This window comes from Furipterus horrens, unplaced genomic scaffold, assembly GCF_987537825.1.
Source record: "Furipterus horrens unplaced genomic scaffold, mFurHor1.1.pri manual_scaffold_6, whole genome shotgun sequence".
NCBI lineage: Eukaryota > Metazoa > Chordata > Mammalia > Chiroptera > Furipteridae > Furipterus > Furipterus horrens.
The window spans coordinates 38,340,603-38,412,691 of record NW_028327176.1 but is presented as its reverse complement, the minus strand read 5'-3'; the positions used below and the strand labels follow the sequence as shown (position 1 = coordinate 38,412,691).

The window sequence follows — 72,089 nt, the reverse complement described above, 5'->3', positions numbered from 1 at the left end:
GGTAATGAGCTCAGGCCACAATGCCTCAGAGCCCTCTCTTCAACCCTAAATTTAGGTTGTGTTTGAAGTAGGCTTATTTGGTGGCAGGCACCACGCCCAGAATTCTAAACAACCAAGTCTGAGGGGGGTAAAAGGGGAATAAATGATAATGGGCAAAAATACAATAGATCTAAATAAATAAATAGCTTTTTCTTGGATGATTTACAAGTTGAATACAGTGTAGCTTTCTAAATCCATTTAAATCGATCATTGAGAATAGACTACGTTTCTCCAGACTGTACATTTTTACCTAAGTACAAAAATGCCAGAAGAGCACAGCTGCTTCTTCAGATGCATCTTTGCAAACTTTGTGTATTTCCATGAAAAAAATATAGAACTATTTAAATGGATGATTTAGCTAAAATTCTGTTTGCCAAGACAGGAGGAAAAGACAAGGGATTAGGGATTAAAATTAAACTAACACAATCATAAGTAGCAACCATGAAACTACAGAAGTCCTGCATGGCACTCCGAGCTGATGTATACCTGAATTCACATGTCCCAATGGTCTTTTTTTGAGACTGAAAATTGTCAGAGACTATGAGATTGAGAATAAAGTCATACTCTACCTTATAAATGCAGTTAGGAAGGGACACAGGGAGAATGGCTAAATGCAGCAGCAGCTTTAAAAAAAGGTATTGAATAATTCACAAAACAAACTGACTTTGGTGAGATTATTTGATTTTTGTAAAATAAAGACAATTTTATTTAAATAGTAGTAATAATATTAATAATAATAGCAATAAAATTAAGAAAAAAAGCATTCTGACAGTATTTTAATAGCATATGTATTTTTTTAACTCCAAGAAGATCTAATGCTGTGCATGTAATTTTATGTTAAATTAGAAAAAAAACCTAAAAATTTGCTATTGGCCTGAGGTACATTCCCAAATTTAATGCTGGTTTTGGATTTTGCCCCAGGGGAAAAGATATATAATTTTGGATGTGAAAGGTTGTCTAGTGCATTTGCTGTGCAGGATTGTTCAGACAAGTATTAAACTGATCAATAGGAAATTTTGTAGACATAGTGAATCTTGTTTAATAATCAATTGCTGCAGTTTTCTGGCTTCGTAATGATACGAAGTTCCAATATTAATGTGAGACAAGTGATATGAGTGTATTTAAAAAGAGAGGGAGAGACTCCTGTTGACAGTAAGTACAAGACAACATATGATATCGGGGGCGCACATACCACATGGCTGATAAATATTCAAGGCTTATTTCATGTCAGAAAACAGAGCCAAGTAAGAACAGTCCCTTCCAAATGCAGACAATCACACAGAAGCCAACAATCCAATGCAATATTCTCATTAAGCAAGCCTGTTTCCCCTGCTCAATCTTCTTGAATAAAATAAAATTGATGTTCAATTTTTTAAAATAGAAGATTGGTGAAATTTAAGAAAGCTGTTGGCATATGTTTAGCCGACACCATTGCCTCCTCAGCATGAGCTGTTTTCAGGAAAAATACCAATGACACTAATTAATACTAATTACTCATTTTGCTCTTATTCTTTGAATTTTTCTGGCCTCACCAATATGTACTGTTCAAGTTAAATACTTGCTTCAGGACTGGAGAATTTTTTCAGCTCTGCCCTAATACATGCTATTTTCCTACCAATGTAAGCAGGAAAAGGAAGGGGAAAAAAAAAAAAAGGTCTGTGATCATGTAAGAGCAAAGATGTGCTTAGGCCTCAAGGCAGATTATAAACTTCTTAAGATTTAGTGTTTTCTAATGGGATTTATTTCAACTTTACTTTCTATACTGTATGGTTATTACAAGTAGGCAATGCTGAAGCTGCTACTATTGCTAATTTTCTTATTATTGCTACTATCTTTGCTATTATTCTATTATTTGTACTATTCTCATAGCATCTTAACTATATTGTACTCTCTGTGTTTAAAAACTATCAATGACTCTTCATTGCCCACTGAGTTAAGAATAATATTTCCAATTTAGAGAATAAAACATTCAGACACAATTCAGTCCAATTCCTACCTCTCCAACCTCCTCTTACATTATCCCTTGTCATAAACTAGGTTCCCACTAATTAGACCAATCATGACTCCCAACCACATTCTGGGCTTCTTAGTTTGTGTACCATTCTTACTCAGGCTTGGCCCTTCAATTTTTTTGCTTCTTTAACCATTTTTACTCATTATGTATATACAATTTCCTTCATTTACAATTCATATAGCATTTTATACTTTTGTTAATAGTATACTTTAATAAAAGATAAATTTTGTATACTGTGTCTGCTTAGTGTCCAACACAATTTGTCATATTAGACTTGAAATAAAGATTTGGCAAATCAGAGCATCTAACAGGTTAAATATATTATATGTCCTTTATAAGGAGAGGTATATATATATATATATATATATATATATATATATATACATTAATGCATTTTCTTAGTTTTAGATATATTTGTGTAATATAAATACTTACACATGACTATAGCAGCTATATTTTTCTTGTATATACCTAAGCACATCCTCCTGGAACCTGCATATTTGAAGTCTCTCTAAATTTTGTAACTGACATTCTTATTTTTAATATTTCATCATGGTCTCCAGCATATATCTAATGAGGACTGCTGAATGAAAACTGACCACCCAACTATCCTAGTGGGGACTTGGTACTGAGTTGGAAGTTTTGTCCCAGCAACTGCTATTCATTTATACAAGTGGCCGTTTCAACCTGTATTAGTCTATAAACATGGCTTTTTCCCTACTATGGTCCATACCCGGTCTAGGTTGAAACTTTATGACAACTTTTATAGACAAGAATTTAATGGTAGACATTTGTAATTTTGTTGTCTTACCATTCAGTGTCAGTTTCTTTTTCCCTCAGATCTTTCCCACAAGATACCCCAGCAGATCTGTGTTCTGTAAGATCTTCCATAACTTAAACCCTGTTCAACATCTAACTCTTAATTTTACTCCTATGCTAAGGGAATTCAATACACTCTATTCTTTACCCATTGATACAATTCTTTGGTTAATAGAATTAGTCACTGCACCTTTGTTTACTTAATGCATAGCCCCTATTTATGTAAACCCTTGTGTAGCTCAAGGAGTATGACATCAAAGCACAAATACTGTGCATGTGTTGCATGTGTTACAAATACCAGTGTGGTAATTGTCATGGGGAGGTTGGGGGCACAGAGTGAGGATGGTATAGAGGGGATGAATGGTGATGCATGGAGACAGAGACTTGACTTGGGGTGGTGAACACACTGTGCAGCGTACAGATGAAGCGCTGTAGAATTGTGCACTTGAAATCTGTATAATTTTGTTAACCAGTGTCACCCCAATCGTCGTCGGCAGCCGTCCGTCTCGAGAGACGATGGTGTAGCTTCCTAAGAGTCTATCTGCACCGCCGAGAATGGCTGCGCAGTCCGACTCGGGAGTGACATGGTATCTGTCTCCTCCCGTGTTGATCGACATCTTGTGATGACGCTGAAGCTACAGAGCCTGGGCAGGGTAATATGGAGGGCCTGCTGTTGCCCATGCAGCAGACCCCCCCTCTCTTCGCAGCTGAAGGGTCCAAGGGAAAGACGGAGTCGATACAGCTTGGGTTCAGGTGCGCCGCAGGAGTTGCCGGTGTTGACTACAACGTCAAACCGCCTTAGGGACTCCGGCTCCGGATTTTCTGTCAGGGTTTACTCCCTTAGCCTTTCCCCTGAAGAGGTATGCCGCAAGGCAGCGGAGGTTTTTTGGAGTCAGAGTTTTCCTTCTCTGATGTACCCTGACTGGAAGATCGAACCAGCGACACTTAGCTCGCAGGCCGACGCTCAATCCACTGAGCTAAACCAGCCAGGGCTGGTTTAAAAAACACAGAAATCCATATACATAATATCCCTGCAGAAAAGTCTTTGATTTACATAACTGATTCTGTTGAGAAACTTTAATGGATGAGGAGAATTAAAGAGCAAGAGTTGATAAGTATTGATACCTCAAGAGAGACACATAACATGGACACACCTTGAGAACTGATCGGTGGTAAAACAGATGTATATATAACAAAAATCATAATCTTTTGTTATTCTTTCTCTTTTCTTCCAAACACTCACAGAGAAGTAAATAACCATTATATTGCAAACATACAAACATCCTGCAGTCCTGAGATTTCATTGTCATTTTACGATTGAACTTAGGCTATTTCTCATGTAAATATTTCTAAAGAGGAGCTCTATAGGAATTAACTCACCTCAGAGATGGCTGATCAGCATTGAGTACATTTACTCTCCTAGACACAGAAAGGACTTCTGTTTGGGACTGCTTATCTGCACATGACGGATATTTGATCATTAGGACCTTATTGCTCTGTAAGAGAGAAATTACTCTGGAGGTAAGTGAGGTGGTGAATCTATATGAGATGTTTTCAAGCAAGGGAATAAGCAAGGTAATAGCCTTCTTTATTATTAGTATTTATTCAGAAAGCCATTTGGAATCTTATAGCCAACTGCTGCCATACCCTCAAAAACTAGAAATTATGGGATGGAATACTTCCCTGCAGAAACACTACCTGCTCTTCTGGGAGCCCTAACCCTTAAAATGAATTCTCTCCTGTACAGTCCAAGAGCTTTCAGGACATTTCTAATTAACACTTTTCTGATGGCCATTTACATTTATCAACAATTGCTATGAGGACTCAAAAATGAGAACAGCATAAAGCTAGGGATATAATACTTCTCATTATTGCTAGAATCATCAATAACATTAGCGACTATGGCTTCAGCTCTTTCCTCTCAAACTCATGCATGTTTTTAGAAAAAAAAACAATAAAACAAATAAAAATCACGGGAGTTGGAAGAGTTCTTCAGAACAGGAATCAATTATGTCATGACCATGGAGGCAAAAGGGTGTAGGTGGTGCTGAATTAACAGACATGGAACCAATTTTGATATGTCCAAGCACATCCCATTAAGTTAAGCAAAGCTTAGTAACTTTCTCTCTGGTAGGCTTTATTGGTATTAAAAAGTGAAAAAAGGTTGATGCTAGGAGCAAGTCAGCCTCCCGGTAGAACCTCACAATATTTGAGCACAGAAGACAGTCTCATTCTCAGCTTTGTTGTCCCAGAATTATTTTTTCTTCCATGGTACACAGTTACACAGTTTGGTCATTTTTAAGGAGACTGATAGAAACTAAACAAAATTAGAGGGAACTAATATGTAAGTTAGCCCAATCAAAGGATTTACAAAAGGCAGGCAGTAGTATTATTCATAGTATAGATATTTATGTTTGCTCTCTAAGAAAATTTCTGTAGATATCAGGGTATTTAGAAGGCTAACTCGATAGTCATATGTTGGTTGTGGAGAATGTCATTATAGGTAATTTTTCTTAAGGGCTATTTTATTCATTTGATGAAAACAATAATAACAACAAAATGTGGTGAAAGTTAGCCCTATCCTTTTATAATTAACATCTCAAATGACAGGCATTTGAGTGTGCCAGACTTAATAGTGTCCTGTCTTGTTAATCAGTTCTGGATAACAGTTTGATAAATTTTACTTTTTGCTCACCTTTATTTAGGATCCTTGCATATATTCCAATTTTTATTAATGTTAATAGGATCCTTCAGCCAGGGTATAATAAATAAATGGTAAGGTCCTCCCTACCTTTTTTTCCTCCCTCCCTCCCTTTCTCCGTTTCTTCCTCTTATTCTTCTCCTGCTTCTCCTTCCCCTTCTTCCTCTTCCTCTTCCTCCACCTCTTCTTCTTCTTCTTCTCCTTCTTCTTCTTCTTCTTGTTTTTCTTCTTCTTCTTCACCTCTTTCTCTCAAAACTAATCAAATCTTAAGTATAAAAATATGTTGAAAATAAAACAAAATGTATAAAATATAAAAGATACCCATAATATATCAATCTTCCAGCTTAAAAATGTATAGTATTTTGTCATATTTGGCATTAAATGTGAACTTTGAGTAGATTTCTTCTGTCAAATTAAAAAAGTTCTTTACTACCCCTTGCTCACTAACAGTTTTTATCCTGAATGGGTCATTTTTTTTTCATTTTCAGTATTGGCACTACATGTTGAAGAGGTACTTTTTACTACGATAAACTTGATTAGTTCCTAATTAGAAATTTTGCTGTTTTCATGTATGTAATTGTATATCTTTGCACAATTCTGGTTATGGAATATATATTCATTATAGAATGACTTGGATACATTTTCTTAGTTTTGTAGTCTTTGCATTATATAAATTATCTGTTTCTCAGAGGCTGAGATTTGGGAAATGTGTCCTTAAAATTATGTGGCCTAAGCCTTTTGGGAAAGTTACATGTGCATATATCTGTGTGTGTGCAACAGGTTGGATGGGTGGTTGTGGATGAACCATGAATAATGAGCTGGGGAAATGGAATTTTAACACCTTATCAAATTCCTTTAATGATTATTCATTTCTTTTTATTATTTAAAATTCTCCTAAGGTCAATTTAACAAGTGCTTATGTATTTTAATTGTCCATTTCATCTAAGTTGTCAAATGTATATAAATTGTTCATATTATTCTCATTTTTAACCTTTAGTTTGTAGATAAGTTCCAGTTTTCAACCATATATTGGTTATTTATACCGTTTTTTATTTTACTAGAAATATCTATATTTTATGCATATTAATAGTTCTAAAGAATCAACTTTTGGTTTTATTAATTTTCTCTTGTGTTTGTCTATGTTTTCATTGGTTTCTGTTTTTTACATAAAAACATAGTATTTTCTCTTCTCTCTAGGTTTATTTGGTTAATTATTTTTCTAACTTTCTGAGTTGAATTCCTAACTTCCTTTAATTTTTCTTATTATATAATGAGTGCATTTAAGACTTTACCTTACCACTAATTAAGACTTTAGCCATTTTTTTATATAATAAATTCAATTCTGCATAGGTCTTTTTTGTTGTTGTTGTATTTTCACCAAAAGCATTTTATTTTTTAAGTATATTTTATTGATTATGCTGTTACATCAGTCCCAGTTTTATCCCCTTTGCTCCCCTCTACCCAGTACCCCCCTTTCCCTAGCAATCCCACTCCCCTTAGTTCATGTTCATGAGTCATGCATGTAAGTTCTTTGGCTTCACCCTTTCTTATATTATTCTTAACTTCCCCCTGTCTATTTTGTACCAATCAATTATGCTTCTTAATCCCTGCACCATATCCCCATTTCTCCCCCTCCCCCCTCCCAGCTGATAACCCCCCAAATGATTCCTATACCTATGATTCTATTCCTATTCTGGTTTGCTTGGTGGGATTTTGTTTTTACTTTTTAGATTCAGTTGTTGATAGTTGTGAGTTTGTTGTCATTTTAGTGTTCATAATTTTGATCTTCTTTTTCTTAAATAAGTCCCTTTAACATTTCATACAATAATGGCTTGGTGATAATGAATTATTTTAGCTTTAACTTGTCTGGGAAGCACTTCATCTGCCCTTCCATTCTAAATGATAGCTTTGCTGGATAGAGTATTCTTGGTTTTAGGTCCTTGCTTTTCATCACATTGAATACTTGTTGCCCATCCTTTCTTGCCTACAAAGTTTCTTTTGAGAAATCAGCTGATAGTCTTATTGGCACCCCTTTGTATGTAACTCTCTGCTTTTATCTTGCTGCTTTTAAGATTCTCTCTTTATCTTGAACCTTTGGCATTTTAATTATGATGAGTCTTGGTTTGGTCCTTTTTGGGTCTAGCTTGTTTGGGATTCTCTGTGCTTCCTGGACTTGTATGTCTATTTCTTTCACCAAGTTTTGGAAGTTTTCCTTCATTATTTTTTCACGTAAGCTTTTAATTTTTTGTGTTTCCTCTCTATCTTCTGGTACCCCTATGATTCAGATGTTGGCATGTTTAAAGTTGTCCCAGAGGTTCCCACCTCTCCTCATTTTTTTCAATTCTTATTTCCTCATTCTGTACTGGTTGACTGTTTTTTTCTTCCTTATGTTCCAAATCATTAATTTGAACCCTGGTTTCTTTTCCTTCGCCATTGGCTTTGTGTGGATTTTCCTTCGTTTCATTTAGCATAGCTTTCACTTCTTCCCTTATGCGTCTGCCATACTTAAGCATATCTGTCAAGTCTGTGAGCATCTTTATCACCAGTGTTTTGAACTCTGCATCTGTTAGGTTGGCTATCTCCTCATCTGTTAGGTTGGTTATCTCCTCGTCGCTTAGTTGCCCCACTGGAACCTTGATCTGTTCTCCCTTTAGGGCCATACTTCTTTGTCTCCTCATTCTGACAGGCTTCTGTGTTTGTTTGCCTACATGTCCCAGGTAGAGCTGTCACTACTGTTACATTGTAAGGGGCGGAGCCTTAGGGATTCCTCAGTACAGGGCGACCTGTTTCACCACATTGTGGGGCTGTATGTGGGGGAGGGGTCTGAGAGGGAACAGTGCCACTTGCTCAGCACTTGCGCTTTTCCAGGCACTTCTCCCACTTTCGTATGAGACTGGCACCTGTCTATCTGTTGTCCTGGTCGTCAATCCCTGAGTGGGTGGGTCTGCATATGTTCTCACAGACCATGGGGGCCCTTTAAATAAGCCAACTCTACTGAGAGACTAGCAGTTTTTTCTCCACCCCAACCTCCACTGGTCTGCACAGTCAGAAGCAATGAGTCTTGATTTTCCCTGGCACTGGGACCGTGAGCTTCGTGGTCTGGTCAGGAGCTGGAAAGGTTCCCCTGGTGTCCCTCCCCACTTTTTAGAATGTGTGACTTTGCTTTCTGCCGGCCTGCTGCTATTGCTGCTGCTGCCACCACACCGCATCCTCTCTGCCCTGGCTCCACCCATCCTACCTTTCTGAATAAGTATTTCTTCTTTATATCTTTGTGTTTTGGACTTCCATTAAGCTTGATTTTCTGGAACTTCTGGTTTGTCTCTAGTTTTGAGGTAGTTCTATTCCTTCTTAGTTGTGGAGGGAGACCCTGCATATCTGTCTAGGCCTCCATGTTGGCCAGAAATCCCTCACCAAAAGCTCTGCATAGGTCTTTAAGTTCTAGGTATGTTATCATTTTCATTGTAATTTCCTCCTTTATATTTGCATTAGGAGTTTATTTTTACTTGTGTCTAAAATTATATAAACATTTTAAGAATTTCCAATTTCTAATATAATTTGATAATACATAATCAGAAAATAGGGTAACATTAATCTTTAACATTTGCTATTTGAATAATCTTGAATACTTGTGGACCAGAAGACAGATTTGAAGCTATCTAAATAGTTAGGTACAAAGACAATTCTGCATTGTGAAGGTTAACATAATTTAGTTTCTGGTTCAACCCAGAATGCAACATTAAACTTCTCTATTTAGGAAAATAAAATTTTCAAATATTTTTTTTACTTATTATCACTTCAGAGTGTAGATGTATAGGTGTGATGTGGAGAAGTACTTTACAGAGCAAAAGAGAATGAGCTTTAGGCACCAGGCAGCCTTGATTCACATCCAACTTTGATGATACAGCATTGAGCAAGTAACTTGAAACTTCAGTGTTTGCTCTTTATTTTATCCATATGGAGCTTATACATTTTTAATCATCGTCTGCAGTAGAAATACATGCATTGATTCATACATTGATAGAACAACTTTGTGGAAAAATGATTTTACTAGAAGAGAAGGTGTTCCTTTTTCATTGCTTTGTGATCTTCCCTAGTGTGACATTATGGTGTCATCAGAATTTGAAATGGCTACTTTTCTAGACCAGGTATAAACTTCCTACTAAAATTTGCTAGGAAGAGATATAAAAAGGCAGTTTTCTTTCCACTTTGATATTGAAATAAAAAATGTACAGACTTCAGCTTTTCTCTCTTCTTCTCTAATAAAGTGGTAGGAAGTGGGATTTTTCACTGTTGGTTACCTAAAACACTGACCTTTGCAGTTCTTTAAATCTCCCTTTGGGTAGCCCTGAAATTAGCTCTGCTCTCCCCAAGTATGAGGCAGTATCTTTTTCATTATTAGCTTTGTTTTCATCAGAAGCTATTGCTATTTTGATGGGCACAGGCCTCTGAGTTCTGAGTCTCTGATATGCTGGTCACACTATGGTAAGCCGGGGAGCCTGGCAGATGTACCAGTTCACTTGCAAGGCCGCCGCAATGCACTAATGTCCCTGTGAGGCAGCAAAGTCCATGATGGTACAAGGCCAAGTGGCCCACAGCTATGACTAATTAGCTGGTGTGTTCTCTGAGACTCCTGCAGAGACACTGAAGTGGGTGGAAGTGTGCATATTAAAAATTTGGGTGCGTAATTACTATATGTTTCTTCATAACCTCCAGTTGAGTGAGGGTAAACAGGTAAGGTAAGGAAATATTTTCTTCCCTTTTTCGTGGGTATCCTCATGCCAGGCCTCAGGAGGGGAATAGATCTTAGTCTTTTCCTTGTTTTCAGAAAAATGTTTATCCTGAGTTTGCCATATTTTTGTGGTTGTTTTAAATAGTTGTTGTTAAAGTTCTGTTGGGGGATTGAGTATCTTGCCAGATTCCACATCAGAAAGCATACATCAAGCTGTATAGACACTGAAAAATAGCGAGACCATGAATGCTTGAACTTTTTTCTAAATGACTGATGCGATATAATTAGAAATATAATACTAAGTTTTTCATAATTGTCTTAGGAATGCACTCTTTTTGTGGAATATGGAGAGCAGAAATCAAGCAGTTTTTCCAAGATGAGGATTTATCTATAGCTTTTAAAGTAATTTTTTTATCCTAAAGAATATGTAACAAGAACAGCAGAATTGTAGGACCCCTGTAGAGGTCATGTCTGAGCAAATACATCTTCATTTGTTGTTTACATGTTTATAGCAAGCCTTGCTCTCAGCAGCAGGCAGAAAATTCCCACCCAACTAAATGTTGCCTTTGCACAATCATTCTTAGTTTCCAAGTAATCAAAAGGAAATTGCATATTCATTTCAAATTTGTTATTTGGCTTACTGTGACTAGAGACATACTCAACTATGAATTTTTAAATTCATGGATTATTAAAAAAACAAAGCTTTGCTAATTCTTTTAGAAATGTGAAAAAACAGCTTGGGGAATAGGAAAATATTGAGCTCCGAAAGATAGGATGGGGAGAAATAGAAGGAAAAAGAAATGAGTGATTGTTTTCTGTAGTCAATACATTTGTCTTCGAAGAAGCAATTCTGAAGTGGAAAAAAATGGCTTTCCTTAAGCCCATGCAAGTTGCCCAGATTTTAGCTAATATTAAAAAGCATGACATGTGTCAGGATTCTGAGGTAAAATTAACTTTCATTTCATGGCAGTGCTCTGCCACTACTGATTTTACATTTAACAGAGTCCATTTCTTGATCTCACCTTCAGAGCCACTGAACTCAAGTTTTATTGATCTGATGTCAATCAAATATGCTTTATTATCTGAGCCCTTGCCTCGCCTAACTGTCTAGAGTCCCTTGAACAGAGGGCACTGTTAAGGTGAATGTTTTCTGAAGGCTTTGGCAAGTGAGGGAGGAAAGGTTTAACTAGGTCAGTTTGGGTGGAGTGTAAGTGCTAATTGAGAGAGTTCAAGGTTGTGGAGCTTCTGGGTCCCGGTGCCTCACCTACAGTGAGAGTGAGTGTGTCCAGAAGGAGAACCTGTGAAGCAGCCCCCACATCAGGAGGGACAACAGTACTGATTACAATGCTGAGAAAAATGACACAATTGCCTTTTTTTTCTTTTGAGTGTTAATGTAATATTGGCATTTTATGAAAAAGTGAGCAGAATTTAACAAATATCAGACCTCATTACTTAATGCTTTTTAAATAGTAACATCTGAACAAAATGTATCTAATTCAAGTTATGAAAACATAAGAGTTAAATAAACATATCATTTAAATATAAATTACAAGCCACTAACTGCCATCTCTGGGCTCTGCTGTTTCTTTGGGCTGTTCCACTCCATCCTGGCATGAATGAGATCACTCAGAGCTGTGGTCAGTCCAATTGGCCTGCAGTATCTTTCTGTCATTTAGTTCCCCCAAGTGGAGTTGTCACTGCTATTGCCTCTGGGTAACTTGTCTGCTCTGGCAAGAGTGTCTGGTTTTAGTAGTTTTGATTGCTTTGCTAGTCTCTCCTCTTTGTTCCCAGCTGAGGCATCTGCCTTTGCGATGAACTCCTCCAGCCAGCTCCTTCCCAGGATTTTTGTGTGGGTCTGCTGTGGGGTTGGAGAAAGGACAACATATTGCAGCTGGTACAAGTGACAAAGAGTAGCAGGAAAGGCTTGCATTAATGATGTCAGGAGAGGGGGCTGGGAAGGAAGCAGAAGAGTAGGCTATTAGAGACAGAAATAAATGTGGACAACTAAGTTGCTGACCAATGTCTCAGACGTTTGCATGACCATAACAAAAGTACGGGGTTTCAGTTTTTAAAAATAGCAACGTAAAAGGTTGTGGTTTTCAATCATGGCTGCACATTGGGAAACTTTAAAAACACTGAGGCTTGAGTGCCCCATTCCCCCAAGGCTACTTTATCATCCAAAGTTTAAAATTTTTCCCAAGAGATTCCAACATGCAGCCAATATCATAAACTGCAGTGATAAGTGAATATCAGGATTTTGAAAATCAGTATTACAATCAGGAAATGGAAAGTATAACTATTACTTTTATTTCAACCAAAAGGAAACAGGCTCATTTATAAGGAGCATCTTCCAGGTGCCAGGCACGGTGCTGAGTAGTTATATTACCGTTTTCATTTTCATAGTAATACTCTAAAGTGAGGATAGTCAACCCTATTTAAAAAGTGAAGAAAGAGAAGCTTAGGAAGGAGAAATAATTTGGCCAAGGTGACACTGTTTGTAGAGGTCAAGTTAGTATCTGGTCTACTAACCCCAGGTCTATGTGATTTGTCTTTGTCCTTACATTTTCTTGAAGACACCATTGTAAAATATAATTTGTTCTGGATTGCTTGAAGACCTACATCCTTTTGTGTTTTGTATCTAGGAATAAGAAACAAAATCTATATGTTCTATAATCTGTAAGATTACTCAAAATTAAGGGACAGCAAATCAGAACCTACTGTCTGTTTCTAGGTGGCCTGTGAAGTAAAAATGATTTTTACATTTTTAAATGGTTGAAAAAAATAAAGAAGGATATTTTGTGGCCCATGAAAATGATATGAAATTTAAAGTTGTTGACCACAAAGTTTTATTGAAACCTGGTCACACTCATTTATTTGTGTATGGCCTCTGGCTTCCTCTACACTACAACTGCAGGGCTGAGTAGCGGTGACAGACCATTTGGGGTACATAGCCTAAAATATTTGCTATTTAGTTATTTACAAAAAAATCATTGACTTCTGCTCTGTAGTAAAATCTGATAGGATATCTTAATATAAAAAAACTAACATAAAATGTAAAAATACTTGTTCACATTTAAAATTTTATATCAATAAAAAACAATTTGCAAGGTTCTTCAAAGGTATGAGCTACCCTAGTTCATGTAAGTGTTGGTTTAAAAATCCTTAGGTGCCCCTGAGGGTGGTGCTTAGATAAATGTAAAGTGAAAACACAGTGACCATTGTCCACAGAAGAGCAGTCATAGAGAAAGGTAAAATCTTTGTGAAAGATATCACTAGCAATTCATGATTTATTGTAATGACTTCATTCTTTTTTAGCTTTACTTGTAAAATAAGTAAATCACTGAATAGCTTTTTTTTTCTAATTTTTCTCTAAACTTCTAGTTCCAAAATTTTTATTTTTAAAAAATATTGGTATATTCATCAATGTTTGAGAAATCTACAAGTTCAGTAATACAAACAAGAGGGGAGGAACATATATATATCTTCTGGATGGTGGGCCCCTGTAGTACAGGCTTCCCCCACTAGGTGGGTGTTCTAGGAACACATCTGTATCAGTGTACTGGCTGGTGGTGTTGTGAAAGGCTGTTTTTGGTTTCAGTGAATTCTTTTTGAAGACTCTCAGCATGTTTGCCTATTTCATGATGGGTGATTTATGAGCATACCTGGCCCACTGCTCTGAGTGTTCAGCAGTTTGTGACCCAAACCAGTATGGCCCCCATACCACACCCTCCCTATTCACCTGATCTTGCCACAGTTGACTTTTGTTTGTTTCCTTGGATGAAAACAGTCTTCAAAGGGAAACATTTTGCCAATGTGGAAGAGGTAAAACAAACAAACCAAAAGAAAAAAAAAAAAGGCAGAAGCACTAAAAGGAATCAAACTTGAGTTCAAAAAGTGTTTTGAGCAGTGGGAAGGTGTCTCAACAGGTGTATTGCATCAAATGAAGAGTACTTTGAAGATAACTGAAGTTTAAACATGTAAGAATAAATACACAAATTTTTATAAATAAATTCCAGGGTTTTTTGCACAGCCCCCATATGCTTTGTTGTAATAGCTATACCAGAGTTTCTCAGCATGTGTTTCTTGGATTGCATGCATCAGAATCACCTAGAATGCGTGTTTTAAATACAGATTCCAGGTCCCAGGCCACTTACTTATGTAAAATCTCTGAGGGCACAATTCTGCCTTTCAACAAGCTCCCAATGTAAATTTCATGCTCCTGTAGAGTAAGGACCCCATAGCACACCATGGGAGAAAACATTTATGGTTCCTACTATGAATAGAGATTTAGTAGAGCAAGCAAGGGGGATGTAGAGATTCCCATAGAGAAGTGGGACAATGTCAGGTCTGTATTCCCAGGGCACAGGATTGAAAGCAAATATGGAGACAAAATTGTTAACAGGAAACAGATACACCCAAGTGGACAGAGAAATAATAGAAACGAGAAAACACAGTGAAAGAATGGAAGTGGGGATGGATTACTGCTATTTTTGTTTTGTTTTGTTTTGTTTTTTACTTTATCAGAATATGATTGATCTAAAAGCCATCTCCCTTCCTGACATCCCCTCTTCATCCTAGAAATAACCAAGTATGTCAGGCATTTTGTGTTTGCTCCTTCAGATCCATTCTCCATCCCTTTCCATCTAGTTTGTCTGAGGAAGCTAAACTGTTTAGTCTGTGTCAAGAGGCTCCCCTATCCTGTGGCTTCCACTTACTGTGTGGTCAGTGGGGGGCCCCAACAGGTAACCACAGGGAGGGTGGAGAGTGAGGCCCCCTCACTGAGCAACCAACTCAGGCTAGCTGGTTCTTTGTGCTGAAAGTCATTGCTCTAGTCAAGGTGGCCTTTTCTACACAGTACTCCACTGCTGCCTTCTACCACATGCTTTTGACTTGTCTGTTTAGGTCTGAGAGTGGTAATAGATCCATGATTGCAAACCCCAGGTTATTTGCAAAATCCTTTCTGTTCCCCTACAACCTGGCCACATGTTTATATATTCTAAACTCTCTTTGCATTATCCTGATATAACTAGGGTATCTATCTCTTGTTTGGACCCTATGAAACCAAAACCAAATGTCTACAGGCAGGATCCAAAAGGAGAGGGTCATCATTTCCTCAGTGAGCAAAGGCTTAGTTTATCAAATAGACAAGTTCCTTGCTTCAGAGCCTTACACATTCTACCACCCCTGCCAAAAACCTTCTTCCCGCCCCCTGTAAAATGACCACTGCTGGTCATTTTAAAAATCTTACTTTGAATGTCAGCTCCCAGGCATGCCTAAATGGCTTTGCAAAACCAAATTGTAATCATGCATGTTATAAGTAATGGATCTTATAATATCTTTGTGTATCCTTCACATTGGACTGTGATCTCTAGAAGAGCTTTGACTATTTTGTGTTTAACACCTGCCTTTTATAAGTGTTCAGTCCATTTTTGTTGAGTATGTGAATTAATTAAATATAGTTACCCTAGCAAATTTCACTGCTCCCCTGGGAGAACCTATGGCATACATAAAAACTGCATATATAACATGTTATTTTCTGTGTGTCCCTACATCCACAGCCTTTCATGTGACCAGTTATACCAGTGCCCACAAGTGACTGTCTCAGGTGAATGATTCTACTTGTCTCCCAGAATCTCGTCTGTTTTTTTGAAACATTTTTTATAATAAAGGAGGCAGAAACCTATCAAAGAAATTGTAAATAATTGATACAGGAATAATAAATCATACAAAGTGAGAATAATTGCCTGCTAAATACAGGGCTGGTGCTGAGTTAAACTCAGTGCATGGGCATTTATATTTTCCCAGCAAATGGGAAAAAGACCAACTGGCTTCCCATATTCCCCTTGCCCTCTCTCCAAATAATTTCTAATCAGAGACCCTAGCAGGCATCTATCTATTGCCAAAGGTTTCTCTTTAGAGAACTAGAGGGTCAGAAATTTTGGGGTAGTAAATTTAACAAAACTGCAAGTTTTCATTTGCTGATGGGTTTGTCTTTCTGGAAACTTAGTAACATTTCCTAAATGAGTAGCCTGGACTAGATGAAGAGGGAAAAAAAATTCATCACTCCATATATTTAGAGATAGAGTAGCTAGTGAGAACTTCTCCTGATAATGCTGCCTATTTTTTCCATTCTAACTCCTCATAGTGTGAATTTCACTTTCTTTATAGCCTAAGACTTTGGGGGACATGAATGTGAATAAGTTGCCCCTGTACATCATAAGGATATCAGTCTTTCTTCCATTTCCATTCCCCATTTTGTCCACTCACAGTTCTCACCTCATTTCAGTTTTTCCCTTCATGGAACAAAGTGTCTGGCCCCAGTTTTTCCTGCCAGCTGCCACGTCATGCTGAGAAATCATGCAGATGACTACCCTTCTCCAAGTCATCACGAGCCAGAGATGATCTTTCTGCATTGTACCAAATGCCACTGTGAAGCAGTAGAAAACCAATCAGAATCTTCTTGCATTTCAGTATGGGCCGGCTTTCCCCTTCTCTGAGTGATTTCAGGGGTCAAAAAAAAACTATTCAGGTTTCCATCGATTTGCTAGTATTTGAATTTTGTTAAAAATTTAATATTATAGGCTATGCTTAAAAACAATTTTTTCTGCATGTGGTAACACATAGCACATAGTTACCACTTAGATGTCAAGGTGAATAGGGCCATCAGATGAATTTTGAAAGTAGGTATCTATAAGGAGTGAAAGGCAAGAAAACATGAGGACCCTGTAATCACAGAGAGAAGCAGAAAGGAGACATCTTTGCTCTAAATAAAAAGATTGTGTTTTGCCTAGATACATCTGTGACTTCTGTTCAACCCACTCAGTTTTACAAAGAAGAACTTAGGCCACACCCATGGGCATTATCTGCAGCAGGGGGTCACCCACTCTTGTTCTCCAGTATACACATTCTCACAGTACAAAATAGAAAACTGAGCTTCTCTCTCATCTAAGAACTAGTTCTTGTTTTCTGTTTTTTGAGGGAGAAATTACAAAAAAGTTTTTTTTATTGTAAATGGAACTCACAAGAGTCCATTTAACTATCTCATCATATCTCTAGGAATTAATACTTGCATAGCACCTCAAAATCAGGAAAAAGAAAGCACTGTTGAAAGATAAATTTTCCTGCATTTCTACTGTGTAATATGTATTAGATTTATTTGAAAGTGCCTTGAGGACAAAAACCATGATTTCCCCCCCTATTATATATAGTTTAGTGTTTAAATACATGCTGTGAAAACCATAGTAGGCAAATCTTCCCAGGACCATGCTCACTTATTTTCCACCAAAAATAGAATCCCTTATATTTGATACAGGCTACAGACAGGTCACCTGCCAGTTGAAGAAGCCTATTTAAAGAATTAGCTGCAGTTCAGTATATATCTTTCAGCTTCAGCTCTAGATGGTTTATTGTACAAAATAAAAGGCTTAGGTATTCAGCAGACAGGAAGTAGAAACCTCTGTGTTTGTCGACAGGTATAAAATGTCTTGTCATAGGTGTTGATATCACATATTAATCACCCCGGCTAGGGAAAATGGGCACCCTGGTGTGTTGTGCTATAAATATTGATATGATCACCCTGAACTGGCAAGGCACCCGGGAAGCCTTGAGAGGTAGAGAGAAAGGATTTTCATAAAGGTACGCTCACGTGTGCTCCACCCTCCTTTTTGTTGTCTTGGAATCTATGCACCTCCAACTAATTACTTCCCTATTCAGTCCCCAAAAGTCTAAAACGCCTTCCAGATATTTCAGGAATATGGTTGAACCGCTCTGTCTTTTCACACAGAACACCTAATCCTTTTATCTTTTACACTATATATAGTTTTTGACAGCCCTCACAGCTTCCCCGGCTGGCTGCCTGTCTGGGAGAGCAAAAGGTTGTCTGCCATCAGCTGCTGGTAAGGCAACATCCAGGCCGTTTCAGCTGCAGGGGCAGAATTTTGTGCTGTGATGCTATTTTCAGTTCAGCGGACACTTTCCAGTAATCAAGTCAACAGTATTTATTAAAGTTACATGCAGACTAGAAGAAAGTTGTTCTGTTCTGAAGACTGAACAAATGTTGATTCTCACAAGAGCACAATACTAGTTATAGTATATATATTGTTGTTTTATAACTGTTTACATATCCTTTCAAACCGCAAGACCAGACTGAAGTCAAAATAGGGTCCCGCCATAAAGTTGTACGGGTGTGTTATTTAAGCAGACCACATTATGGACTCTGTATGCAATTGTGTATATAATTTTCATCCAATAAATATTTATGTAGCATCCAACATACATTAGATACTGTTCCAGGTACTTTAGATACGGGGCCAGACAAGTGAGGCAGACAGACAAGGTCTCTGCTCTCCGGTTATGTTCTCATAGTAAGACCTCCAAAGAAACAAGAAAACACGGAACACATCAATTGTAATGATTATTCAGAACAGTAAAATAGGATGGGAGACGGAGTGGCTACTATAGATCAGGTAGCCAGCAATAAATAGTCTGAAGTGTAAATTTTTAAGTTACCAGCAGATTGCTGATGGTGTAAGAGATCATTCCAAGCAACATGTATAGCTAACGCAAAGGCTTTAATGTGGGAACGTTTCACATTTTGAGGAACAGTTTGGTAAATATCTTTACCTGTTTTTGAATATTATATGACAGGTGAGGCAAAGTTGATTGAGGGGATGTGAAAAGAGAATGGGGAAACCCAAAGAAACTGGGTGAAAGTAGTTCTTTAGGAATATTTCACAAAGAAAGAAAAAACAAATAACTTACACCCTTCCAAAAGCTAGGACCAAGAGCAGATAACAAGATTACCCAGTCTTATTTAAGATTAGGATTTTGTTGGTACCCAGGAATCTGGGATGGGTTCTTTATCTGAAAAGCCTATTCCAGCACTTTACTTTGGATAAAACCCATCTGCTTTTGCACCTGTGTTTTGTTGTGTGGCACTTGAAGAAATTAATAAAAGTTGGGTGCTCCGATTTTATAGGTGATGCCAGTAAGTAAACAAATTTGAAAAATCTGACTCCTTACCACAATTTGGACATCTAGACCAGCTGGAAAGATATGTAGAATGTCTTGTCCTAATCTGCGCCATTTTTGCCATTCTTCAGAACTTGGAGAGAGAAATGTTTAAGGAAGAAAGAGGCAGAATATTGCTTAAAATTGCTCTAGATCTTTATTTTCCAATATTTGAAAAAGAACATGCCATGGGGAAGATGGATGAATTGAAGTGACTGGGCTAACTTCATTTAACTTCCTTGTATGATCTCATAAATATGCTTATTCTAGGAGAACTAAAAAAAAAAAAATCGTAATGTGGAGTAGAACATGCTTCAGAGTATTCTCTCAGGGAAACATATATTTAAAAATAGGTCATATTGACTATTTGTCTGACATTATTTTAAAAGAGAGGTGTTTATTTGAGGCAACTTCTTGGGTTTAGATATTTTTTCTGAACCTAATCTATTACATTCCCCTAAATTTTTTTATGAAGCATGACTGTTATATTTAGGAAGGTTTTTTAAAGAAATGGCCTGGGAAATTCACTTATGCTTTATTTATTTATTTTTAGTTAGGGAAGCAGCTCAAGGGATTAGGGATTTTCTGTGTTCAGGGTTTGATAATAACAACTAAAGAAACGTTTTTATACTTACATGACAATTGACAGCTTAAGAAAGACAGATTGATCCCTGCGCCTATCTTCAGAAGCTTAAAGCAGAAGAGATAAAATAATTTTGACTGAAAGCCATATTAAAGAAGCTGGCTAATGTGGGATAGATTATAGAGTCTGATCATGGGCTTTATGCAGAAATTGGATTTCATATATATAACATGAATTACGCAAAACAGTATATCCAGCTGGGGAAGGACCTGACAATACTTAGAGAGTTCATTTGGAAGATGTTGAAATTATTGAGTATTTCAGTTTAAGTGGTAGATGCATGGCAACAAGTTAAGTATTTGATATTAAGTATCTTTATTGAAATAAAATTATATTGAATTATTTTAAAAATTCTATAAGAACTTTAGCAGCACAATAGAAATTTGAATTAATTCTGTTCTTTGTAAAACATAGTGTCATAGTGTTTCTGTTACAGATCTGTGAGATAGTAACCATTTGTGAATATTTTCAATCTCTGCTGAAATTTTTTTTATTGTTTTTCTATTATAATTGTCCCACTTTTCCCCTCATTGCTACCCCCCACCTAGTCCACCCTTTCTCCCACAGTTAATCCCCACCCCCTTGTCTGTGTTCATGGGTTATTTATATTAGTTCCTTTACTAAACCCTTCCCCTACTTACTCCCCCCACCAATAACTGTTACTCTCTTCCTTGTTCAATTTTGTTCATTTGTGTTGTTCATTAGTCTCCTGTATTAGGTGATATCATATGGTATTTTTCTTTTGTTGTCTGGCTTATTCGCTAAGCATGATTCTCTCTAGTTCCATCCATGTTGCTGCAAATGGCAGGAGCTACTTCTTTCTTTCTGCTGCATAGTATTCCATTGTGTAAATGTACCAGTTTTTTAATCCACTCATAGGCATTTTGATACTTTTTATGTTCTTTTCCTTGGGCCTTCGGAACTTTTCAAAATAGAGCTGTCAATTAAATTAAATCTTTTATTGAATATTTTCTAGTTAAAGGGCTTGTACCAAAAGAAACATTTATTGGGTTTAGAAGAGCAAAACAATATCCCTGCCCTTAAGATGTTCATTCTAGAAATCGCCCTGAGGAATAAAGTAACTGAAATGAAAATTACATTTCAAAGAATCAACATCAAATTTGCTAATACAGCACAGATCAGTGACCTGAAAGACAAACTAGTGAAAATCAACCAATCAGAACAGCAGAAAGAAAAGAAGTTGTTGTTTTTTTAAAAACAACGAATTGTTTAAGGGACCTCTGTGATGACATCAAGTATTTAAACATTCACATTATGAGGATCCCAAGAAGGGAAAAAAAGAGAAAAAGATACAGAAATTTATTTAAAGGGATAATTACTGAAAACTTTTTAAACCTGGGAATAGAAACAGATGTCAGGATCCAGAAAGCACAGAGTTCCAAATAATATGAACCCAAAGAGACCCACACCAACATATATTGCAACTGAAATGGCAACAACAAAAAAATAAATAAATAAAGATAAAGAGACAACCTTTAAGAAAGAAAGAACAAAACAATGAGTTACATACAAAGGACACCCCATAGGTCTATCAGCTGATTTCTAAGCAACAACTTTGTAGGTCAGAAGAGAACAGTGGAACATTTTAATTTTTTTATATTTTTAAATTTTTTTACTGTATTTTTTTCCATTACCATTTAGTCCCCTTAGAACTCCCTGCTCATGCCCCTGCAAATACCACATTGTTGTTCACGTCCATGAGTCCTTATTCCTTTTGGCTCAACCTTCACGCCCTAACCTCTCACCTTAGCTATCATCCTGCTCTCTTTCTATGAGTCTGTCTCTGTTTTCCTTGTTAGTTCAGTTTGTTCATTAGATTCCACATATTAGTGAAATCTTTCTCTGACTGGCTTATTTTATTCAGCATAATGTTCTCTAGGTCCATCCATACTGTTGCAAGGGGTAAAATCTCCATTTTTATGGCCGAGTAGTATTCCATTTTTAAATGTCCCATAGTTGTTTTATCTACTCATGTACTGATGGACACTTAGGCTGCTTCCTTATCTTGGTGATTGTAAAGAATGTTGCAATGAACATAAAGGTGCTATGTACTTTTGAATTAATATTTTGGGTTACTTCGGATAAATCCTTATGAGTGGAATCACTGAGTCAAAAGGCATATTTATTTTTAATTTTTGAGGTATCTCCATATTCCTTTCCACAGTGGCTGCACCAATCTGCATTCCTACTAACATGGCAAAAGAGTTCCCCTTTCTCCACATCCTTGCCAGCACTTGTTGTTTGTTGATTTATTGATGGCAGCCATACTGATAGGTGTAAGATGATATCTCATTGTAGTTTCAATTTGCATTTCTATGATGATTAGTGACGTTGAGCATCTTTTCATATGTCTAATGACCATCTATATGTCCTCTTTGGAGAAGTGTCTGTTCAGGTCCTTTGCCCATTTTTTAATTGAGTTATTTTTTTTGTTGTTCAGTTTTGTAAGTTCTTTATACATTTTGGATATTAATACTTTCTCAGATATGTCAGTGAATATGTTCTTCCATTCTATGGGTTATCTTTTTATTCTGTTGATGTTTTCCTTTGCTATGCAAAACCTCTTTAGTTCAACATAGTTCTATTTGTTTATTTTTTGTTTCTTTTATTCTTTTATAACTGATAAAATATTATATGAGCAATGTATGAGATTTTTCTGCCTATGTTTTCTTCTACGACTTTTATGGTTTTTTACTCTAACATTTAAGTCTTTAATCCATTTTTAATGTCTTCTAGTGTGTGGTGTAAGAAGATGGACTACTTTCAGTTTTCTTCATATATCTGTCCAATTCTTCCAACACCATTTACCAAATAAACTATCTTAAGCCTATTGTATATGATTACTTCTTCCGTCAAATATTAATTGACTATAAAGACATGGATTTATTTCTGGTCTCTCTACTCTGTCTATTGACCTGTGCCAGTTCCATGCTGTTTTGATTACTATGACCTTAAAGTATAGTTTCATTTTAGGTAGCATGATTCCTCCAACTTTGTTCTTTCTTGGGATTATTGTTGCTTTGTGTGCTTTCTTTGGTTTCATAAAAATTCTTGAAATAGTTGTTCTAGTTCTGTGAAATATGTCATTGGAATCCTGATAGGAATTGCATTGCATCTATAGATTTCTTTGGATAGTGCAGACATTTTAATGATGATAATTCTTCCTATGCATGAACACAGTATGTGCTTCCACTTATTTGTATCTTCTTTAATTTCTTTCTTCAGTGTCTAATAATTTTCCCAGTACAGGTCTTTTACATCTTTGGTTAGGTTTACTTCTAAGTATTTTATCCTTTTTGAAGCAATCATGAATGGGATTGTTTTCTTAATTTCCATTTTTGATAGTTCATTATTGGTGTATAAAAATGCAACTGATTTCTGGATATTAATTTCTGGATATTATTCTGCTACTTCACTGAATACACTTATCAGTTCTAGTAGTTTCTTAGTGACATCTTTGGGGTTCTCTGTGTACAGTATCTTGTCATCTGCAAATGAAGACTATATTACTGCTTCCTTTCCAAGTTGGATGTTTTTTATTTCTTCTTCTTGTCTGATTGCTGTGCCTAGGACTTCCAATACTATGTTAAATAAGAGGTGAAAGCAGACAGCTTTGTCTTGTTTGTATCTTAAGGGGAATGCTTTTGCCCATTGGGTATCATGTTGGCTGTAGGGTTCTCATATGTGGCCTTTATTATATTTAGGTATGTCCCTTTATTCCCACTTTGCCGAGAGTTTTTATAATAAATGGATGCTAAATTTTATTAAATGCTTTTTCTGCACCTATTGATTCAATCATGTGTATTTTGCCTTTCATTTTGTTTATGTGGTGAATCTTATTATTGACTTGTGAATGTTGTACCAACCTTGCATTCCTGGAATAAATTCTAGTTGATCATGGTGTAAGATCTCTTGATGCATTGCTGTATTCAGTTTCCTAATATTTTGTTGAGGATTTTAGCATTTATGTTCATCAGGGATATTTGTCTATGATTTTCTTTCTTTGTAGTGGTGTCTTTATCTGATTTTGAAATTAGGATAATGCTGTCCTCATAAAATGAGTTTGAGTACCTTCACTCCTCTTAAATTTTTTGAAAAATAGATAGTTTGAGAAAGGGAGATGTTACTTTTTCTTATAATTTTGGTAAATTCACCTGTGAAGCCAATCAGTCCAGGGCTTTAGTTTATTTGAGTTTTTTTTTATTACTGCTTCAATTTTGCTTGGTGTAATCTCTCTATTCAGATTCTCTTGTTCTTCCTGATATAGTTTAGGGAGACTGTATGTTTCTAGAAACTTATCCATTTCATCCAGTTTGTCCAGTTTGTTGGCATATAGTTGTTCATAATATTTTCTTATAATCCTTTGTATTTCTTTAGTGTCTGTTGTTATTTCTCCTCTTTCATTTCTGATTTTATTATTTGGGTCCTCTCTCTTTTGTTCTTGATAAGTCTGCTTAAAGGTTTATAAATCATGTTTATCTTTTCAAAGAACCAGCTCTTGGTTTCATTGATCATTTGTATTATTTTTTAGACTCTACTTCATTTATTTTTATCTGATCTTTGTTATTTCCTTCCTTGTACTCACATTGGGCTTCATTCATTGTTCTTTTCCAAATTCCTTTAAGTGTAAAGTAAGATTGTTTATTTGAGGGTTTTTTTTTTGTTTGTTTGTTTGTTTTTTAGATAGGCATATAGCACTGTGAATTTCCTTCTTAGGATTGCTTTCTCGGTGTCCCACACATTTTGGATCGTTGTGTCCTTATTTTCATTTATTTCAAGGTATCTTTTGTTTTCTTCTTTAATGTCATAGTTTACCCATTCATTGTTTAATAATATGTTATTTAGCATCCATGTCTTTATGTGTTTTTCAGTGTTCTTCTTGTGATTGATTTCTAGTTTCATAGCATTATGGTAAGAGAAGATGCTTAATTGATTTTAATCTTCTTAAATTAATTGAGACTTGTTTTGTGTCCTAACATGTGGTCTGTCCTAGGAAATTTTTCATGTGTACTTGAAAAGTATGTAGTCTGCTGCTTTGGGGTGAAATGCTCTGAAGATGTCAATTAAATCCATTTGATCTAGTGTGTCACTTAAGGCCACTATATCCTTGTTGATTTTCTGCCTGGAAGATATTCCATTGAAGTCAATGGGGTGTTAAAATCCCTGACCATGACCATATTTCTGTCAATATTTCCCTTTATGTCCATCAAGATTTTGCTTCATGTATTTAGGTGCTCCTATGTTGGGTGCATAAATGTTTATTTACTAGGTATATATCCAATCATTGGATTGTTCCTTTTATTATCACATAGTGTCCTTCTTTGTCTTTTCCTATAGCCTTGGTTTTAAAGTCTATTTTGTTGAATGCAAGTACTGCTACCCAGCTTTTTCTTTTCCTTTTCATTTACATGAAATACCTTTTTCCATCCCTTTTCTTTTAGTTGGTGTGTATCTTTTGATCTGAAGTGCATCTCTTGGAGACATCATATATATATGTGTGTGTGTGTGTGTGTGTGTGTGTGTGTGTGTGTTGTTTTCTTATTCATTCAGCTGCTTTATGTCTTTTGGTTGGAGCATATGAGCTATTTACATTTAAGATGATTATTGATAGATATGTATTTATATAGTGCCATTTTATCATTAGACTAGTTTCCTCTGTTTTTTATCTTCTCTTCTTCTTCTTCTTAAAGCAAGCCCTTTAACATTTGTTGCAGTACTGGTTTGGTATTAACAAACTCCTTTAGCTTTTTCTTGCCTGGGAAGCTCCTATTTCCCCTTCAATTTTCAATGGTAGCTTTGCTGGGTAAAATAGCCTTGGTTGTAGGTCTTTGCATTTGCATTTCATCACTTTGAATATCTCACACCACTCCCTTCTGGCCTGAAATGTTTCTATTGAAAGATCAGAAGACTATCTAATTGGTGCTCTCTTGTATGTAACTACCTGCTGTTCTCTTGCGGCTTTTAGGATTCTATCCTTGTTTTTAAACCTTGTCATTTTAATTATGATGTGACTCAGTGTAGGCCTCTTTGAATCCAACTTGTTTTGGCTTCTCTGAACTTCCTGGACTTGTGTGTTTTTTTCCTTCACCAGATTAAGGAAGTTTTTGGTCACTATCTCTTCAACTAGTTTCTCAGTCCCTTCCTTGTTCTATTTTCTTTCTGCTTTTCCCATGATGCAGATATTGACACACTTCATGTTGTCCAAAATGTTTCTTAAGATCTCCTCATTTAAAAAATTTTTTGTTTCCTTTTTGTTGCTCTGCCTCGGTGTTTATTCCTACCCTGTCTTCCAAATCACTGATTCAATTCTCTGCTTCATCCGACCTACTGTTTATTCTTTCCAGTGTATTATTTATTTCAGATATTACATTCATTATTTCTGACTGGTCCCTTTTTATGGTTTCTATGTCTTTTTTTTATGCTGTTTAGTATTCTTAAAATCATTATTCTAAACTCTTTATCTGATAAATTGCTTGCCTCCATTTCATCTAGTCTTCTTCTGGAGAATTCTCTTTCCTTTCGGATCGGTTTCTTTATCTTTCCATTTCGACTACTTTCTTGTATTGTTTCTTTGTGTTAGCGAGATCTGCAAAAACTCTGAAATAGACATTTTTCAGACACTGCTTATTACTGGTTCTGGGCAACCTGTTTGTAACACTCAGCAATCCACAGCTTGTAGCCCCCTCTGCTGGGTCTAAAGTGACACAGATGAGAAAGATACCTCTATGCAAATAAAAGTATTATTCTACTATGTCATTTCTTTAATCTTTTATTCTAGAGTCCTCTGGGGCAGGATATTAATTAAACTGACTTCTTGGGAAGCTTCTACTCCAAGAGAATATGGGGCAATTACCATCATGGAAGGTGGGTGTCTAGTGAGACATTTTTAATGTTCTGAAAGAAAATTACTTAGAACCTAGAATAATTTATCCAGCAAGGTTATTATTCAGAATTTAAGGAGTGATAAAGAACTTTCATACAAGCCATAACTGCCGTATAATCCAACAATTCCACTTCTGGATATTTATTCAAAGAAAACAAAAACACGAATTCAGAAAGATATATACACTGCAGCTTTACTAGTAACAGCCAAAATATTCAAGCAACCTAGCTTTATTCAGCAATAAAAATAATGAAATCTTGCTGTGTCAACATGGATGGATCTAGAGGGCATTAGGCCAGGTGAAACAAGTTACATAAAGAAAGGCAAATACCACATTATCTCACTTATTTCTGGACTCTAAACAAAACAAAACAAACCAATAATAAATGAATTAACAAAAAAACAAACAAAAAACAGAAACAGACCCATAGACATAGAGAACAAACTGGTGTTTGCCAAAGGGAAGGATGTAGGAGCACAGGAAATAAATAAATAAATAAATAAATAAATAAATAAATAAATAAAATAACTAACAAAGTCCTGCTTGATAACTTGATTGGAATAGAATTGAATCTATCTAGAATAGAGTGTTGATTTTTCCCATCCATTAATCTTTACACTTATTAAGATTTGTTTATATCTTCTCATAATGCTTTGCAGTTTTATTCATAAGGTTTTGGATACCTTTTGTTATATTTATTCCTAAATTCTCTACAGCTATTTTTGTCTCTTTATTTGGAATCTTTATTCCTATTATGTTTTGTTTTATTTTAGTTATTTATTTAGTTATTTATTTTAGAGGTATGAGGACCCATGTATTTTCCTCTATTGACCTTTTATCATGTAAGCCTTCAGAAGGTTGTAACCTACAGGCAATCACATGATTATCTAGTGATGTTAGTTAATCTCATTTTTATTCTTATAGTTATTCTTTTTTAGTATAGTGGTTAAGAGCACAGTCTTTCACCCTGACCAGGTAGCTCAGTTGGTTATAGAATCATCCTGATACACCATGTTGGTGGTTTAAACCCTGGTCAGGGAACATAGAAGAATCAACCAATGAATACATCTCTCTCTCTCTCTCTCTCTCTCTCTCTCTCTCTCTCTCTCTCTCTCTCTATATATATATATATATATATATGTATGTATATATCAGAGAAGGAAAACTCTGACTCCAAAAAACCTCCGCTGCCTTGCGGCATACCTCTTCAGGGGAAAGGCTAAGGGAGTAAACCCCGACAGAAAATCCGGAGCCGGAGTCCCTAAGGCGGTTTGACGTTGTAGTCAACACCGGCAACTCCTGCGGCGCACCTGAAGCCAAGCTGTATTAACTCCGTCTTTCCCTTGGATCCTTCAGCTGCGAAGAGAGGGGGGGTCTGCTGCATGGGCAACAGCAGACCCTCCATATCACCCTGCCCAGGCTCTGTAGCTTCAGCTTCCCTGGAGAGGACACTCCAGCGTCATCGCAAGATGTCGATTCAACACGGGAGGAGACAGACACCATGTCACTCCCGAGTCGGATTGCACAGCCATTCTCGGCGGTGTAGATAGACTCTTAAGAAGCTACACCATCGTCTCTCGAGACGGACGGCTGCCGACGACGATATGTATATATATATGTGTGTGTGTGTGTGTGTGTGTGTGTGTGCATGTGTGTGTGTGTGTGCGTGTGTGTGTATATATATTATCAACAACCTCTTCCTCTCTAAAAATATTTTGAAATTAGACTGCCTGGTCTCCAACCCTTATTAGCTACATAATCTTGAGATTCATGCCTCAGTATTCTCATTTGTGTAATGATGATAATAATATCTAATTCACATTACTATGTGTAAATCACTGGAAACAGTGTTTCACACATAAATAAGCTTGCAATAAATAATGCTATTATTACTTTTGTTGTTGTTATGATTAAAGCATATAGGATCATGTAGAAAAGAAAACTGTAATCACTGGCATCATTTTATTTTCTCAAAAAGAAAAAGTTTCGTTAGGACAACATTGTTTTATACCATATGAGGGTATAAATTTGTGGATAATTTAAATGTTGCATGAGATCTAAAATATTTTTCTAAAAATATTACTGCCTTTCTAATAAATGCTCACCTGTGGGCATAGATAGATCATCAGTTAATACAAAGGAGAATAATAGATGGTTCATCAACTGTTATAAGAAAGATCCGTCTATTTACCTGCTCATTTGGTTCCCAAAGCATGTGGAGTTTTCTTCAATACACAATCAGTAGAGAAATTTGCTTTTCAGTCTTCAGTTAGAGGGTATAATTGAAATTTTTACCATTTCATCTTAACAATAGCCTGGCTGAGAAAAACAAATTATATATCAAGAACTTGCTATATAAGTTCATCTCATAGAATCACCTTCACCCAGTTACATTATATATTTAACCAAGTACCATCTCATGAAATGATCATGTGTTTGCTGTAAAACCAAATATAACCATTGATCAAACAGGATTTCTTATATAAATCCCAAATGAAAAATCCAGTCTATAATTAATAACTGGAAAAATCTTTGTCTCATGTAATTAAATGGTGAGTTTCCCACCACACTTCTCAACATGTGTTTAAACTTACCATGTTTGGCCTTTTGGCTGCCTTTCAGGAAGTCCAGAGGCACATTTAGAGGACAGTCATATAAACAGCATTAACTATCATGGCTAGTATCTTTGAATTACTGTTTTTATTTAGGTTTTATTTTCCTTACCCAATTCATTATCTCTATTCCAGTGTTCTCTTTTTGTATGTTTGCTATGAGGGGGCACCCCAAAAAACTGGAATTATATTCTGGAGGGTGGGCCCTTGTAGTACAAGCTTCCCCCACTAGTTGAGTGTTCTAGGAACCCACCTGTAGCACTGTACCAGCTGGCCTTGTTGTGAGAGGCTGCATTTGGCTTCAGTAGTTTTTTTTGGAAGACTTTTTCCATGCGTTTGCCTATTTCATAATGGGTGAGGTATGAGTGCACCTGCCTGCACCCACTGAGTATTCAGCAGTTTTTGACCAAAAATAGCATAACCCCTGATCCCTACCCTCACTATTCACCTGATCTTGTCCTGAGTGACTTTTTTTTTTTCCCTGAAGGAAAAACATCTTCAAAGCAAAATGTTTGCTCACATGGAAGAGGTGAAACAAAAACTGGCTGAAGTATTAAAAGGCAACAAAAGTGATGAACTCACAGACTGGTTTGAGCAGTTGAAAAAAATCTCGATAATTCCGGCCACGATGGAGGCTTAGATGGACACGCTCGGTCTCCCTCTACAACTAGAGAGGAATACAACTACTTCAAAACAAAGGATAACTAGAAATTCCAGAAAATAAAGCTACACGGAAGCCCAACGCATGAAGTTATAAACCAGCGGCGCTCTTTGGGCAGGTAAGAGCAAAAGTAGGTGGTGCTGTTTGCGGTCGCACCTGGGACAGCGGCAGGGAGAACAATCCTGGCTGCAGTCAAACCCCAGCAGCTCGCGACCCCAACGCTGGGGAAAGCAGCCACCACATCGCCTTGAACAGTGAGGCCCAGGGGGGCGGGAGGACGGATCCCGGTCTCCTAGTGGAATAACTGTGTGAATCCATCTTGGACCCCTGCCCCCACAGAAAGCAACACAGGGCTGCGAAATAGGTTGCGGACAGGCGCCGGTCGCTGGGTTGTGACGACAAAGCACCACATCGCAGCGAGAAAGGTTGCCGAAAGGCGCCGGTCGCTGGGTCGTGACGAGTACACAGGCACTGCCCCCTATTGCCGGCCCAAGAAAACAAAACGCATCTGTCAAAATGAGGCACACAACCATAGAAATCCCAGTGGCACAGTTCACCAGGCAACAGATGGAGAACCTGACAGATGAACAAATAAGAAACCTGTCAGAGGCTCAGTTCTGGGCCATTGTTATCAGGTGGCTTACAGAATTAACAAAAGATCTGGAAAAAGATGAGAAAGAAGCGAAAAACACTCATAACGAAAGGAACAAAACCACATACAAGACAGATTGTGAGGAAAAAAAATCCAGAGTTCATTTCAACAAACCAGAATATGGAGAAGGAATGGGAAGCAACGATGAGAGGATCAGAAACCTCTGGGACAGCTATAAAAGGCCCAACATAAGAATCATTGGCTTGCCAGAGGACGAAGAAGATGAACTAGAACTTGAAAAATTGAGTGAAAATATAATAAAGGAGAACTTCCCAAACTTGGGGAAGGAAATAGACTTACAGGTCCAGGAAGCACAGAGAATTCCAAAAAAACTGGACCCAGGGAGAACCACTCCAAGACACATTATAATCAAAATGTCAAAAATTAAAGATAAAGAGAGAATCTTAAAAGCAGCAAGAGAGAAGAAAAGAATCATGTACAAAGGGGTCCCAATTAGACTATCAGCTGACTTCTCAAGGGAGACCCTGCAGGCAAGAAGGGACTGGCAAGAAATATTCAAAGTAATGAAAATCCAAAACCTACAACCACGAATACTCTCTCCAGCGAAATTGTCATTCAGAATAGAAGGGCAGAGAAAGTGTTTCCAGGACAAAATAAAACTGAAAGAGTTCATTAGATCCAAACCACTGTTATATGAGATGTTAAAGGGACTGGTTTAGAAAAAGGAGGATCAAGACAATGAAACCTAAAATGAAAACTGCATCACAAGAAACAACAGAAGCTAGGGAATTGAAACAAGGGCAAACTAGACAGGCAACGAGAGTGAAAAAAGAACTATAGGTACGGGGAACATATTGGGGGGAGGTCAACAGGGAGGGGGAATGGGGAGAGGGAGGGAGATGATATAGGAATTGGGGATCATGGTGGGAGGGAATGGAGTGGATGGAGAGAGATTGAGAAGAACTATATGCACAACTAATGGACATGGTCTAAGAGGGGGTGACAACTGGAGGGAAGGGGGCCACAAGGTGGAGGGGAGCAGAGAGAAGGGAAATTGGGACGGGTGTAATATTATAATCAATAAAACACATTAAAAAAATCTTGATAAGTGTATTGCATCAACTGGCAAGTACTTTAAATGTGACTAAAGTTTAAACATGTAAGAATAAATACACAATTCATTTTTTTATAAATAAATTCTGGGGTTTGGGGGGGCCTACCTTTTACATTGTTTTAAAAGAACTGTAGTATAAATTCAAGAACTTTAAAAACTGAATATTCAAGCTGCCTTTATCAAGACATTGAAACAGCATTAAGGAAATTCTAAATCAACTGCAATAAAAGCAAAAACAGAACAAAAACAAAGACCCAATCCTGCCATGAACTGAGGGGTTTTATTTTCTTTTTACATTTGCTTACTTTATTAAACCTTTCATCTAAAGTTCTAAATAAATCCTTTATTTTTAATACAGTTAATTTTCATTTACAGTTAAATATAGATTTAGTTATTGTGTTAAAAATTTCCTAAATTATCTCTTCCATTAGTGGGTAAAGTCAAACATAGTTCTCATTCTTTCTTCAGATGGTATAATTATCTTTAAAATGTTAGCATGAGGCTTTTATAAAGAAGACATCTTTGCAGATAAATATACATTCATTTTTCCCTCATTGGGATGCTTTTCTAACTCACAGCAGGGACCCTAATTTCTTTTATCTTGGGCAAAGTTTCTTCAGCTCCCAAAGGGAAGATGGTGCAAGTTGGAACCAAAGTACTATGATTAACGAATGCATCTTCTTCAATGTTACAACTCAGAATTGGCATTTATATTGGGTAAAGTGTATTCAACTCACAGAGGAAGAATTGGGCTTTAAAAAAGATTCTAAAAAATAAATAAGTCAAATTGGTTCTGTTTAGTAGTTAAAATTCTAGGCAGGCCAGCAAAGAGAACTGACTGATTTTTTTTTTTTTCATTTATTCTTTCTTCTGTTGTCTTTGTCTTTTTTTTTCTCTCTCTTCTGTAGTCTTTGTCTTAAAATTATCTAGGAAATCTACTGGCAGCAATTTGGTGTCATAAAGTGGCTGAGAGCACGTGCCAAGAGATTCAGTCAGTTCCTTTCCCATCCAATAAAGAGCTCCCTATGTATCGATCAGTGTACAAGTTTTCTCTCTTGTATTTATTGCTCTAAGGCAGCAATTTTCAACCTTTTTCATTTTATGGCACACATAAACTAATTACTAAAATTCTTCAACATACCAAAAAATATATTTTTTGCCAATCCGAGAATAAATAGGTATAATTTTGTTTCATTTACACTGGATGGCTATTTTTGTGTTGGCTGTTGTCATTATTTTATTCAACAAACAAGGGAAAAGAGGTCAGTGCCCCTGACTAAATAGTCAGGTATCACATGCTTTAAAAATTCTTGTGGTACATCAGTGGAAAAGCACTTCTCTAATCTCATGAACCATTTGCTGAGGCCTCACTTCACAGACATGAGCAGCAGCAGTGGTGATTTGGGGCTCTCAATATGTGTTATGTCTTGTTGGTATTGTTCAAAGAATCATATTCTAAACATCATTAAATTCATTATAGCCAGAAGGATGAAATATAAGGGGCAGAAGACTTTGGTACCCAGTGCCATTGGTACCTACTTAACTCCTGTCTTGATTCTATCTTCTCTCTTAAGGAAAGTGATCTGAGTAGAAAATATAGAGAAAGACTGCCCAAAAGGATGAAAACAGACAAGCATATTCCTAAGGACATCTACATTTCAGTAATATGGTTTGCTTATCTATCTTAGGTTAGCTCACTAAATCTACTTGAAAGGAACAAAGCATTGTTTTCTTATTTAAAACTTACAAACATGTCACCACTTCACTAATTAATCTTGACCCTCTTGGTTTGTTCATTCATACATTTATAATCCAATATGTATTTGAACCTATGTGTCATGAGTTGGGTTAGATAGGGATGCAGAAGTATGGAAAACCCAGTCCCATTTATATACTAGGAAGGCAGATAGCTTTTGAACAAGTAATTGCTCATGAGTTGAATAATATAAAGTTGAAGTACAAGGTGCTGTGAACACTTACAACAAAATGTTTTAGGTTGAGTTAACCAAGAAGCAGACTCTGAGACAAGAATTCTTGTCCAAGGGAGTTTCTCTCTGGAGAAACCAGAAAGCAAATGTGAAGAGCATGAACAAGGGAACAATTTGGAGGGTACCTTCAGCCTCAAGCTGCAAGGAAACTAGAGCATCAATTACACCTCAGAGTTTGTCCTGAGCCAAATCAAGTACATACTTGTAAAGTGGCCTTTCATCTTGCCACATGATCTGTTGCTCTTACAGGACTGGATATAGAGCAAGAGTGTGGTTCTGGTGATTTTCTTCATCCTTTTCCTCTGTCACCTATTTTAAATGCCTCTCAATCTTAGCTAGTACTTATATTGGTCCTGGTGGCTTATCAGGTGCTGCAACCTAGACTTTAATCCCATGGTTGTCATGCTATTAGCAAGGCTGTGGTTACTGTAATTGCCAATTTATAGTTGAAACTAAGCACAGAAACACCAAGCTTCTAGCTTGTGAAGTATTTTTCTTTTGTGAATGAGTAATGATTTTTGCCAAATATTGATCTGCATCTACTGTGATCACCTAATTTTTCTCTTTCATTTGGTTATTGTGGTGAGTTCCATTTATTATTTTTTTTGTGTTGAAGCAACCTTGCAGTCTCAGATTTGGTTTGCCAAAATCCAATGCAGGGATTGATTTGGGATGACAGAAATTTTTAGGGATCGACTGTGAAAATAAGTGGAAGGAGGTTCTCTTGTTAGGTCTAATTATATCTAGGAGTTATATCTTCCTAAGGAATTGCTCATTAATAATTTTGAAATGTTCCTCTTTGTATTTTATAATATTCTTGCCTTAAAGTATACTGAATTTTATATTAATAATAGTAATGCTGTCTTTCTGTATCTTGTCTGGATGATATCTTCTTTCATCTTTATACTCTATTTTTCTGCTTCTTTTTTTAAAGTCTTTTTTAAATTCATTTTATTTTATTTTTTTAATTTATTGTTTTTTCTATTACAGTTGGCCCATTTTCCCTCCATTACTTTCCCCTACCCCACCCACCCCCTCTCCCACATTCAATCCCCACCCTGTTGTCCATCTATTTAAAGTGCATATCTAAGCTTGCTTTTAAAAAAACATATATGATAATATTCCCTTTCCTGAACAACATATAATTATTTATAATTAAAAATTTTCTTAGGTTTTTAATTAATAACATTTAGAGAGAAGTTTTAGGTCTACAGCAAAATTGAGTGCAAAATGCATGGAGTTTACATATACCCCTTTTCTTATCTTAATGAATTATCTAGAACTTCCAATACAGTGTTGAAAATCTATGGTGAGAGGGTACATCATTGATTTATACCTGATCTTGTAGGAAAGCTTCAAGTTTTTCACCATTAAGGATGATGATACTAGCTATAAGTTTTGCAGGTCTTCTTTATCAAGTTGAGGAAGTTCCCCTCTAGTCCTAGTTCACTAAGAATGTTTATCATGAATAGGTATTGGATTTTGTCAAATGCTTTTTTGAATCAATTGGTATGATCATGTGAGTCTTTTCTTTAGGCTGTTAATGTGATAGATTTTATTGGTTGATTTTCAAATGTTGAACCAGCCTTGCATACCTCGGATAAATTCTACTTGGTTGTGGTATATAATTATTTTATTATTATTATTAGAGAAAGGAAAGGAGAGAGAGAAAGAAACATCAGTTTTTTTGTTTCACTTATTTATTCATTCATTGGTTGCTTCTTTTATGTACCCTGACCAGGGATCAAACCCACAACCTTAGTGTATCCAGATCACACTCTAACAAACTGAGCTATCCAGCCAGGACAACAGTTTTTTTTTTTGTTTGTTTTTTTTTATTTATTTATTTATTTATTTATTTATTTATTTATTTATTTACTCTTTCTTTCTTCCTTCCTTCTTTTCTTTCTTTCTTTCTTTTTCTTTTTTTGCTTAATTTTCATTCTAACATACACCTAGAACTTCCATTTCACTAAATCACCAAATAAAGTTAACCAAAGAGGGGAAAGCCCTGTACTATGAAAACTGTAAGACAATGGAGAAATAAATTGAAGAGGATATATATACTAAATGGAAGGATACACCATGTTCATCGAATGGAAGGCTTAATATTGTTAAAATGTCTTTACTACCTAAAGCAATATACGGATTCAATGAAGTACTATTAAAACACCAATAGCATGCTTCTCAGAACTAGAACAACTCACAAAATATGGGGGTACCCCTATGACTGGTTCTCCTGGAGTTTTAAACTCTCAAACTTGCCCACACTGAGCCTCCAGTATTCATTAATTACACGTCAGGTTTTCCTGCACTGGCACTGGTTGGTTCCTGCGGAGGTTTCTGCTCATGGGTTTCCTCTCCAGAAGTTGTAATTTTGTGTATTTGCCTGTCTTTCCAATTTTGGGGGCAGCAGTTTGTCCTGTGTCCTCAGTTCTCTGGTGCATCTAAGAAGAGCTGTTGATTTTTCAGTTTCTTCAGCTTTTTACCTGTTAGGATTGAGTTATGACTTCTATTTTTCTTACATGCCAGACAAAAAACCAGAAGTACAAACTCGACTTTTTAATTAGAGTTCTTGCTCTAGTAATTCTACTCTTTAGCTATGGTGTGTTTTCCAAGTGGGAACATCTCCATTCTTCTGATTGTTTATGCCAAAACCCTTAGAAACATTTATAACTTCTTTTTCTCTCTCCCTCATATCTAATCTATCAGAAAATCCCATGGCATCACCTTTAAAATATATCTATTATCTCCAGACCTACTTTTCTGGTGTATTCCACCATGTTTTCTCACCTGAATAATTGGAACAGCTTCCTATCTGATATTTCTTCTAGCCCTGCTCTCCAGTGTAGTCACACCAGAGCAGCTAGGGTGAGCGCCTTACAAAATACATTAGAACAGTGGTTCTCAACCTTCCTAATGCCACGACCCTTTAATACAGTTCCTCATGTTGGGGTGACCCCCAACCATAAATAAAGCATAGTGATTAATCATATATGTGTTTTCCGATGGTCTTAGGCGACCCCTGTGAAAGGGTCATTCAACCCCCAAAGGGGTCGCAACCCACAGGTCGAGAACCACTGCATTAGAATATACCACTCCTTTCTTCAAAACATTCCATTGACTTCCCATACACTTACACTAAAATCCAGAGTACTTATAGAGGCTTCCAAGACCCTCTGTTACCTTCTGACCTATTTATATATTACCATATCATTTGCTTTTAGTTATTAGGTTGTATGTAGAATATAAGCTCATGAAGTCAGAGGCTTTTTTAGTCCACTCATGTGTTGTGTGGCCAGAGATACATTTCTGAATAAATAAATTGATTATTGTCATCTTCAAATGTTTTATTTTTTTAATCTGTACTACAGAAGAGTAGTTCACATTGTTTAATGTAGCAGATGAAGGAGCAGGGCGTGTCTAAACAGCATCATTGAAATTGGAATTCGATTACACCTTCCCAGTGCCCAAAAGCAAAGAAACTAAACTGATCACAACAAAAATAAAGTCCCATAAAACTAATAAACAACAACAACCAGAGGCAACAAAAAACCACCCTTGTGCTGCCATAGTGGGTTTTATCACCACAACTGTTGATATACATTGTAAATTCTTCCACAGAAATGATTTTCATGACAATCTGTCCAATTTCTGACTTATTACATGAATCCATAAAAATAACATTGGAAATACCCCCCAAACCACAGAAAAACATAACATAAAAAATAAACAAAACTTTGTAGCATGCATATAATTTATAAATAACATATGAAATGATACATTATTTTCATTATAATATTAGGCAATTTATAGCAAAGTACAAATTAGTAAGTACTAATGCTCTAAAAAATACTACAGTCTAATTTTTTTTGCAATTGGCATTTGAAATTAAATACTAATAGCATACTGACGCTTTGTATGCAAGTGTTAACTCGTGATGGTTCTTATTTCCTACAGAAAGATTTCAATCCCAAGTTTTAAAGATCAATGGCATCCACTGGAAATCCTCTTTAATTACTACAGTATTTCTTTTGCAGTCTAAAGGGACTCTTATAAATGGCAAAGCAACTAACATTTTATTTTGACAGTTATTTGAATTATAATAAATAATAAGCTCTTACACAGTATGTTTATGGTTTTGGAGAAGCCATCTGTTGAGAAATGCATTTTGTATAGCTTCTGTAGAATTCAGTAGGGCCACTGCCAAAGAGAAAATGAAAGGAGTTAATAGAAGATAGAAAAGTCACTTCACTTTTGAAGTAGTGCTTTTGCTTTTTGATCAAACTAGAGATTTCATCTCTTCACCTTCTAGCCTTATCACCTGGGATGAACCTCTTTTTTTACTAATTGAAGCCTTCTTTACTTTTCAATCCATCCTTTAAAGTTTCCTAAGCAGTAAAGTAGTTAATTCACTAATCAAATAATTAATTAATTAAAATAATATCTGGTGTGCATATGTGTGTGTGCACATGTGTGTGCTTTAGAACAAATATTTTTGTGAAGTCTCCTGTCTCTTTCAACACATGAAATTTTTCTTGGAAGTCCCTGGCAGGTGGTATGAACTACTCTATGATAACAGACCCTTTGGCCACTTCTCAGGCCTGTCATCCAAGGTACCAAAGCTGTATGGGGTTTAGGAGTAAATAAGGTAGGATTTGGTATTCTCTTTGTTATGTATGCAGCTTTCTCCATTACACAAAAGCAGCCTGCATTGAATATATTTCCTCATAAGGATTTAATCTTTCCCCTACTCTCACCCTCAACTTCCACTACCATAGGATTAGAGGGAATGGAGCAGCAGGCAAGAGTGAGCAGGAGGCACCACACCATGCTTAAGACTTGGTTAATGTGTCAAGCTTGCTGTGATGGGTTCCTCTTCCCTTAAAAATTATGTTCTTACCCCTAAGTCCATGGGCCTAAATGGACTGCAGTGGCTATATGAGCCTTGTGAATTTGTAGAAACATTTGTGGTAATGTGTATTTAACTAGAGGCTTTTCAAATGCCCCTAAGGTCAGTAATCAAAGCATTAGCTTTCTGTCACCTCATGAAACATGTCTAGTTTGCCCATCCCATCAGTTTTAGAGACATGCTAGAAATATCTGAATTCTACAATTTTTGGTTCCAACTAGAATTACCCAGCACTTCTACCCCACTCCTAACACCACATCAATACAAAGCACTTGGTAGGTAGCTAGTTACAGCAAGAGGTAATGTCTGATAACACTTAGGAGTACTCTCTGAAGCTAGGCAGAGCTGGACTTAGTACCAACTCTACCACTTTCTAACCAAGTAGTGTTGGGCAAGTTACATGCATAGCTAAGCCTAAGTTATCAAATGGACATAAGAAGTATACCTATCTCATGGGGTGATTGTGAAGAATCTGAAAAATGTGTGGAAAAGCACATGCTTGGAATGCATGGTAAAGTGCATGCTTCAGAATAAAGATAAGTACTTAAAAATATATTGATGGACTCATTGACTGAAACATCCCTTATAGCTCTTCCCTGCCTTTTACATATCCTCGGTAATCTTCAAAAGACAGAGAAGAAATAATAGCCAAAGACTGGATCCAAAAAGAAAATGTTCCTCTGTACCTACAAAGCTTTCTAGTCTCCCTACATAAAGCAGAAAAAGAGACCCTGAGAGAACTGAGTGCTCAATATTTATAAACACATAATGATAATTTATCTGCTTTTTATAAACTCTGATTCCTCTTTATTTCCATGGTTTGTATTGTAAAATACTATTAATAATAGACTGTACAAACATTTAGGGCAAAAATAGAGTTCAGCTTTTTTTTTCAACATTGTCTTATATTGAGATTTAAACAACAGTTACTGAGTTCTGATACTGTGGGAGTCACATGCAAATATTAAATATTATTCAGTATTAATAAGTATTAAAATAGTTCTAGCATAAAAGTGAATGAGATCATTTTCATGGTTAATAGTCATTACTTTATAGAGACAGGATCTTCTTTAAATGTCAGCATTATTGGGGCACCCAGGTGTGTCTGTGTTTAAGTGATTTGGAAGGAGATGAAGCTTTCCAGCTGGATGGTTCCAGCTTCAGTATTCAACTGTTTAACGGGCAGCTCTTCAGCCAAGAACTAAATGCCCTTGTGCTGGTGCCACTGGCAGGCATCTCCGCCTAGCCACAGGATTCCACTGAAGCCTCCGTTTTGAGAAACTTTGACTGCAGGTAGTTGGCTCAGAGTAAAGTGACAAGTCTTGTGATTAAGGAAGAAAATTACTTTCCAGTTGGAATCAAATAGGAGACCTGACTGATTCCACTAGCGTGCTACATAGAATCACATCCTCTAAGTTGGCTCCCTTGTTAACATCAACTTCTTTCTTAGTCTATACCTTTGTCTTTCCCAGATCCTCACAGCTGTCTCTATGGGCAAACACATGAGCACAATCCTAGGTGGAATTCCTGACTCTGGAAATACATCAGTCTTATCCCAGTTAGGCCCAGCCTTAACCACTCTGGGGCAACTCTGCAGCAATCAGATACAGAGTTTCATAACATGCCTCTGGACCTAATCCACAGGGCCACACTTTGATTGAGATTTCTTGTCTTTGTCACCACATCTCCCTCTAGAACTGAAAGCTATAACTGATGATCAGATTCTAGTTTAATGCATCCAAAGTCAATGTTCATTGTAATATAGTTTGATACTATGTTGTAAAATTTTTGAACATGTTGAGCTAGATTTAGATTAGGAATATAAATCAGATTTAACTCCAGGTTTCATTTATTCAGGAAATTGGAGAATAAGAATGTTTCTGTCTTCTATATTAGTAAATGTACTGATTATATATGGATTTGATTCTGTTTAAAGTGATTCACTAAAGATTTTGATTAGGTAATAAATAATGGTCCATGCTAATAGTACATGGTTCAGTTTAGTTGAAATAGCTAGGTGGAAGCTTTAAATACAGATAGTTAGAGGCAGCTCTTTTATGTTCTTCTTTGTTCTCAAGCATCTACCTGCATCACAGATACATGACATCAAATTATTGAGACACTTCATTCTTCATCAGACAGACCTGGTACTATCAGGCTATAACGGATCAGATGGCACATCCATGCCTTGAAAAATAAGTCTTAGAATAAAAGGCAATAGATGCCTTTTATATGCAGGGGTTGCCTTCCTTTCAAGGAGCAAGCACCTGGTGTTTCTCCTGAATTTTCATTTTGTTGGCTAAACATTGAAAGAAGAGGTAAGGACTTTCAATGTTCTTCAGAGGGTTTGTCGTGTACTTCTACTGCTAGCATAAATCAAAAGGCTGACTCCCCAGAGACACAATAAAAAGTATAAACATGGCAAGCAACCACAAGAGTGTCAGTGTCACTTTTTGGGAAGCCACAGATTGATGGAATCACTGCCAAGCAGGGCAGGAGCTGAGCCACCCTGTCTGCGGTCTACCTCTTCAGATGGCCCTTTTGGCAGCAGATAAGTCATTAATGAGCTGAGGGTCTCCAGGGACAGAGAGAGAGCATACAAGTTCTGATGCTCTGTTGGTTCCCAGGTGCAATATCAAAAGGTGAGGGAATCATAACTCTTTGTCTAGGCCTTCCAGCTTGGCTTATGATATATCTTGAGAGCCTTAGGGATTTCCTTGTATAATGTCATGGCTCTCAGCGTAAGTTAAGACTCAGAACTGAGAAAATAAAAAGCTTTATTGGTTGTGAAGTTGCTGACTTTATACTGGTTCTTCTTGAAACCCACTCGTAGCTGGAAAGGCCAATGCCTAAATCATTTGTTCTTAAATGTTCATGTGCAGAAGAATGAGCTGAGTAGTTTTTCAAATGGGCCTCACATTCAGAAATTCTGGTATTTCTGGCTTATGACCCACAGGCATGTATTTTGAATAAGCACCCTGAGTAATTGTGACCTGCCATTCTAGAACCAGTCTGGAAAAGACTTCTTAAGAAAGCAAACCCCAAATGCTTATGGCTCCAGGGGCCTCATTTCTCATGGTTTAGGTAGCCATTCGGAAAAAGAGAGATTGTTTTAGGTGCAGATCATGGAGGACATAGCTCTGAGACTATCCTCAGAAGACCATCACCCTGAAAACTGTTTTATGACTCTTGACACAAGTATGGCTCAGTTGGTAATGTCTTGGACATAGGATAGAGGAATGCTATCATAGCATGTTGTGCATTTTCTGCTACTCATCTGTCTTCCTGAGGCGCTCTCCAACACTAGACATGGAAAAGTGGCCCAAACTAAGTCAGGAGACTTAGTGTGAAATTGAGCAAGTCATTTTATTTTTCTGAGTCCTAGTTTCCTTGTATGTAAAATTAAAAGGTCAATACAGATAATTTTAAAATTCTTTTAAATCCTGTGTTGTGTGAGCATGTTTATCTTCCTTTAACAAATTTTTCTGAAAGTCTAAAATTAGGAGTGAGGGCACTAATATTCCTACATTGTTTCCTTGTCGTTTTTGTCATTGTCATCATTTTCCTCCCCAAAGAATAAACTGTATATAGTGTTTATGAAGTCAAGAAACTGACCTCACAGCTGGTAGGGTAGCAAAATTTTTATTTGTTTTAGATTAAGCAAATCCCCATTGACTTCTTAATGTTTTATTCTCCTATTCCAATTTGATAACATATATATTGTTTTTGTCCTGCACTTACTTGGTTGCCATAATCTTATGAGTTCAGAATATAGCAGAATATACTAAAAAACAGCATAATATAATTGCTGAACATGTTGACTCTTGGGCCATAAAGACCAGATATAGATTCTTGCTTCTGAAACTTACTGGCTATTTAAAAGAATAAATTCTTCTAAGTTCAAATGTCTTATCTAAAAAAGGAGCATAATAATGATAACTGCCAAGTAGAGCTACTATGAGACTTGAAAGAAAAAAAGTGCTTATAAACAGCATATAGCAACAGCTCAATAAAAACTAGTTTTTGTTTTTTTTAATATGCCAGAGGTTCTCAATTCTGGATGTACAATAGAATTATTAAACGGGAAGTTTTTAATACATTTTAATGTCTTTTCTCCACCTGAGACTAATTAAATCAGTACTTCTGAGAATGGAGTCAGGGCATAGGCATATTTTGAAAGCTTCCCAAGTGATTCTATGTACGGCAACGGTTGAGAACCTCTGGTATTTGCCAAGCATAATATAGAAATCAGAGAGAAGATGGTTCTTTTGGCCTCTTATGTACATATGACTATTAAACACTGTCAACACAACTGATACAGACCTCTCAAAGACTCAGGAGTGAGGTCTTTGGTAATCACTACAGTATTAGTCCTTAACTGGTCCCTGACTGGTGCCCTAGAGTCCAAGGCCATTTAGTGGAAGAAAACAAGGTAAGTGTTGGAGTCTATTTTAGCCTTTAGAGCCCAACATATTCTTCCAAATTCTGTGATCTCTCATTTTTATAGGCTTTTTCATGATCCTTCTAATATTATTGCTATTTAAAAAACACAGCATAACAAAAAAATAATCTATCAAAGCTGTGAAAGTCATATAAGGAAAGTGATTTTTTGTGAAGGTGAAGGAAGATGTGTTAGGGTGTCTTGGGGGTTCAGTATGATTTTTCACTGGTTGTTGGTCCCCTGGTTCAACTCCGAGCACAGAACAGGCCCAGAGATATCAATTAATTAGATTCTGGGGTTACTTTCCCCAGAGAGAAGGCCATGACCTGACCTTCAGCAGCCTGACCATTAGGGAAAGCTCTGTTTCCAGCCCCTGGTCTCTATTGCTGCGATCCTAATAAAATTTTAATCTAGCCTGAATAGTTAAGGCAAATGCGAAATTTCTAAGACTTGTGGCTGTACTTTGCCAGGGCTCACCTCAGAGAGGATCTTGAAGCTTGACATGAATTCAGATAAATGAAATGACACCTTTAGCCTGGAACAGGTTGAATCAGCACATACTCACTGATGCAAGACCATCCATTGCCTACGTAAGGACTTTGCTGGGCTCAAAGCCTCCCCTTTCACCAGAGGAGGCTCCAAACATTTTTGTGACAGGCTCCAAATTTATGCCCTTGATTCTTGTTGGTAGGTGAGCTTTGAAAACTACAGTTGAAGTATGGAGTGGAAGGAAGTAGCGTACCTACCCATGCCAGAAAAGCTGAAGTGTGTTGGATAGTGTGCTGGAAGAGCAGCCAGAGGGCAGTAACTGCCTGGAGTGGGCAGGGTGAAGAAGGGCTGCAGTGGGAAGCCTAACACAGCTTCAATGTAGTGGCCTCTGGTGTTTTCCCTTCCCAGCAGCCCTTCCTCTCCTTTGTCACCAAAATCAGATGGTACCAGAGGACTTGCTCCCATTCCTGACTCCTGACATAGTGATGGCTGTGGAGGTGCATATGTAACTCAAGGAGAGTCCACCAGGGCCCTTCTTTGGAACTGGTATAAACAATGAAAACCACATGCTGATGATGATGGTCTCAAGGAGAGAGTGTGCCTTAGAAATGAAACAAAGGTGGAAGCAAGGAGAGAGATGGAGGGAGAGACTGGATGATTCCTCTGTGTCTGACCCTGGCCCACCCCTTGGTGTTCCCAGCAATGTGAACCAATCAGTTCCCCCTTTTTTCCCCCAAACTACGTGAACAGACTATCTGCCACAAAAAGTTCCAGTACAATCCATTTCTCAATTTTCCCAAGAACTGTCCCTCCACAGGGCAGGAACAATAGAACTTTTTCCTCAGTTATCTTGAAGAGGCTGCCTCTCCTAACAGGAAAGTTCTTAGGCAACATAGTTCATCCAGAACTATTTAGTTTGTAAGGATTTTGCTATCATCTGTTGTTCACAGTTATTCTGCTCCTGGCAGATTGAAAGCCCTTCAGTTGCATTTCAGATTTAGACCGAGAACCACTAAATTCAGGGCATGATAGCTGTGCCTACCCACTTTCATTCTTTTCAGCTGAAGCAGCTCTCCAGTTAATGCAGCTCTGTGACTGGTGCTTGTATAAAAGGTAGAGGAGGGCAGACACAGGACCAGAGCAGTCAATACATCTAATGATCAGAAGCCTTCCCTGACCTGACCGACTTCCTCTTCACAGGAAACCTGTGCTGACATTGTTTGGATTCAGGAACTGAAATAATACACCAGGGATCTTTCTCTGGGGCCAGAGGGGGGTCTTTAGAATGAGACATACTATACACTATATTTTCTGTAGCGAGATAGAGCTAATTAGGTGTTTTTGAATAAAAGCACTGAAAACAGATTTTTAAGGAATTTAACCCACCCCCTCACAAGCAACCTGGTGCTAGAGTGGGTGAGCACAGTTCCTGGGGACTGACTTAGCAGGACACGGTTCAGAAAAGGCAGCTTTCTAAGCAGTCCAAGCCAGCAAGAGCCTTAGAGTAAATGTCAAGCTAAGAAGTGGTCCTTAACCAGGGGTGATCTGCCTGCCAGGGGACATATGCTGTGTCTGGACACCTTTTGGTTGTCACATGGGGAGGGAGCTGCTATTGCTATTAGTGAGGAGCGGCAGTGCACAGGACGGTCCCCACAATTATCGGGTCCTAAGAGAAACTGGGCTAAAGTCAATAGTGACATCTGGGAGATATGGGGACATCAAGGACAGACAGACATTTTATCCACCCCCGGAACAAGAGACAGTTTATAGTTAAGGGAAGGAAGTGTTAAAAGGTATACATATGGACCAGGAATACAGAGGTCCTGTGACAGCATGAGGCATCTGTGTTGGTTGGTCTTAAATGGGAAGGTTGAGCTCCTTAAAGGTCCAGAGTAGACTTTCTTTCATTGTTTCCTTTACAGTTAATGCTAAAATATTTCATCCCCAGTTAATGCATACTAAGGTAATTCAGTAAAGTTACTGCAGCAGGGGCCACTTTATTTCCTTCTGTACTCTCAGTCCCTAGCACAGAGTAAACTCAGTAAACGGCTGTTGTTAATTGACTGGAAATAAAAGGAATGCTACATCACTGGGTTCTGTAAACATAAATCCATTTTTACATATAACTATATGAATATTTACACATGTACATGCATATATATTGTTTTCAAGACATACTTTGGGTCATTAAATCTGAGCTAATCAGCTGTGCATTTGTTAACTTTGTGACCAAGAGTAAATCACTTAAATTTTATAATCTTAGTGTCCTCAGTTATATACCAAAAAACATTAATATTGATATTACAAAGTTTTGAAACTTTAAAAAATTGAAATATAATCTTAAGGTTACCTTTTTAAAAAGTACAATTCTCTTGTACTTAATATATTGAAAAAGTTGTATATAACCATGACCATCTAATTGAAGTACATTTTCATCACCACAAAAGGAAACTTTGTACCCATTAGCAAGGACTAATGGACCTTATTTCCTCCATCCCCTGTCAGTCATTAATCTAATTTCTGTCTCTATGGAATTCCCTATTATGGACATTTCATGTAAGCATATCATACCTTTGGCAATATTAATTGAATATATCAGTAATTCATTTCTTTTTAAGGCTGTATAATAGTCTGAGGGTACGAATATGAGGTCTGTCTGGAAAAAAAAGTCCAGCCACTGTTAATATAACAATAACTGTTTGTGTTCAACATCAATATAAACTGGCAGCCAAGGAGAGTGGACTGGAATGAACATGCATGAACAATGGTGATTTCACTCTACTAGTCAGTAGGGGAAGTAAATGCTGTTGAGTGAGCATGTGTACTGTGTGGCCATTGCATTCAAAATGACAGTGAGTAGAGCAATGAATCTGCATCAAATTTTGCATTAAGCTTCAACATTCCTCTGTAGAAACTATCCAGACAATTTAGAAGTCTTTTGGAGTTGATCAGTGAGAGCAGTGCAAATAAAAATGTGGTACAAATGCTTCAAAGATGGTCAAGAATCTGTTGAAGTGATCCATGTTCTAGAAGGCCTGAAATCAGCAGAACATATTATAATGTTGAATGTGTACAGGTTGCAATCAACAAAGATCAGAAGTCATGGTGCAAGAACTAAATGCTGATCTGGGGATTCCAAAACTACCATGTCTGAGATTTTGGTGCATGATTTTGGCATGAAAAGTGTCATGGGAAAATTTGTTCCATGGCTTCTGTTACCAGAGCAGAAGGAATAATGTGCTGCAGTTACTAATGACTTGATTCAAACTGCTACCAATGAACCAGATTTCCTCAAGAAGGTCATAACCAGAAATGAAACATGGGTCTACTGCTATTATATGGAAACAAAAGCCCAGTTGTCCCAATGGAAGTCACTCGGTTGTCCATGCCTAAAAAAGGTGCAGCAAAGTCTCAGATCAAGACCATGTTAACTGTGTTCTTTGATTGGGAAGGTGATATTCATCACGAGTGCTCCTCCAGGAGAAACAGTTAATAAGGAGAACTACCTCAATGTTGTTCCTTGGTTGAGAGATGCAATATGGTGAAAACAGCTACAACTCTGAGCAACTGCTGATTGTCATATTCATCACAACAACATGCTTGCTCATGCATCACATCTTGTGCAGAGTTTTTTTGGCAAAAGATCAAATCACAGGTGATTTAGCTGCCCCCTAAGCCGAGATTTGGCACCCTGAGATTTCTGGCTTTTCCCAAAATTAAAATCACCTTTGAAAAATGAAGATATTTTAGATCATTGATGAGATTCAGAAAAATATGATGGGGTAGTTGATGGTTATTGGGAAAACTGTGTGAGGCTCCAAGGGGCCCACTTTGAAAGGGACTGAGGCATCATTGTCCTATGTACAATGTTTCCTGTATCTTGTATCTTCTTCAATAAATGTCTCTGTTTTTCATAGTACGTGGCTGGATAATTTCTGGATAGACCTCATATACCACATTTTGTTTATCTATTCCTCAGTTGATGGACATTTGGATTATTTTCACTTTTTTGGCTATTATCAATAATGCTGCTTTGAGAATTTGGGTTCAAGCTTTTGTATGGATATATGTTCTTTATTTTCTTTGCTAGCTAACTAAGAATAAAATTTTTAGGTCATATGGTAACTCTGTATTTAAACTTTCAAGTAACAGCAAACTATTTTCCAAAGCAGCACAATTGTACCAGCACTATATAAGGGTCCCACGGTCCCACTCTCTCCACATTCTTGGCAACATTTGTCATTGTCCATCTTTTTTTTATGGCTATCCTAGTGGGGATGAAGTGGCATTTGCTGTGGTCTTGATTTACATTTCCCTAATAACTAATGAAATTGAACATCTTTTCAAGTGCTTGTTAGTTATTTGTGTATATATATATATATTTTTTCTTTTTTGAGAAATGTCTATTTGAGTCCTTTGCCTGCCTTGTAATTGTGTTTTTTTGTATTTTTGTTGTTGAGTTATAAGGTTTTTAAAATATATTCTGGATACTAGTTCTTTATCAGATGTAAGCTTTGCAAATATTATTTCCCATCCTGTGGGCTTTCTTTCATTTTCTTTTTTCCTTCTCTTTTTCTAGCTTTATTGAGATAAAATTAACGATAACATAATTAGTTAAAGGCATTGATTTTCAACCTTTTTCATCTAATGGCACACATAAACTATTTACTAAAATTCTGTGACACACCAAAAAATGTTATTTTTATTTTATTTTTATTTTTTGCCGATCTGACCAAAAAAAGGTATAATTTTGATACATTCATACCAGACAGCTATTGTTGTATTGACTGTTGTCATTTTTTAAATTTAACAATCTAAGGGAAAAAAAATCAATGCCCTGACTAAATAGTCAGATATTGCACATTTTAAAAATTCTTGTAGCACACCAGTGTGCCATCACACACCTGGTTGAAAATTGCTGGTTTAAGATCTAGAACATAATGACTTTATATTTGTGTATATTGAGAAATGATTACCATAGTAAGTTTAGTTAACATATATCACTTTACATAGTTACAATTTTTTTCTAGTGATTAGAACTTCTAAGAGTTACTCTCTTTTTCGTGGCATCTTGCAGGTGGTTGGCTGCTTCAGGATGAAGCTGAACATCTCTTTCCCAACCACCGGCTGCCAGAAACTCATTGAAGTGGACAATGAACTCAGATGTTATACCTTTTAGAGAAGCATATGGCCACAGAAGTTGCAGCAATCACTCTAAGTGAAGAATGTAAGGATTATGTGGTTCAAATCAGTGGTGGGAACAACAAAGGTTTCCCCGTGAAGCAGGGTGTCTTGACCCATGGCCATGTCCACCTGCTTCTGGGTAAGGGACACTCCTGTTATAGATCAAGGACTGGAGAGAGAAAGCACAAATCTGTTCAGGGTCTCATTGCGGATGCCAATCTCAGTGTTCTCAACTTGCTCCTTGTAAAGAAGATATTCCTGGTCAATTGTACTACTGTGCCTCATCACCTGAAGCCCAAAAGAGCTAGGAGAATCCACCTCCTTTTTTTTTTATTTTTAATTTTATTTTTTGGTTTTTCAATTACAGTTGTCCCATTTTTTGCCCCATTGCTCCCCTCACCCAGCCCACCCCTTCTTCCATAATCATATCCCTCCTCATTGTCCATGTCTATGAGTCATTTATACATGTCCCTTGACTAAACCCTTCCCTTACTTATCCCCCTCTCTCCCTCCCCCCACCCCCTATTGACTGTTATTCTGCTCCTTGTCCTATTTAGTTCATTTGTTTATGTTGTTCTTTAGTTTCCTGTATTAGGTGATATCATATGGTATTTTTCTTTCTTTGCCTGGCTTATTTCACTAAGCATAATTGTCTCTAGTTCCAAGAAAACAGACAACCCAATTAAAAAATGGGCAAAGGAACTGAACAAACACTTCTCCAAAGAGGACATACAGAAGGTCCATAGACACATGAAAAAATGCTCAACATCACTAGCCATCAGAGAGATGCACATAAATACCACAATGAGACACCACTTTACAGCAGTCAGAATGGCCACCTCCTTTTTAATCTGTCTAAAGAAGCTACGTCCACCAACATCAAAGAAAGTAAGAAACCTAGGTCCAAGGCACCCAAGATTCAGCATCTTATTACTCCATGTGTCCTGCAACATAAATGCTTTGAAGAAACAACATATTTTAAAAGATAAGGAATAGGCTGCAGAATATGCTAAACTTTTGGCTAAGAAAATGAAGGAGGCCAAAGCAAAACACCAGGAACAGATTGCCAACAGATGTAGGCTGTCCTTTCTGAGAGCTTCTACCTCTAAGTTTGAGTTCAGTCAAAAATGAGATTTTGTAAGAGTAACAAATAAATAAAAATACAGATTAAAAAAATGATTTGCTTTCCTATCAACTTTCAAATATACAATACAGTATTGTTAAGTATAGTCACCATGCTGTACATTCCATCCCATCCCCAGGACTTTTATCTGATAACTGGAGATGTGTAACTTTTAACCAACCTTCACCCATTCTCCACCCATACTGCTCTTCTGGCAACCACCAATCTGTTCTCTATTTCTGAGTTTGGTTTTTTATTAGACTCTACATATAAGTGAGATAACATAGTATTTGTTGTTCTCTGTGTAACTTATTTCAATAGCATAATGCCCTCAAGATCCATCCATGTTGTTTAAAATGGCAAGATTCCCTTCTCTTTAATGACTGAATGCCATTCCATCATTCACTCTCTTGATAATGTCTTTTGAAACATGAAGTGTTTAATTTTGATGTTAAATTTATCTATATTGTTTTGATTATTTTTGCTTTTTATCTATAAAACTATCGCCTAATCCAAGGTCACAAAGATTTAAACTTCGTTTTCTTCTAAGACTTTTATAGTTTTAGCATATTTGTTTAGAACTGTAAATTTTTTGGCTAACTTTTGTGGATGTTGTGAAATAGAGTTCCAATTTTATTGTGCACATAGTCAAAAGACTATTCTTTTCACATTACATTTTATGTACATCCTTGTCAAAAATCAATTGACCATCAATGTATGGATTTATTTCTGGAGTCTCAATTTCATTTCATTGATCTATATCCCTATTCTTATTATTGTACCACAGTCTTGATTATAGTAGCTTTGTAGTAAGTTTTGAAATTAAGAAGTGTGATTCTTCCAACTTTATGTTCCATTTTCAAGATTAGCTATTCTGTATCCCTTGCAATTCCACATTAATATTAGGGTCAGCTTATCAGTTTCCACACACCTAAAAAAATGTAGCTAGGATTTTTATAAGGATCACATTGTACCTGTAGATCAATTTAGGGACTATTATCATATAATACTATTAAAATATTAATGGAATATCTTCCCATTAATTAGCTACTTAATTTCTTTAAGTGATGTTCCATGAATTAAGTGCTGCAGCAAACTCTTGTTTCAAAGATAAAATATTTACATTAATTTATGATGTAGTATATTTTGAGCCTCATGATAGCTCAATATAAATACTGAGTTTACTGCATATATGGCCTGATTTCCTAATAATATGCCAGATACTGAGATCCCTTTCTGATTCATGGAACTGGGTCAAGAAGGCTCCAGTGAGTCATATGCACAACTTCTTGTAATAAGACAGCCCAATTGTGCTAAGTAGAGTTCAGATAATAAGAAGTAACTGATGAAGTCTTGAGAAGATTTTTGTTTTATGAACATTTTCATTTTAATAGTGTTTATTGTTAAAGAATTTAGCCCATATACCAATCTCAGGGTTCAAATTCCTCTTTCACTTGAATGTGAAATACTCTACTGTTTCCAAATATTACTATCACTAATGCTGCTGCTACTATTACTACAATACTACTACACACACACACCTGCTCTTTAACACTATTACATGTTTTGCACTATGCTGTATAAGTATCATTTCATTTATCCTTATGACGGATTTTTGAGTATTATTATCCTCATTATGCAGATGAGAAAACTGATGTTTTGAACAACTTAGGAAGTCGCTTAGAATTACACAACTAATAAGAGTATGAACCTATATGTGAAGTCAGGATTTCTGGATTCAAGTCCAGTTTCCTTTTCACTTATCTGCTGTCTTCTCTATAAAACAGAGATAAGATAGCTCTCTTACCATCCTCATAAGGCAGAATGAAGAGTCAAATTATATACATATTTTAAAACATCATTTGAATGTAATATATTAAAAGACTATTGAGGGAAAAACAGAGGTGGAGAAAGATAAGAAAAGAAAGAAGTATCAACAATGCAAAGACTAGGAAGCCACCAAACATGTATTCATTCAGGATGTAATTACAAGCATTCATTATGTGCCAAGTACTCTTTTAAGCACTGAGAATGCATGGAGGGCAAAGAGAGACAGGATCCCTGCCTCTATGGAACTAACATGTAAGTACAAGAGCCAGACCTTAAGTAATTAAATGGGCTATTTACCAAGTGTAATAGATTCATTGAATACAATGAGTATGGTGATGTTATAGTGACCAATAGAGAGGGCCAACTTTGATAAAGATTACCACTTAGGTGAGGGGATTTGAGCCCCATAAAATGTTTCTTTCACACTAATAATAATAATGGTGGCAGTTTTTAACATAACTTACCACCATCTTCTTCTTGAAATCTTCTCCTCTCTCTTTCTCTTTTTACTTCTTTGAATTACCTTTTTACTTATTTGAATCTCCTTCTCTCTCAGCCACTTTAACTGGTATCTCTTCCACCACCCAGCCTCTAACCATTGGTGAACTTCAGGAACATGTCTAAATGGACTTTTAATTTCATTGTCAAAACTCCCCACAGTCTTGCAAATTTCAGAAAATAGAAAATGCCTCAACCTGGAGTTGTTCTTGGCATTTCCTGCTCCCTCATGTTCATATCCAACCCATCAGTGCTGTTCCCATTTCAGGTCCTCAGGTTACCTCAACTCCTCCATTGCTCTGACCTCATTAGGTGATAGTGATAGATTTCTTTCCTGGACGACTGCAGTTGTTCCCAGAATGGCTCCTACTTCCCTTCTTGTCCTCCTTCTTTCACTTAGTAGCCCTTTAAGAGTATAAACCAGATCATGTTACTCTGTTTAAAGTTATTTAAATGTTATCCTTCCCACTGAAAACAAACACACCTCCTCTATCATCCAGCTCCTGTCTATCCCTCTGACTTCATCTTTCTTCACTTTCTCCCTTGAGTTCCATACTTGAGCCAATGACCTAGTTTCCTTTCAGGGAAAAGTTCACACAAGTCTTTTGTTTTGCTTTTTCTGTTTATGTGCCTGTGTCCTTCTCATCCTTAAAGAGGAGCCTGAACTGAATGTTCTAGCTAATGCAGACCAATCCTTTATTTGAATTCCAGCCCTATTTGCTTCTTTCAGAGAATTACTTAGGACTTGTTCAGTTACTAGCATATTGTCTCGATTCTCTGTAAGTTATAAAATCCAAGAGAGCAGATACCAAAACTGTCTTGCTCACTAGTTTCTTCCTGACATTGGCCACCGTGTCTGCCTAGAGGTGTGCCAGTAACTGTATGTTGAATGAATGAAAATGTAAAATGCTTATTATATGCCAGCCACCATCTCAAGCACTTCGTATTATCTTTTTTCTTCTCCAAAATGTCATTGTGGTGGATACCAATATGACTCAATTTGTAGATGAGAGAATAGAGGAGCCTATGTGTGCTCCTTAATGACACGTGGCCAGTAAGTAAGAGAAACAGACTCTCAACCCTGGTCTTTTTAATTCCAGAGCTCAGAATCTTAGCTATTGTATGGCTCTCACAGCCTGCCAACTTTGGGGTACTAGTTTGCATTGGTTACATCTTTCTTTGCTTTGCTTGTCTCTTTAGATTTCTGAAATCCTTGAAAGTTTTCCTCCTATATTCTCCAAGATGACTTACCCAAGTAGAATATATGTATGCCTGTACATGGGGATGGATGGTAGTAATAAAATGTCTTGAAAGTATTATCAGTAACCAACTCAAGAAGCTTACTCTTGTAACCTAAATTTCTTTTTGAAAACCTCTCTCACTTTCCCAAGGATGTGTGTTACTGGGGAAAATTGACCAAAACCACAGCACTGTGTATATTATTCACTGAAAGTACAGTAGATTTAAGTCATTGAACCAAGCTATTTTACTTACGTTATTTATAATCCTCACTTTGACTTTAATGAAATAGGTACTTTCATTTTTATTTCACAGCTGAGAAATAAGATTCAGAGTGGCTACACAATGTGGTTCAAGTTACACAGTTACTTAGTACTAAAGCTAGGTTTCACTTCCAGTTTTTGTCAGGATCCAAAGTATACACTCCTTGCAATATTATTACATATTGTCCCTTGCTTCTCTCTACCAAAGTTTTCTAAAAATTTAGAACTTAATACTTATCTGTGTAAATGTTATAATACAAATATATGTATATATATATGTGTGTGTGTTTACACACACACACATATATATATACATACCTGAGTACATACACACCTCATTTTCAAGCTGAAATATTTTGAAGGCTATTTAATCCACATGTTTTTATTTTCTGTTTCTTTATGACAAATTAAAAATATCAAAATCAATTAGACAGCTCAGGAACTGGCAAACTTTTCTGTGAAGGGCCAAATAATAAATATTTTATGTTTTGTGGGCCATATGTCTCTGTCACAACTACTTAACTTGGCTGCTGTGGTATGAAAGCCTCTATAGATAATATGAAACACATGAGTTTTTCTGTGTTTCAATAAAAGTTTATTGACACCAATTTTTAATTTTTTATAAATTGTTATATGTCATGCAATAATCTTACTTTTCAACTATTTAAAAATATAAAAATTACTCTTAGCTCGTGGGCTATACAAAGACAAGCAGTGAGCCCAGTTTGGCCTGTGGGTCATAGGTTTCAACCCCTGAGTTAGACTGAGATTCTGTATGTTCCAGGGTAGTTTTGACTTTCTTAATTTTTCTTAAAATTCTAAATGCTCTAGAATGTGTTTTGAAATGCCTAACCCACCAATGAACTGGATACTGAATTAAAGCACATGATTATATTAATTTGTTCTTCAGTGTAAAGGGGTAAAAGCAGTATGGAGGGAAGCATATCAGTGATTGAAATTCAATTATAGTATATCGTCAATGCCACCTACCGCTTAGAAGAGTCAAATCAATGAATTCACAACATTTATATAATGTCCTTTTCACAGTCCTTTTACCTTTTTAATATTACCTTTGCATATAAAATAAAATGTCAATAAAAATAAGTAGAACAAAAAGTAAGGAGGCTACTAAAATTTAAAATGTCACAATGGAGACAGGTAGTGTTGGTGAAGTAAACTGGCTCTCATGTCGTCTTTAGCTTTCCTTGCTAGCAAAATTTGAGTCGGACTTCATTCCTTTTCTGTTTTTTTGTTTGTTTGTTTGTTTTGTTTTGTTTTTGTATGTGCACAATGGTATACCTTTAGCTTTAAAGAAATAGGAACTTTAACTTTGGGTGAGCAAGTTTCTAGCTGTGCCTAAGCTGAGGTTCAGTCTGGCTGTGTCCAGTGAACTGGAGCTCTATCTAAGCAGCGCTCAGGCTGCTCTGAAGGAGCTCATTGGCTTGGCCGGTGGGTGGAAAGCACCCTGGCTGGGAAGAGCGTTGTGCCAGGGAGGGTGGAAGGGAATGTAAGCTGCTGCCTCTTTCGGTCCAGAAACTCCTGAAATCTATGTCTGAGCCTTAACAAGAGCACATTTTCTTCCACGTTTATGCAAAACACTATATACTAGCCCCTTATCCCTGGCTGGTTTAGCTCAGTGGATTGAGCGTCGGCCTGCGAGCTAAGTGTCGCTGGTTCGATCTTCCAGTCAGGGCACATCAGAGAAGGAAAACTCTGACTCCAAAAAACCTCCGCTGCCTTGCGGCATACCTCTTCAGGGGAAAGGCTAAGGGAGTAAACCCCGACAGAAAATCCGGAGCCGGAGTCCCTAAGGCGGTTTGACGTTGTAGTCAACACCGGCAACTCCTGCGGCGCACCTGAAGCCAAGCTGTATTGACTCCGTCTTTCCCTTGGACCCTTCAGCTGCGAAGAGAGGGGGGGGTCTGCTGCATGGGCAACAGCAGACCCTCCATATCACCCTGCCCAGGCTCTGTAGCTTCAGCGTCATCGCAAGATGTCGATTCAACACGGGAGGAGACAGATACCGTGTCACTCCCGAGTCGGACTGCACAGCCATTCTCGGCGGTGCAGATAGACTCTTAAGAAGCTACACCATCGTCTCTCGAGACGGACGGCTGCCGACGGATATACTAGCCCTGTGAGGCTTGAGGTTAAGGCAGTATGCTTGACCATATGGAAAGTCTTTCAACCTGAGGAACACCAAGGACTGGTGGGTAGAGCAGCAGTCCCATGGAGGTCGTGAGCAGCAGTAGCAGCTGCAGACTCTGCTCTCCAGTAGCTCTGAAGGCAGCAGACATCCTCAGAGGGACAGAAGGATAAAAAGAAATACTTCAGAGTGAGCCCATGATGGGTCACTTAAGTCTCCCAGAGGACCCCCTGTTAAGTATGAAGGAATGACAAGACAGATTCACTGAGTATAAATAAGTACCTCATGTTACTTCATTTAAGTCCACAGGCTGGAATGGGGTCAAAAGATATACCAGGAAGCACAAACCAAGAATAACTTGAGAGCTAGGTAGTTGAAAACTTTCAAATTAAAAAAAAAAAAAAAAAAAGGCTTATTGTTTTTCTAGAGGATTTGCATTTAAACAGACTGGCCATGATTAGTTTTGAGCTTTTTAGGATTTCTTCATCTTTGAATTTGGACAATAATAGTACTTAATTTGCAGAGTTTTTAGGACAATCAAATTATGTTATACTTATGAAAAGAGGAGCATAGTTCCTGGACTTAACGATGTTTCATCAAACCTAATTCTTGTTTTTGCTGTTACTATTATTAGCATAAGTAATAAGATTCTTCCTACATAGTCCAAATTGACTCAGAGGAAAGCTAGAGCCCCTATCAAACCTTATCCATAAGTTTGCAAACACTGTTTCTAGGCAGTCAATTGAAAGAAAAGAAAAATGTAGCCCAGGTAAATGTCAGAACTCTTGTCTTACAGGCAATCATATGAAATCAGACATTCTCAACCCCATGCTACATCTCTTCACTGGACACATTATTTTCAGATTATGACAAATTTACAAGTCTCAATTCCCTGAGTTCATATCTTTTATATTCCAAGTGCCTCCAATTATTGTCTTTAATTATTATAGTAAGACATGGGCAGAGAAGAGGATTTGAGCAAACCACATTTCCCAAAGGGAGAAGTTGAGCAAGGAAAAGTTAACGAGGGTAGGCTGTCCATAAAGCAGTCAGGACACATTTCTACGAGGCTAGCCTGTCCAGCGGGCAGTTGCGAAAGCTGGCAGATCAGTCACTTCCTCTTGGACACCATGAACATACCTGTTGCCTTTGGGCTGATGCCCAGGGACTAACCGCCACCAGTTACTGGTATAGAATTGACATTTTCCTCTTTGTCCAATGATTTATCTTCACTTGCAACTTTATTAAGACAGCCAAGTTTATACCATTCTGGGTTTTATTTTTAATTGGTTTTAAAATTAATTTTTTATTTCAATAATATGTTCATTATAGAAAACTTGAAAATGTACGAAAGCACAAAAATCTTCCCATTCCAAATCCTCAACAATAAAAATTGTTATGTTACAGTTTAAATCTGTTTTTCATATAAAACATTATTATTATATATAATAATGTATCTTCTTTTATAACAAAATGATATCACGTGTACATATTTTCCCCTGCATGCTGCTTACCTTTTTATTGGCTTACATTAAGATACATAATGAATCACAATACTTTTTCCACACCATTTAATATTCTGGAGCATGATCATTTTCTTGGCTACATTATATGAATGTACTATAATTTATCAACCAATCCCCTATTTTTCGACATTAGGTTTTTCAAATTTTTTTACTATAATGTCTAATTCTTGGATGAAGACTTTTATAGATAAATATTTGCACATCCTTGATTATTTTCTTATAATACATTTCTGGAGGTGAATTTTTTTGGAAGAAACTATATGTACATGTCTAAGGTTTTATTTCAAAAATGTTTTATAGAAAGATTAAGTCAATGTGCATTTCCTCAGGCATTGTGTAAGAGCATTTGCTTTCATACACTTGTTAATACTGGTAACTATAATTTTTAATTATCAACTTGATAGACAGTGAATGCTATTTTAGTGTTTATGCTATTTTTATTTTCAATTTGGTTACTGATGAGACAGGATTTTTCATATGATTATTAGTGATTTTTATTTCCTTTGTATATTGCTAATCTGAGTCTTCTGATCATTTTTTTAAATTGTATTAATTTTATTATAATCTGTATGAACTTTTAAATTTAGCAGCTACTGTTTGTCATATATCTTACATGAAAGGACGTATTATATTTCCTTATATTCTCATTGCATTTTAATTTTCCATATGGTTGTTATTAGCTATGTAGAAATTTTTAAATGTACTTAAAAATATTATGCTTCATTTCTGATTTCCTTCTCTTAAAAGCCTTTTGTTAACTTGATAAAAATAAACATCACTGATGTTTTTCTCTGTGATTTTATTGGTTACATTTTTTTACTCTGTTGTTCTTAGATCCATAGATACTTTATGACAATGGATTGCTTTTCATTTTTATGTAAGTAGGCTGTGTTTAAGTCTGCTCCACCTACTGAAGATACTGAATCTTTCTTTTGTGTCTGTGTGCTGTCTGTTAGTGCTGTGGGGACATGCTAGTGCTGCACTATTTTCCATATTCTTGAATTGGCACAATTTTTCCTTGTTTATCAAATTGACTGGCTCTTTTAAATTCCCCTGAAGTTGCGATCTTGAAAGCGTCATCCTACATCCTTTCTCCTGCATTCTTCTCTGCTGCAAAGAGTATCCTGTGGAGTGGTTTTAGTGTTGCCTCTAGTTCCATCTTGGGGAGTTGGTTCTGGTAGGGATTCTGGTCCTCTTCAGAGCATCTGCTTCCTGGATCAGCCCCAATCCATCACCTTTACAGACATGTGCATAGGCCTCAAAGTGTCCAATGTTATCATCTCTTTTTTTATGAGTTATGTTTGTGAGGTTTTTATCACATAAAGATGCTTTTGGAAGATGTTTAGGTCCAGGTACCTATTGTAGGTAGAATTCTAAAAATGTACCCTGCCCCCAAGAGGTCCCACCCTGTGGCTTGAATAAGATATCATACCATGAATGTTTTGTTATCTGTCAAAAGAGACTTTGAAGATGTAATTAAGATTTCTAATTATTGACCTAAAAATAGGGAGAGTATCTTGGCTTATCTGATTGGTCCTAATCTCCTCATATAAGCCCCTTAAAGGCAGTGAGTTTGTTCTGGCCAAAGCAAGAGAAGTCAGAGATTTGAGGAATGAAGGAGATTTTGAGGAAAGATGGAGGGGATCTTGTGCTCAAGAATGCGAGTGGCCTCTAGGAGCTGAAAGCAACCTCCACTGACAGCTAGCAAGGAAATGGGGACCTCAGCCTTATAACCCCAAGGAACTGAATTTGGCCAATAATCTAAATAAGCCTCCAGTTAAGGACCCAGCTTGTCTGACACCTTGATTTTGGCCTTGTGAAACCCGATGCAGAGAAGGGAGCTGTGCTTCTTACCTACAGAAACTGAGACAGTGAGTGGGTATTGTTCTAAGCCGCTAAGTTTGTGGTGCTCTGTTTTGGCACTGGTAGCAACCTCATACAGTAACTGCATTAGGGCTCTTATTTTCACAAGTGCAGAGAGGACATGTCATGGGGTGGCAGGGTTGGGGGGTGCTGGGCGTGGGTGGGAGACTATGACTCAGAGCTCTTGTCTTCACCAAGGGAGAGCCCCCTCAAACAGTGATGGGTGGGCCAGGAGAACCCTGCCCAATGTGGCCAATGATATCCCATCTTAACATTTTTTATTTCTTTAATAGGTAGCCCTGTAACCTAAATAGGGATAGACCATCTCCCAGAAACCCAGGCACGTTGCCACTTGGTTGCAGTGCTGACTTTCGGAGGCTGAAAGCGTTTGTACCACACATCACCAGCAGCTTGTTTGGCAATACTGAGAAATAGCTGCATCTGCAATTCATAGCAGAGAGAACATTTCAGCAAGTAAACCGTACTGTGGAGGCCACTCAAATTTGACTGCAGTGGGTAAAATTGGTCTTGGGCTCCAGGTGCTGCTCTCTGAAATCCACCCCCGCAGCCTTCCCACACTGCGGCCAGCCAGAGTCTGAGTGAGGCAGGGAAGCTCCGGCAGCTGGTCTCCTGGGAGAAGCCATTCTCCTCTGATGGCAGACTGCCTTGAGCAATGGCCTTGAGCAATGGCCTTGAGCAATGGCCTTGCCACCTACCAGCCTTCCTTGTTCTTTCCTTGGAGTCGGGCCTGCACCCATGTCTGACAGTTCTCCAAGCCTCTTCCAATTTCTCCTCATCTTCTCTTCCTGGCATTTCCCCGAATAATTTTCTCACGCATGAAGTCCTGCCTTGCTATCTTCATGTTCACCTGAAAACAAAAAGCCTTTTGAAGTGAGAGAACAAGCCTTTATCTGAGGTAAAAAAAACAAACAAACAAACAAACGAACAAAAAAAAAACACAGCTATTTGGGAATCTCTGAGTCAGGCAGAAGCCCAAATCGTGTTCCAATGAGAAGACAAAGGCAATGGTTACTTATAAGAAATGGAAGGGGACAATCACATCAGCAGAAGGAAGACATTCCTATTGGTGCAGATAAGCTAACACAGTGACGCTAATTCTAAACAACGTTTTTCATTTTCAGTCCAGTGGCCCTCCGTCCAGTAGTCATATCTGTGTTCTTGTTATTTTGTAAATAGTTCTTTGGGACCTAACATCGCTTTAGGTTCAGCCCAAAGGTTATTTTGCCCTCTTTGAACATTCCAAAGGTTTGAGGCATAAGATGTGCAAGGCAGTTCTTCTGGGATGGCAGCTCTGGCTTCATTTTAAGGTGATTCCATTTGTTTTATTTTATTTTATTTTACATTTGTTTCTTGGGAGACCCAGACTAACACGCCAAGCATGACTAAAGCAACTCCTCGGGAATAAGCTCACTGTGATCCATCCAGCACCAGGCAGGTTCCCCAGACACAAGGCAGCTTTTAGGTTTCAGTAGAGAGGCCCCAGCTATGAACCTCACGCTTTTAGTGTGCTGAAGAGCACAAACACTGACGGTATAGGAACTGGCCCTTCATTTGTACCCTTGTCCCAGACCCCACAAATGTCATGGGCAGGCCTGCACAGGATGTGACAGGTCTGACCCACTCCCTCAAACCCAGTTGTCCATTCTCATGAAGAAGGAATGTCAGAAACCATTCTTTAGGTAGCTATGTGTGGTTGGGCCTCACAAATGTTATTTGTGAGTTCACTCCAAAAAGATCTAGCTTGGGGGTTAGCCTTTGACTTCTGGGTATCAGGGAAGGTCTGGGAAACCCAATTAACTTAATGAGGATAATTAGTGTTGGTTAGGCTTCCTTAATGAGACAGAGATTAGTTGCTTAAACTGATCATGGAGTGATGCTTCCCGGAGGGCACTATTGTATAGATTCCGACACTGAAGATTTTTAGCCTCTGTGGTGCTCAGCCAGCTTTCATTCTGGTAATGAAGGACGTAGTCAGTGAACCACTGAGATGTTTCTCATGAAGAGCATACCACAGCAAACACAGACTCTGCACTAAAATGGAGATAGCCTTACAGTTGGGCAAACTGAGGCTCAAGAGAGGTTAATTGATGTGAAATAGGCCACACAGCTACTTACTGACATAGCAGGCTGAAGGCCATTGTTTAACAGATAATGACTCACTGAGCATTTTCCCATGCTCTCAACTGAAGGTGTATTTGGTTAAAGGCAATGCGAACAAATGAGCAGTAGGTCAGGGGTGATGTGAAAGGGAGTGTTATTTAGAGTCCAGTGTCACTTTGCATACGATTACTTCAGCTCTGTCACTGGGTTGCCATAAAACCATTTGCTGATTTATTCTGGGCTCCTGGCCCTGTCTCATAAAAGCATCTTTGTAATTCTCACCAGAGATCATCCTCTGCGATGACAAATAACATCCATCATTAAAAATGACATCCATAATTTTGCAGCCAAGAAAGACGATCTTTTAAAGCTGTCAGTGAAACAAAAGGGATTGTAGGAGATGCTGATGCAATCTCTTTAAAATCTTGGGAAGTTCTAAGTACAACGATGAACTTTCCATTTTGGAATTGCAGGATTAATTGTGTGCTAAGCCATTCCCTCCCCCCAACACACACACACACACACACACACACACACACACACACACACACTCCCTGCTGTCCCTGGAAGAAAGGTTTGAGATATCCAGAGTTCCCTGTGGCTCAATCATTAACTTGCTGAATGGCCTAGGAGTCAAAGGAGTTAATGAGCTTCATCCAGAGTTGGAGGAACAGAGAGCAGGCAGGGAAAAGGGAGAAAAACTCACTGCCTATTGTAGGAAGAAGAGGTGAGAAGCAAAGCCACACACACAGCAAGGGAGATAGAGCCTCTCAATAGCACCAGCTCTGCTTTGGGAGCTGCGGGTCATTCACACAATGAAGTGCACTCTGCATCTCAGACCCTCAGTTTTACAGAAGCCTAGTCACCTTTACGTGAGCCCTGGCTGGTTTAGCTCAGTGGATTGAGCGTCGGCCTGCGAGCTAAGTGTCGCTGGTTCGATCTTCCAGTCAGGGTACATCAGAGAAGGAAAACTCTGACTCCAAAAAACCTCCGCTGCCTTGCGGCATACCTCTTCAGGGGAAAGGCTAAGGGAGTAAACCCCGACAGAAAATCCGGAGCCGGAGTCCCTAAGGCGGTTTGATGTTGTGATCAACACCGGCAACTCCTGCGGCGCACCTGAACCCAAGCTGTATCGACTCCGTCTTTCCCTTGGACCCTTCAGCTGCGAAGAGAGGGGGGGTCTGCTGCATGGGCAACAGCAGACCCTCCATATTGCCCTGCCCAGGCTCTGTAGCTTCAGCGTCATCGCAAGATGTCGATTCAACACGGGAGGAGACAGATACCATGTCACTCCCGAGTCGGACTGCACAGCCATTCTCGGCGGTGCAGATGGACTCTTAAGAAGCTACACCATCGTCTCTCGAGACGGACGGCTGCCGACGAGTCACCTTTAGGAATAGTATTGTCTCCTTCTCCTTCTCATTAAATTTTCCAGGACAACAAAATTGCTGCATCATCAGCCATGTCAATCTCCAGAGCTCTGCCAAAAAAATAAAGGGAGAGAAAATAAATTAGATGTTCATTTTGTTTTTTTTAAAGAGGGAAAAAGAGAGGAGTTATCCTCATCCTCTTGTCCTTTTCTCACTAGAGGTGGGACACTGATTAGTCTAAATAGGCAGAAGCTCAGAACACCAAGAATAATGAACAGACTTGCTCTTTCCGGATTGAAAGCAGGAATCCTGGGAACAACTGCAGAAGGGCTGGAGCTGAGGGATGTGGGGTCACCTGTCCATTGATGGTGCAACCCAGGGAAACATTTCTGCTTGGAGTCCACATTCCCGGTGAATGCTGTAGACCGCTGCAGCAGCAATGCGGTCTATGGACTCCAGTGAACATCATCCACACCAGTTTTGCTTCTCCATGTCAATTTCAAATGTGCTACTTGATTTACACCATTGGTTATTGTTTAGAGGAAACTAACTGTAGCAATTCTTGTACAAGAGTCTGAGCAGCTGATGACCTACATTGTTAGCTGCACTTGGTTCCTTGAAAGCTTTCCCTGTTTTGTTACCTGATTTGATGTTATGTTTCTCTATTCTTGGCAGCAGTGCGTAGTGGACTTCCTACTGACCCCCTGCAGTTCCTGGGATTCCCAGACTGGGGAGCAGGAAGTGTGCAGTCAACATGCCAGACTCTGGGGTGGAAGGCAACGCAAGGGGTGGAGTAATTTTCCTGTGCCATTGCTTGCTGACTTGGCTTTTAGCGTAACTACCTCCTGCTTCCAAGATATCTCTTGTATAATTACCAAGCATGATTCTATTTTCAGTGCAATGGCTGAGAGGGTGTAATTGGAAACTACAGAGGCAGATTATTTCCTCTTTAAGGAGCTTTTTACTATCATCATATAATCTTTTGTTCCCACTCATTCATACCAGACACTCCTCATGCTGAATAAGAACATGTACTGCTGCTGAGATTCTTTCTGCTTATAGGTTATATTGCTTAAAAACTAAAAAAGCGTGAAACATAGTTGGCAAAGAGTACCTTAACATACCCCTTAGCTTGACTAAGCTTAACAGGTTTCTTCCTGACTACTAACTGATGACCTCTCTTTTCTTAGAGCATTTACTTTAAAAAACTCACAATTGTAAATTATTCCTCTTTCCCTTGTCTAATCCAGGAATGTCTTGCTCAGGGACCTGGGAGCCATCCCTTGAAAAGGAATCAAGAAAGACAGTACCCCTGTTTCCCAGTCTGTGTGGGAAGGTAGGACCCTAACATTGATTAGTGACAATTAAAAACACTGATGGCCAATCACATTGACCATCCTCTCCCCAGCGTCCTTCAGTACTTTCTCCAGAACTTGCCCCAGTACTTAAAGACTCTCTTAACTTTTGTTTTAACAGTGTTGACTTCCATCTCTCTCCTCTATTGAATTAGTTCTGACCCCTACTGTAATACTCTTGAATAAAGTCTTTCTGCATGTTTAACTTAGAGTTCTATATTTATACATATCTCTCCTACTGCAATAGCTTGAGTAAAATCTGGCCATTTTTAACAAGTATTAAATGTAATTCCTCTTTGTTCACCTGGAATTCCATTTTTTTTTTTTTTGCGCAATATAAAAAGGCTCATTTTAGATATTGTTTGTTAAATTACGAAGACAAGTTGGCTAAGCCACTCAAATCCATGAGTTAGGAATATTTATTTCCAGTTTAACATAGATATATATTTGCTCAAAAATATCTATTGAGTTCCTACCATATATAAGACTTATGTTGCAATTGTGAATAAACATAGACAGGATTTCTATTCTCATATGATTTATTGTATGAGAGTAAAATAAACATTGATTGAAGAATCAGACAACTAAGTATAAAGTTGCAAATATGAAAAGTACTATGAAGGGAAAGTACACAGTTCAGTAAGAGCACGTGTTCCAGTTAAGATGTTCTCCTCAGGAAGGCGGGGGTCCCCTGAGGTAATTAATTGAGTTTGAAAGAAAAGTGATAGTATTAGAGTATATGCAAGCAAAAGGAATAGCATGTTCTCTTTGAGAAATTTGAGAAGGAATTTGAGAAGGAAAGTCAGCAAGGTTGGTGTTCAGAATCTGTACCCATGTTGGTGATAATTGATATTATCTGCTCTGATCAGTGGTCAAATGCCTACCTTCCCCAATAGCTTTCTTCTGATTGATGTGCATGGTTCCTTGGGAACTGTCTTCCAGGCCTGTTTCCACCCTGATCAGTTCTTAACACAGTGCCTTGGAGTTAGCTACAGTCGTCGTCGGCAGCCGTCCGTCTCGAGAGACGATGGTGTAGCTTCTTAAGAGTCTATCTGCACCGCCGAGAATGGCTGTGCAGTCCGACTCGGGAGTGACATGGTATCTGTCTCCTCCCGTGTTGAATCGACATCTTGTGATGACGCTGAAGCTACAGAGCCTGGGCAGGGTAATATGGAGGGTCTGCTGTTGCCCATGCAGCAGACCCCCCCTCTCTTCGCAGCTGAAGGGTCCAAGGGAAAGACGGAGTCGATACAGCTTGGGTTCAGGTGCGCCGCAGGAGTTGCCGGTGTTGACTACAACGTCAAACCGCCTTAGGGACTCCGGCTCCGGATTTTCTGTCGGGGTTTACTCCCTTAGCCTTTCCCCTGAAGAGGTATGCCGCAAGGCAGCGGAGGTTTTTTGGAGTCAGAGTTTTCCTTCTCTGTTAGCTACAGTATTCCCTCACTTATTGCGGGTATTACATTCTAGACCCCCCCATGAAGTAGAAACCTTACATTTATTCTACACCCTTAAACCTACATAATTTTAACAACATACATATACAGTACCACAAAATCCCACAATATAGCAAAAAATCCACAATAAATAATTAAATATAATATTTTTTAAAATCCCACAATACAGTAAGGCCACGATAAGTGAACTGCAATATAGAGAGGGACTACTGTATTGTTCTCCACTTATCCCTGATGATTTAACATTTTTCACCCCTGATGACTTGATATTTTAGATGATGTGCTGGTTACTACCCATCTGACCTCTCACATGCCATGCCTCAGTTCTATCCATTCTCTATCCTTTGGGACCCAGGAGACTAACTTTCCAAGTCTGAATCACTTAGGTTCCCTTGTTGACTGTTGAATTCAGCCAAAGAGAGGTACATGATGGAAATTAGACAGGCAAGAAGAAATAGAGTTTGGAGTTGGGTGCTTGCTTTGGACTAAATTTCTAGAAGTGGCTGCATTGTCATTAATATAGATCTTATCCTATCAGAGGAGATCCAATCCCGATGAGCCTCCATAACTGTTTCTATCTTTGCTCCTTCAAGCCTGGGTTGGGAATGACTTCTAGCTATTGGTATTCTCTGGATACTTCAACATCCTTTGTTTTTCATTGATGCATATATGTCAATGAATATGTCTTTCATTAAAGTTTCTTGTACCATCTGACTTGGATTTTTGTTTCCTTCTGAGATCCTGACTGATACAAATGACCTCACTAAAGCTTCCTGTTTATGATAATAACCTAGCTTTCTCTTCATCTCTAAGTTGAGAATTAGTCCTAATCATTTGCATTCCTGTCCTTGACTCTTGAGCACCCTAATCTAGGTTCCATCCCCAAGTCTTATCTAGCCCAGAAGGGGAGATTGGGTAGCTCCATGGTGTTCTCTAACATGGCGTGGCAGCTTCAAAGACTTTGCTGTAGAAGAGAATGCTCTTACCATCTTTATGTTCCTCTGAAAATGTCTGGACCTATTTACTCCTAAGCCCAGTAATACCGAGCTGTCCTAAGAATGAGTTTTAGGGTTCTCTTGAAATAAGTTAGTTGACCACCTTATTTGTGGTTGCTCAGCATTGGTGTATCATATGGTTGAATGTTTTACTTCAATCTCTCCTTAACTAGTAGTGTACTCTATGGGAAAAAACATTGCTCAAGCTTCCACAATTTAGGGATACCATGCTCTCCCCAAGTTCCAAGACTAACATTGGATTGATAATTGAATAATCCAGATAGATTCCATAATTAATTATTGCTTTCCAGGGCAATACCTCAGTTTTGAGTTTATTTCTTTTAACTTTCCATTTTCCCTTTGCATGTAGGGGGCAAACAAAAAGCTTGCCTGTCTCAAGGTCCATTCCTAAAGTGTCTTGTCTTCAGCTGGGTATCAAACTGGAAAGGCTGTGCTAAATGAATTCAGATGGAGTTGTTGAGAACTATTGTTATGCACACTTAGATACAACAGATGGAAAGCTCTTGTACCCAACAGATGGAAAAAATGCTCTCTAGTTTGTAATGTGTAAAATTTTTGGCATTGAGACAGGCTAGTTGAAGTAACAACTGAAAGGAAGGAGTAAGAGTCTATACAAAAGGGCCTTCTTGGTGAAGCAGATAGAATGTATACTCTACATGTTTGTAAAAATAGTTTCTGTGAGGGAGTCAAAAGGAAGATTACTGTGTTTTAGCCCTGCCCAGGATTTTTTGTTTCCAGAGCCCTTCACTTCATAATTCCAAATTTAAAAATAACAAGTAGTAGAAATATTACATAGAAGACTGAACTCTAATTTCTGTCAGTTATGATGCTGATACTATAATTTGGAACTTAGCATTTGATAAAACAAAAATATATGTAATAAGTCAATTATATTTATTTTTATCCATGAACCAGCAACTCTTTCCAAGGACTAGAACATTACCAGAACTTTGTGACTTTCCATATGTTCCTGTCCCATCTCATCTCTTCTTGTCCACCAGAGGTAACCACTGCCCTCTACCCTGAATCTAGTGTTCTCAAACTCCTTCTCCTTCCTCAATCATCCTTTCCATGACCTGTGCCCCCTTATGCTTCTTCTTTTCCTAATGAAAATAGAGGTGAGACAGATAAAGAATAATGAAAATAGAGGTGATCGTTTTTCTTTGAACACCCTTTATCTGTTAATTTAGTTAATCATTTTTAATTTAACATTTTAAAAGAAATACCTTCTGTGGATTGTTTGACAAGGCTTTGTCATCCACTGTCATTATACTTCCTTGGGAGTAGTCTTGCTGCTTCTGTGGTGAATTGTGTATGACTCATCTCACTCAACACAGTTAGCTGCTAATGTTTGCCTGTCAATGTAGATCAAAGGTCAAAGAAATAACATTAAAATATATACCAAATCATATATTATATGTAGAAACTTTTACCTAAGATATTTTAAGAAATTAAAAACAAATCAAGTTTATATGTCAAAGTGATGTAAAATAGAGGCACAATTAGTCTAATTATATTATACAATAAGATTTGTCTGAATTCAAGGATAAAAAAAAAGAGATAAAGTGTCTGACAATTATTAATCCAAGCAACTTTTGGAAATACAGTATAGCTACCACTCCATATTGTTCTATCTCTGTAATTTCAAGAAATAAAAATAAAAACAAACAAAAAACTGGAAAGAAACACACCATTAAGCTTAAACCACAAGAGAATTAATGATGGACTAGAATTCTATAGTGATTTATTATTAATTTTCTCTTCACCAATCAATGTCTTGGAAGAAAATTAAGAATAAAATAAATTTAGAAAAAATGGTTTCTCTTCAGATAACTATGTGTGTCTCTGCTACTGTTCTAAGGTATGTAGCCAAATGGAATAATTTTTTTAACCTGTGTTTCTCATAGCTTACCACCTACAGGGTTAGTATATGTTTATATTTACTGTGTCCCTCTGTTGATATATAGAGAGGGACATAGTAAGTGACTGAGAAAGGCTATGCTTTCCAGTTCCAAGTTCTGAAATGATTATGTGAATAAGCACAGTATTTTCCTCTTCTCCTCTCATACACACATACTTTAAACGCATGCACACTCAATGCTCCATTTTTCTGCCCTGAAAATGAGGACAATGCTAGCCTGACTCCTGAGAATTTTAGCAGGGTTAAATAAATAATTGAGTGATTTCAGAAGAAGGGCTATGAAAGTATGAAAGTGTGAAATTAGATTGTAAAGCAATAATTGCCCATGAAGGCAAGAGGCAGATTTAAATGCTGCATGAAATATTACAACACAAGATGAAGCCTATTAGTTCACAAAATGCTCCTAAGATTCTAGGAAAACCCAGGGGCCTGTAGGACATGACCTGAGACTCCCTTTTCCAGTGAAACAATCTATATTTCAAGAAGCAACACTAATATTTATAAAGAGAAATTGCCTTGTTCTTGAGGTCAAATTTCAGGGGTGAAAATGAAGTTCTTTTTATGGATGCAGACCTGCCAGGAAAAACCAACAACAGCTACAACTACCTGAGATATGGCAGAGAGAAAAATACATATAATGTGACCAGGGGTATCTTCTGTTTAGGAGATGTCACAGCTAAGAGGCCAGAACCATGAGACCTTCCAGCCAGTGGGCAGCTGACACATGTATTTGCAGTATGGGAAGACCAAGCCCTGGACTGTAACTCTCTGGAAATAATGGTGTCCTCACCACATAACACAGCAAAGGTTAACATGGCATCCCTGCACTGGATGTGAAAATAGGGAGTATATTCACCCAAACTGCATTGACTGATCCTCCATAACTTTGAGATGCCCCCTAGCCTGTGGCCCAGTACATGGGTATGGCACTAGGTGCAGCACCATGCTGTACCTGGCACTTCTCTTTACTATTCTTTAAAGGGAGAAAGTGAAAGGTGATTCATTTTATCTTTGTCAAACATGTGCCCTCCCTGGCATGGCAGGGGAAGAATACAAATTTCAGTTACTTTGAGTGGGTGGGTAAGTGTGGGGAGGAAATGTTGAGGTTTTTTTGAACTCAGTTAAATCCATTTACCAAGCTGCTTTGGTTTTGTCAGTTTTGAAAATGGCGATAAAATTTTGTTGCATATTTTATGCTTGATCTTAATCAATATAACTTTACACCTTCTTTTGCTCTTACATATCAGAAAATAAGACAGGAAATTATTGACAATTTTTCCATGGCTACGTTCTGTTGAAAAATCTATTCTTTGCCTCTGTGGGGAGGAAGAGTGGAACTTGCAGATAGAATGTAATAATTCTAGAATTACTTCCCATCATAACTAAACAACCAAGATAATGTGTTTTTCATAAATAATTTTTGAGAAACAAAATTCCCTTGACTGTGACAAAATGAGGTGGTAGCAAATAATGTGAATAACAATAGAATATTTCTTGTTAGCAACCATGCTGCCCACTGTTGGGATTATCATATTTGCAGGCAAAATGGTCTAACTCATTTTAAGCTTTGGTTTATAGTTTTAAACTCTTAACAGAGCCATCTTTTCTTGGAAACTCTTTGAATGAAGAAAAATACAGAAAACTTTAGAATAACAAAAATGACACCAAGATCTCAGCCCCCTTTTTCTGAGATTTTCAAACAGGCTGCTGAGAGCAACATCCCTCAAGGATTCTTACCAGTAATTATCTGCAGAATTATTTTATGAAGTAGTTTCTGTATCATGACAGCACCTGAAATTCACAACAGGATAATTGCTAATTTTCCTTTCTTCTGAAAGATGCTGTGAGAACTTTACTTCCCTCATATTTATCTATTTAAAAAATGACAAAACCATAAAGCATTTCTCAAAAGTCCAAGCTCAGTTCTGAGATCAAAGCACTTGCCATCAATCCCTGACTGGAGGGCCTATTAGTTGTGTGACTCTGGGCAAGTCACCTTAGACCCGCCCTTTCCTGGCTCCATTTATATATTTTCACAGGAATATAATCCAAGTCAGGGCCCAAGTAGGATGCCACTGTTTCTGAGGCTCTTAAATCTTCACAGTGACTCTCAAACCAAGTCACTAGATCTTCAAAAGCCATGGTTTCCATTCCTGAAGACAATGAACAGGACCCTCTGGTTGTTTTTGCTGAGAGAAATTACCACTACATTCTCTCTGGAGAGCTTGGTTCTTTTCCTGAAAGCATAGCACCAACAACTAACCCAAACTGTTTACTGGCCTAAAGCAAATCTTAAATTCACAGCTGTGAGGGAAGCAAATTGTGATGGTCCCCTTACATATCCCTTAGTTAAGCAGTTGCTTTTACTTTTTATGCATCACACTTCAGTGTATTTTTTTGTATGAATGTAAATTCTTGCTGTCTTCTCAAGTCGTGTAATATGAATAATAATAACAATAATAACAATAACTAACATTTATTGAACACTTATAAATGTTTAAGGGCCTCTGTAACTAACATAAATAATTTTAATTAATTCTCCCAACAATATTATGAAGACGTTACTGTCAGTTCAGCTAATCAGGCAAAGAAATTGAAAATCTGAGAAATAAAGGCTCCACACAGGTCTTTTTACCATTAAACAATTCTGTATCATGAAAGTCCTTCAGTTTCCAAACGTAGGAACCTAAGATTTTTTCCTATAGGCTAATATCACCTAAAGGCCGAAATTTAGTGATATTCCGATGCCCTCAACCCCAGTAGTTGCGGTGGGTTTTATTGTCCCCATTTTATGAAGAAGAAATAGAAATGTATAAAAAGATGCATTTCATGCTTATACATTTTCCCCTTGGCCCACAAAAGGATTAGGATTCCACTTTTAGGAAGGATAGAGTAAAAACTTGGATTCGACTTTAAATTTGGAAACTCCAAATACGGTTGCAACTACTTTTCCTAAAAATGAAAGAAACCTGGCAACCGCAAAATTAAATTTGTAAAATCCTGGAAATAGCACCTTATTTATGAGTGTGTCTCTCCATGAAGGCTCATAAATTAAATGGAAGCATTCCATCCCCATCCCCTACACATACATACAGTAAATTTATCTCTACTAGACGAAGAGGGAATGTGTGCATTACAACTATGACTGCTAACATGGGGTTAGGCTGAAGCAGCTCTGTGACACTGAGGCCTTCAACCCTCTTCCTCATGCAGAGAGCAGTGTTTGAAACTGTCGTGAGGGAAACCCTTAGCTGTGAGATGTTAAAAATCTTGGGAAGAACTTTCTTCAAGGCTGTAAAAAGAAGCTGTGGGGGCAGTATCTCGGACTTCCAGCCAAGATGGAGGTGTAGACAGACACACTGTGTCTACCTCAACAACTAAGAAGGAATACAACTACTTCAAAACTAGAAACAGTGAGAAGCTCCAGAAAATCAAACTGCATGGAAGTCTAGCAAACAAAGATATAAAGACGAAATACTCATCCAGACAGG

The 72,089-nt window shown here is 37.6% G+C and overlaps 1 long non-coding RNA gene across 2 annotated transcripts; it reads right to left on the bottom strand.

Moving 5' to 3' along the window:
- Positions 1-29,056: 29,056 nt before the first annotated feature.
- Positions 29,057-52,872, bottom strand: LOC150005998 (uncharacterized). 2 transcript variants are annotated; one of them, XR_016511713.1, is made up of 4 exons: positions 52,809-52,872; positions 52,522-52,729; positions 37,972-38,050; positions 29,057-29,178 (listed from the first exon to the last, which is right to left on the bottom strand). It is a non-coding gene; the product is annotated as an uncharacterized LOC150005998 (long non-coding RNA). The 2 variants fall into 2 exon arrangements; XR_016511712.1 differs by having other exon boundaries at positions 52,522-52,848.
- Between the last annotated feature and the right edge of the window lie 19,217 nt (positions 52,873-72,089).